A 70,163-nucleotide genomic window follows, 5' to 3' on the forward strand; every position below is an offset into this window, starting at 1 on the left:
TGCATCTTAATGACCCCTCGGGTGCATTTGGTGCTGAGCCCATGAACCTCATATGCTGAGAGGAGACTGAAGCAACCTCTCAAGAAGTTTACGTCAGAAGCAAATCCCCAAGTTTCCTGGAGCGTTAATGGGTCCCACTGAGGGCCATTATCAACAAAGTCTCCCCAGGGGCTGATTAGAGCAGAAAGTTGGAGGCCCTGATTGCAAGTTGGCAAAGGCAATGTGAGGGTGGCTGTGATGCCAAGTCAACCTTGATGTGTGTTATCAAGCAGAGTGACCAGGCACTGACAACCAGCCCCTGAGTAGGGGGGATGCTTTCCCTCACATGTTGCTCAAGGCTTTTCCTAGGGGCAGTGTGGGGGTGGCAGTGCGCAATGCCGTGTGCAGGACAAAGTTACAGCAGCTCCCAGGCTCCTTGGAGGTGAAGAGGCAACAAGACCCAGTGCAATAAAGAAACGTCATCTTCTCGTAGGCCTCTGTGGCAGAAACACTAGCCATAGCTAAGAGGACAAAGACCTCAGTTCTTTTGGAGGCTTTCAGCTGTGGCATTGCCCTTGGTCGCCTCCACCACAAACTGTCCTGCGCTGTGCCATTCCTGTGCCTCTTTCCCTGCAGCCTGTAGACACCCAATCTGCTTCCGCACCTTGCTCTCACTGTGGGATCTCCCCACCTTTACTGATGTCCCTTTTCCCTCAGTTGCTTTTCGTTGAAACACCAAGCCAGGGGCTGGTCACAGACTCCCTCTGGGTGCCCTGTTGCACTGCAGCACAAGTGACATTTCTTTTTCCTGAAGTCCAGTCTGTACCTTTCAAGCTGCAGTTTATTTCCCCTTTTTTGTGCTCTTTCCCACTACCAAGAAAAGTTTCATCATCTCTGAAACCACCCTCCAAGCAGTCACATGCTGCTACTGCACTGGCCTTAGCCTCCACTTCACCAGGCTAAAGCAGCCCAGGTCCCTCAGCCTCTCCATACACATTAGGCCCAGAATCCCATACCGGCAGTCTCCTCTGGACCCTCTCCAGGTGCTCCCCGTTGCTCCAGCACTGGACAGCCCACACTAGAACACACTCTTCTGGATGTGGCCACACCAGTGCTAAGTTGAGGGGGATAATTCCACCCTCCATCTCCAGTGATTACAATGGGAGCTTAGACAAGGAGCTCCCATGCAGACACCAATGTTGTGCTCACTTTGGTTTGGACAAGGGGATTCTCAGCTCCTGTGTGTTTGTGGAGTTCACGGGAGGGATCTGAATCCCACTCCAGCCCAGGGGCTTCTAACCTGGTGTAAGAGGCTTCAATGGACTCATCAGAATCAATACCTGAACCATGAGTAAATGAACTCCCGTCTTGTCCCTGTCTAGGTGTCCTGCCTAGTTAAGAGATGGGAATAGGGAGCTCCAGAGTAAGACGTTTCCATCTCTTGCAGATAACCATCCTCTGATGAGACTAATTGTACTGCCAGAATCAGTCTTCCTTCAGTGCTTAGAGAGGGACCATTGGTGATTATTTTAGTCTACTTCAGGGAACATTTCCCAGGAGGAGGGAGCACAAGGGACAGAGAAATTCATGCCTTCAGCTGGGTCCCTGCTTCTGAGTGGGGCCAGGCTCCTGGGACAGAGGGAGCTCATGGCAACCTGTCAGCACTGCCGAGAGACAGCTGTGGGCAGGAGCAGCTCCTCTGCCAAGAGCAGCAGGGCTCTGAGCACTGCCCGCTCTTGCTGACATAAGATGAGAGAAGACAGAGAGAAGTGAAAGGCAGTGTGGAGTGGGAGGCCAGAGGAGAGCTCATTGTGGGAGAAATCTTCATAGCCCTTGTCACGGTAAGTCTCTGGCTGCAGGGTAATGCTGCTAAGGTGCCTGGAGGGGACTTCTGAGCCCAGCCCATCCCATGACTGATAGGCTTTTTAAGAATTGCTCTCCCTGTTCTTCTAGTGCATAGGAGGAAGAGATGCTTTAGAGCAGGGATCCCCTGCTCTATCACACCATCACAGGGACAGGGCATGCTGCTACCTTCTCCCAGGGGCAGCTGCATGGGGGTGAAGCCTGGGTGTGCACTCAGGTCTGTGCAGGGCTGCAGTTCGGAGAAGTTCAGAGCAGTGACTCTGCCACCTGTGAGGGTCAGCACTCAGCCTGCCTGGGGAACTCCCTACAGCACTGCAGGACACAGCTCAGGGTGAGAGGAACGACCCCCAGCAGGGCCGGTCCATTCTCCCAAAGAGAGGATGCTGCATGGATCAAGGCTGCTCACAGCTCTAGCTTGTCTGAGGAGTCTTTTCATGAGGAATATCAAGAGAAGGGCTACTTCAAAGGGAAGGAGCTTTATGTGTCAGTGCTTTCATTTTTCTCCCTAATTTTGGCAGGGAGAAAAAAAGTAAGAGTTTTCTGGTTTGGCAAGGAACTGGGACTCCGAAACCTTCACTCTCAGACCCTAATAGGTCTGTGAGAACCCTCAGCAAGCTGCTTCATCCTCACCTTAGCCTACAGACAGCATTAGCATCACCTTTGTGGCCTCACAGGAGTTTATGTGACCTGCTCCTTAAGGACCTGCATGCACAGAGATGCCTCTGGCCAGTGCCCCATCCCAGGAGGTTTCTGTAGGGCAGAACTGAGCACACAGAGGGTGAGAAGGGGTCTCTGAGCACTGACCAGGAAAAGATGTTGGGACACAGAAAGAGCTGCCAGCAGGGACAGATCCAGGCAGCAGAGATGGGCAGGGAAGGAGAGGGAACTGCTAACAGAATCATCATGGTAGAATGGATTTAGGCAAGTCATGGTCAGTACTTTTGATGCCGACACCTTCCTCTGAGCAAGCCCCCTGTGTCTCGTCTCCGACCCAGCAGAGCCTCTGCCCTGACAGCCATGGAGTCCAGTGCATGAGCCGCCTCCTCTGCAGCCAGACCTGTGGCAGAGGAGAGGGGCCTGTCTCCTGCCACGGGCCCATTTCATGCTGCCTGACAAAGGGACTGAGAGTGACTGCCCTGCGATGTTGCCATCTGCGAGGTGGCATGCCCAGCTGGGTAAGGCTTTCCTGACTTCCCATCTGTCTCTCTTCTTCCTTGCCTCTCTTGGCAGCAAGATCATGGGGTTGCTCCTTGTTTCGCTTCCTATCCACGCTGCTCCTGTTCTTGCTCTCAAGCTCTCAGGGATGGGGTTCAGTCATCGATGCTGCAAATTGCATGACAGAAGGGTCTGCATGGGAATGAGGTTGCCCCAGGCCCTTCTGATCTATGTAGCTCTGGGGTTGGGAAGTGAGCTGACTCTCCCTTAAGGAGACACTCTTTTCAGTCCTAACGGTCCTTTGACTGCTTCCCTGTGGTGTCCTGCCAGGCTTCCACCTGCCCTCTAGAAAGGCACAGTTGTCTCATAGCATGTCTGTGATATCTGAGAGACAAATGAAGAAGGTGCAGAGATGATGAGAGTATGGAGCTGATGGTGGGAGGCTGTAAATGGGCATCTGAAAAGAGCCCTGTGTGTCCTTGGTAGAAGGGGAGTGTGGAGACCTCCCTCTGGTGCCCTGAGAAAGGCAGAGAAGGTTGGAGAGCTGCACTTTGAAACTGGACTCGTCTGCTCTCAGCAGGGGCTGGTTTCTTCTCAGGGCAGTGTATGGGAGTGATCATCCTCCAGCTCAAAGTGGTGGAAGCACTGGACAGCTGGGAACAAAACTAATAGACTCACTCTTCACCAATGGACAGTGAATCCCTTTTTCTCAGGACTCACTGCAGAAGTGCCAAGGATTTCTGCCTTCAAGGAATACTCCCCAGGGGTAACAAGGACATCCCAAAGAAAATAAAAAATATTAAAAAATCCCTAAAACTCTGTTTATCAACCCTCATTCTTTACAGTTCAGAGTGAAGATGCTGAAAAGCCATTCTACATGACGGGTGGATTTCACCTGACAGAAATTGTGGATATCAGAGCTAGTGACCCCTGTTGCCCCATTCCCACTACTGTACAGCAGAACAGGCTCCTCTGGAGCCCATGAGCAGAGATCCCTGCTCCCCACAGCACGCTCAGTGAGCACAACCTGGAGTTTAAGCAAGGGAGCTGCACAAAGATCCTCTCCGTAAAGAGAGAGGCAATGTGGGGGGGGTTGTAGAACTGCAAGACTTTTTTTTTTTTTCTTGAAAAGTCTCTCCTAACTTTTAATGTCTTTTCTTCTTTGAACAGTCCCCCATGCCCAGAGATAGCAAAATGTCCAACAACAGCTCCCTCAATGAGTTCCTTCTCCTGGCATTTGCAGACACACGGGAACTTCAGCTCTTGCACTTCTCGCTCTTCCTGGGCATCTACCTGGCTGCCCTCCTGGGCAATGGCCTCATCATCACAGCTGTAGCCTGCGACCACCACCTACACACTCCCATGTACTTCTTCCTCCTCAACCTCTCCCTCCTTGACCTTGGCTCCATCTCCACCACGGTCCCCAAAACCATGGCCAATTCCCTCTGGAACACCAGGGCCATTTCCTACTTGGGATGTGCTGCACAGGTCTTCCTCATTTTCTTCTTGTTAGGAGGAGAGTATGCTCTCCTCACTGTCATGGCCTATGACCGCTACGTTGCCATCTGCAAACCTTTGCACTATGGAAACATCATGGGCAGCAGAGCTTGTGTCAAAATGGCAGCAGCTGCCTGGGCCAGTGGTTTTCTCAATGGTCTCCTGCACACTGGGAACACATTTTCAATACCACTCTGCCAAAGCAATGTCATCGACCAGTTCTTCTGTGAAGTTCCCCAGATCCTCAAGCTCTCCTGCTCTGACTCCTACCTCAGGGAAGTTGGGCTTATTGCGGTTAATGCCTGTTTATTCTTTGGGTGTTTTGTTTTCATTGTGCTGTCCTACGTGCAGATCTTCACTGCTGTGCTGAGGATCCCCTCTGAGCAGGGACGGCACAAAGCCTTTTCCATGTGCCTGCCTCACCTGGTCGTGGTCTCCCTGTTCATCAGCACTGGCACATTTGCCTACCTGAAGCCCCCCTCCATCTCCTCCCCAGCTCTGGATCTGGTGGTGACTGTTCTGTACGCGGTGGTGCCTCCAACAGTGAACCCCCTCATCTACAGCATGAGGAACAAGGAGCTCAAAGATGCTGTGAGGAAAGTGATTTCATGGACATTTTTCAGCAGTGGTAACATTGCCATTTCTCTCCACAAATGACTCCCGCTGTGTCCCGTACCAGGACTGAGTGTTGTTTGTTCACTTTATTTTTATTATTATTACTATTATTATTATTGTTTGTTATCATGTTGCTGCACAAATGCTTGCATTCATTCCACTTTTACTGGGGCTGCTCTGTCTCACCTGGTGCCCATATAAAATTGTGTCCAACATGGGGTCAGAGCTGACTCCCTCACGGTGTCTCTGTAATAAAGATGGTTCTTCCTGGTGCAATGCCTGAAGGTTGGGCTTTTCCTCCAAAGCTGCTGTCAAAAATAGCCCCAAGGAATTGCACCCCAGAAGGGCCTGTTGCACAGGGTTCTCCAAGTGTTCAGGAACAAAAAGTTCATAATAGTGTCATGATCTCTTAGAGACCAAGGGCTGGATTTAGGACTCATCCATCAGTGTCCGGTGATAGTGGAGGGGATGAACGGTCACAGATTTACATGCTCACAGCTGTCTGACATGTTAAGGCCTAGTGTCGGATGTCCATCCTTCTGGAGGGGAATCTGGAGGTGCCAGGAGAGCACAGGGCATCTCCCGGGGCAGCGTGTACCTGGAGTGGGAAGTGAGTGGAGTGTCACAAAGGGAGAGGTCCTCCAAGGTGGAGGCACTTAAACTTAAAGCACTTAACCCAGGTATCCATGGGAAAAGCAGGACTCTGCAATCCCAGCAGAGGCAGTGGGGACCCATCTGTCATGGGGAAGGGAGACTGGAGAGCGATTCATGTCGTCAGTGTGATACCAGGGGCAAGATGTAGAGGCGCACCTGGACTCAACTAGTACCCTTGGAAATGCTCCATAGTCCCTCCAAGCACCTGCCACATCCGCAGTCCCTGGAGGGATTAGAGGCTGTGATCCCCATTTGGTTGGGTCTGCTTCCCACCCTGACCAGCATGGCCAGTGCAGAGTGACCCCGTGGCCCTGTGGCCCCACAGCCCACTTGCTGTGCTGAGCAGCACCATCAGCTTGGGGCCCTGCGGCAGAACAGGGGAGGGGGTGTGTGAATGGTCAATGAGATCAGAGGAGGGATAGGGAGAGTTGAGAAGGAAGTGGAACTGGGCTTCCCCACCCTCCCAGCTCATAGTGCCATCGTCCCTCCTGACAACTGGCACCAAAAAGAAGGCTGGGAGCCCTTGTGGGAGCTTGTGTTGAAGGAAGCATGACCCAGGAGCCATATCAGTTTGCTGCTGTCCCTCAGGCCCTGTCCCCAGCACATCTCCTTCAGACTGTCTCCACCACCCTGCATGCTGGCCATTACCCCAAAAGTCACCCCCAAACAAGGCTCCGTACCCAGCTGGAGACCTAAGTGTCCAACTGTGAGCCCTGAGAGGACAAGCCCGTTCTAGGGTCCTCTGCAGGGCTGGCAGGGAGCATGCAGAGGAGGTCCTGGGACCATCTACTGGTCCTGTAGACCATCCTCTTCCCATGGGGGCCCTCAGGCAGGGTCTGTCAGAACACAGATCCAGCCCAGCTTCTTGTTGCATGAACCCAAAGGAGAAAGTGTCACAGGAAACTCCTCCCAGATGCAACCCCTCATACCAGCCATTTCCAGCACTGGCCGTTCCCCATGGTGCAGGTGAGGGGTGATCTTGGATTGTGACCATCTCCGTCTGCCTGCTGGGCTCAGCACCTGTATGGGGGGGATGGCCATCCTGCCTGGCCTCTCTCCCTGGGCCCAGACCTCAGCAGACCCCAGAGCATGGCCTTCTGCAAACCCCAGGAGGCCAGGATGAGGGCTGGGCAGGGGCTGAGGACTGGTGGGAAGCTTCCGGGCAGGAGGGCCATGGGGGACGGGACACTGAGGACTGTCATGGTGACCATCCTGGGGGGGGGGGGTTCCCCACCCCTGAAGGCACCCTGTCCTGTGCAGTGCCTGCACAGTGGGGCCGTGGAGCCATGTGCAGGGCAGCAGGGCTGGGTCAGCGCAGGGTTGGGGTGCAGATGAAAGTCTCGACACTCCAGAAGCTCCTGACGGTCCTGGAGGGGACTCACTGCTGCTAGTGGGGTCGAGGGTTTCTCGGGAGCTGCAGCCACCAGCACCGCCTGCCAGGACCCCCACACCAGGACAGATGGTCGGTGTCAAGCACTGCAGCTCACAGTGCTCACCATCCTGTGTCACTGTCCTCTCTCAGGAGCACCATTGGGTGTCACTCCCTGCCTGGGTGTGGAGAGGAGCTGCTGAAGCTTAGCTTCTCACCCGTGCTGCCCCCGACTCTTCCCAGAAGCTCTTCCCTGGGTCATGTTATGTCTCCATACGCTCTCCTCTGAGACCATGTAGGGACCCACAGTGCATAGCTCTGCTTGGAGCTGGCCACCACGGCCTGCCTGTGTGTTCCCAGGAGATCTCAGTACGGCTGTGCTTGGAGGTGAGGCTGTGATTGTCCTCGGTCAAAGTAGACGGGATGGTCAGGCTGGGGGCCAAGGGGAGGAAATGACAAGAGACAACAAGGAGAAGATGCAGTAAGGGAAATTTCAAAGGAGTTTAAGGAAAAAAAAAACAAATAAATAACCATGGTGGATGAGCAGCACTGGGGCAGGGGCCAGGAGATATTTAAAAACACACCTGGAGAAAGCACTTACCAACCTGATCTGACTGTTAAGTTAGCCCAGCTCAGAGCTGATCGTGGTCCTGCAGGTCTCCAGCAGTCCCTCACAACCCAAATCCTCTAGGAGGAAGGGGCTGGAAAGTGGAGTCCTGGGCAGGGAACACTGCTGTGGGGTTGAGGCCTTGCTGGCATTTGTACTGCCTGGTCAACCCTGACCTCAGAGTTGCACACTGAGTGAGTTCATCCTCCAAAGGAGTCTCTGCTCCATGGACAACAGGAGTCAAACCAGTGCCGGGAGACTGCAGAAAAGTTCTCAGAAACACACCAGGCATTCAGGCCCTTTGACTGCTGGGGTGTCCCCAGACCGGTGCTTTGCCTCCTGGGCCTGAAGGGCTGAGAAATCTTTGGAGCCAGAGCTGACCGGAGTCCCACCTCCTGGGCTCCTGGGTTACAGGGCATCAGCAGGGCTGTAGTGGCTGCAGGGAGGGAATCAGTGCCTGGGGCATGAGCAGATCCCCCTCTGCCCTCCCCTCTCTCTTCACACCCCAGAACAGAGATCGTGTTTCCCATGTTGACCCTCCCTGCCGGGCTGTATTCCCAGCCAGAGGGGACGCAGGCTTCACCCTGGGGAAATGCTGGAGAGCCCAGTCTCATGTACGGGAGCAGGGTCCCACCACACCTGCTGGGTGGCCAGGGCTGCAGGCTGCACACCCCACTCTGTTCCCTGCAGACTCCCTGCCTGGGGGCTGGAGGGTGCCCAGCAACAAGGCAGGCTTGCCTGGGGGTCTGGTGCCACTGGGGTGGTGGCCTTTGGACCAGCCTCTGTCTGTAAGGGACTCAGGAACTTCTCCGCCTCCATGTTAGTGGCAAAGTTAGTGTCCCAGGTTGTTCTCTCTGGAGAGCTGAGGATTTAATTCTCTGGAGAAAGGGGAAAAGGAAACCCTTTTGTCCATGGGACCCTGCCAATCCTCTACTGTCTTCTCCTGCTCTGTCACCCCAGAAATCCTTTGGCAGGGACATTTTTTTGGTTTCTGACCCTGCTTTGAGCAGCTGGTTGCGCTACAGGCCTCCTGTGGTCCCTTCAACCTGAATTATCCTAAAAGCCTATGATCTCAGGCCACATTTCAAGCACAGAGCAAATGGGACAGGAACCATTTCTGCTTTATGTGACCATTTAAAAGAAGGCAGGTGACCACCTCCTCCTCCTTCCTTGTTGACTGTAAGAGCAGCCTGGGAGGCACTGCCTCAGGCATATCTACGTTACCTCTAAAGTTCTTTGCATCCACCTTTAACCACAGAGAAGTCCATTGCCTGGATCCCCTCAGTGGTGAGGGGAGAAATTCAGGCTTTTCTGCAGGGTGAGTTCTCTACCTCTGTAGTTGCACCTCTAGGTAGATGGTGCCATGCTGCTCTTTCTTTCTTGCCTGAAGCTCATGCTGGATGGGGATATGAATGTGAAGGTTGGCTGTCACTGCAATGACCTTTAGATGGTGGAGAGGTAAGAGGAACAACAGCGTCACTGCCCTGGACTGCAGCAGAGAGGATTTCATCTTGTTCAGGATCTGCTTGTTGGGAACCCACAGGTGACTACCCTGGAGGGTAGAGGAGCCATGGAATTCTCTTGGATCTTCAGGACCACTGTCCTTGAAGCACAAGAACACAGGAAAGTCTGCAGGAAAGTCCATCAGGACCTGGCCTGGGGCTGACACGGATGAGCAGGGACTTTGTGATTTAGGACTTGAAAAGGCAGAAGGAAGTGCACAGAGGGTTGGAAGGGGAATGGGCTATCCAGGAAGAAGACACAGCCATTGCGTGTGGTGGAAGGGATGGAGTTAGGCAAGCAAAAGCTCAGGTGCAGCTGCAGCTGGAGCTATGAAGGGATGGGGAGGGCAACCAGAAGGGCTTCTGTAAGCACATGGGCAGCACAAGGCAGGCAGCCAAGGAAAGTGTGGTCTCCCTGCTCAGTGGGGCAGGGGAGGTAATGACAAAGACAGGGGAAAGGCTGAGGAGGTCACTGCCTCTTTTACCTTGTCTTTTACTGGTCTTGTCTACTGCCAGGCCTCCATGGCCCCTGAGTCCTTTGGCAGCATCTGTGTTAGCAAAGCCTCACCCATGGTAGAGGAAGATGCAGCTGGGGAGGACTTTTGTCAACTGGGCACACACAAGTCCATGGGACCAGATGGGGAGCACCCCAGGGTGCAGGGAGAGGTGTCCGGAGTCAGTGCAATGCTGCTGTTGATCATCTTTTAATGGTCAGGGTAATCAGGGAGGTTCCTGATAGCTAGGAAAAGGCAGACATTGCACCCACTTTGTAGAAGGGCAAGAGGGAGGATTTGGACAACGACAGGCTGCTCCTCTTCATCTCAGTCCCTGGGAAGGTGATGGAGCAAATCCTCCTGGAAACCATCTCCAAGCCTATGAAGGACAAGGACTGGAAGAGGCAGCATCGGTTGAGCAAGGGGAAATGGAAACCATGCCTGACCAACCTGATTGCCTTCTACAACCAGCTGAATGGCTTTGTGCACAAGGGGAAAGCAGGGGATTTTGTGAACCTTCCCTTTAGCAAGGCCTTTCACACAGTCCCCCAGAGTCTCCTTGGAGCCAAATTGTTGAGATCTGCCCTGGATCAATGGACCATGAGGCAGGTGGAGGACTGGCTGGAGCATCAGGCTGAAACACTGTGATCAGTGGTACAAGTTCCAAGCGGCAGCTGGTTACTAGCGGCATCGCTCAGTGATCAACATGTGGGGCAGGACTGTTTAACATCTTGATGAATGGGCTGCACAGTGGATGGAGCGCACTCTCAGCACCTTTGTGGCCAATGCATGACTGGGGGGAGCCCCTGGGCAACCTCATCTAGTTGCCTCTGCACTGACCAGGGGGGGTTGGGACTGTATGACGTCCAGAGGTCTCCCCCACCCTAAGCGCTGTGATTCAGTGCACCGTTCCCTGGAGAGCTCTGTAAAGAGAGAAGAGGCAGAGGAAGAAGAAAGGAGAGAGAGGCAGAAGAAGAGATCTGAAACATGTCCATTTAAATGAAGTAGTTCCTCAGAAGAAAGTTTCTCCATTCTGCCACTGCCACTCCAGAGGATTGCGAGCAAATGTGTTTTGCTGAATAATATGTGTATATATGTATGTACACTTGCACAGATAGACTAATTCCTGTAGTGCATGAACATGGTGCTGCCAATAAATAAGGAAGAAAAAATATTTGGCAATGGTAAAAACTGTGTGAAGTTTTGAAAAAGAGGATTTTTTTTTTTTTTTTATCAATTATTGCACTGAGTTATTTTTTCAGAAGATTTCAGCTTATGACTAGGATCTCCTTTTGGGGCTTGTTTCATTTGACCACCTAGAGAGGCTGCTGCTGCCTGAGATTCTGTGGGGGTCGCTGTGTTCCCATGTGGTGCTGGAAATTTTGGAGGTGGCTCATGCAGGATCTTAGCTTGTCATTAGGAAATGTATCTCAAAAAAACTCAGTTGAGACAACTTATTTCCCTCCATAGACTAGAAAGGGAAGTCCAGACAGCTGGGTAGGAGAGAGACATCTGCACTGACGGGGTCTGGCATTGGGTGAGATCAGCCTCCTCCTTGTTGTTCCCCAAAATGAAGTCGCACTTCATTGACTGTGGAGGGAATGAAAAGGGAGTGTAGCTCGGTGTTTTAGGGACTCCTTTAAAATGTCACGGTAACAGAGGTATGTTGAGATTTGTGCAAATTTGGCCATGCAAAACTAGAGCATGTCCTTGAAGCTGGTTACCCTTGCTTTCCTCATCAGTCAAGAGAGCCCAAGAGTGCGACGTGCTCTGTGCAAAGAGTGAGGAGTGGCATGGACAGCCACGGGCAGGGGGTGGTTTTCAGAGTACTGGGCTCTGTGTGAGACACAAAAATATCTTGTTTAATGGTGCATGCCTGATAATAGCTGAAATGTATAGAAAAATGACATTAAAAATGATACAAGAAGGAAATTAAGAAAAAGATTTAAAACAAAGAAATGTTTTGTTAGATTTTCCATCTTGTAAAATTTTTGTTTTCTTGTTATTCTTGGTTTGCTTTGTTTTAGTACACTAGTCTTTTGGGGCAATTATGCATTATTGTTTTGTCTGAAAAGGAAAGAGATTTTCAGAACTGGGGTAGGATGCAGTCACAGGGTCATGGGTGGCTAGTGCCACTGTAGGTGCCCTTGTGCCCTCTGCCCAGCCTCCTTCTGCAGCTCCGAGGGGCTCTGGTCTCCTGCAGGTCCCCTGGAAGAGCTGCCAGGCCCAGGCAGGTGCCTCAGAGACACCAGGGCCTCTCCAAGTGCCCCTGGGTGCTTGTGGTTGGACAGCTGAGCTCTGCCTGGAAAGGTGAAGAGCTGTTTTCCACGTTTCCAAAATATGAGCCCACTTTCATCAGCTGCAAAGATTGGCTAATTTTACTGTCAATGTTTTCCTATGATGAAATAGTGGGAATCTCCAGGAATGGTATTAATCTTGGGAGAAGAAATATTGATCTGCCCTTGACCTTGTGTTTCAATGACCCTTTCTATTATGCTGTTGTTAGGGAAACTGTCCAATCCAGTGTCCCTAAGAGGGTCTGACTCCAGGTTTATGCTTTATCGAAAAAAAACAAAATAGTTCTTTATAAGATGATATTATTAGTATTACAGCTCGAGCTGGGTGCCTCCTCCGAAGGACCCCTGAACGGAAAATTCCCTGGGTATTTATACCCCTGCGGGTTAAGTTCTTTGTCCGTTCTCTCTCTGATTTGTTGCACCAATGATTGCTCGACAAGTAGTAGCTTCTTCACTCCTGGTTGGTTTCCCCATTGTCTCCAGGTGGAGTTATGGTACTCGCTGATCATTGTTGTTCAGACTGGCCCAAACAATTCTGGGAAAAGTTTAGCGATGTGCGGCCGTAGGCTTCAGTACATTTAGCTACTAGTTCTAAGCAAATGCTATGATATCCAACACCTGAAGAGCTTGTACCCTCCAGTTGGTTCCTTTCGGTCGTGTGAGTGATCTCACCACATCTTAGTTATTCTAGCAATGTATCAGTCAGATTGGTCATGGTGAAACCTGTTACCAAGGACCAAGGACCCTGTGTCCGTGATGGCCCCACTTCAGAGTAGAGCCATGCTGGCGTAGATAGCAGGTGGCAATGTAATGGTGAAAGGAGGTTCCCACTAAGAGAGCAAAGCCTGCAGTGTCCAAGGCCAGGGAGAAACACAGCTGGGCTGTGCAGAATCGCAGAATCACAGAATCACAGAATGGTTGAGGCTGGAAGGGACCTCTGGAGATCATCTAGTCCAACCCCCCTGCTCAAGCAGGGTCACCTAGAGCACGTTGCCCAGGATCGCGTCCAGGTGGGTTTTGAATATCTCCAGAGAAGGAGACTCCACCACCTCTCTGGGCAACCTGTTCCAGTGCTCTGTCACTCTCACAGTGAAAAAGTATTTTCTCATGTTCAGATGGAAGTGTCTGTGTTTCAGTTTGTGCCCGTTGCCTCGCGTCCTGTCACTGGGCACCACTGAAAAGAGTCTGGTCCCATCCTCTCGACACCCTCCCTTCAGATACTTGTACACATTGATAAGATCTCCTCTCAGCCTTCTCTTCTCCAAGCTAAACAGGCCAAGCTCTCTCAGCCTTTCCTCATAAGAGAGATGCTCCAGTCCCCTAATCATCTTTGTGGCCCTTCGCTGGACTTGCTCCAGTAGTGCCACATCCCTCTTGTACTGGGGAGCCCAGAACTGGACGCAGTACTCCAGATGTGGCCTCACCAGGGCTGAGTAGAGGGGGAGAATCACTTCCCTCGACCTGCTGGCAACACTCTTCCTGATGCACCCCAGGATACCATTGGCCTTCTTGGCCACAAGGGCACATTGCTGCCTCATGCTTAACTTGGTGTCCACCAGCACTCCCAGGTCCTTCTCCGCAGAGCTGCTCTCCAGCAGGTCAACCCCCAACCTGTACTGGTGCATGGGGTTATTCCTCCCTAGGTGCAGGACCCTGCACTTGCCTTTGTTGAACTTCATGAGGTTCCTCTCCGCCCACCTCTCCAGCCTCTCCAGGTCTCTCTGAATGGCAGCACAGCCCTCTGGGGTATCATCGGCCACTCCTCCCAGTTTTGTATCGTCGCCAAACTTGCTGAGGGTGCACTCTGTGCCTTCATCCAGGTCATTGATGAAGAAGTTGAACAAGACTGGACCCAGTACTGACCCCTGGGGGACACCGCTAGCTACAGGCCTCCAACTAGACTCTGTGCCACTGATCACAACTCTCTGAGCTCTGCCATTCAGCCAGTTCTCAATCCACCTCACTGTCCACTCATCTAACCCACACTTCCTGAGCTTGTCTATGAGGATGTTATGGGAGACAGTGTCAAAAGCCTTGCTGAAGTCAAGGTAGACAACATCCACTGCTCTCCCCTCATCTACCCAGCCAGTCATTCCATCATAGAAGGCTATCAGATTGGTTAAGTTCTCTCAGTGTCCTTGGATGCAGCTGTTCCAATGTACTTGTATGGGTTGAATTCTGGCAAATCTTCCCTCACTCAACCCTCATGCTCCATTGATGGCTTTTCTTCTCTGGAGTCCTGACTCTAGGCACAACAACCCTGGAGATCTTGTAGGTGAAGACTGAAGCCAAAAAGACACTGAGCTCCTCAGATCTACCTACCTCTGCTGTTACTGCCCTGTTCAGCAAAGAGCCAATGTTCTCCTTTTTATTCTTTACCGTTGCTGAAGCTGTAGCAGCTCTTCTTCATGCCTTTGATGTCCCCTACAAGTGTCTACCCTCTGAGAGCTTTGGCTTCCCTAACACCATCCCTACTTCAGTGGACACAATTTTTGATTTCCTACTTTCCAGCATCTCTCTCCTTCCATTTCTTGTATGCTGCCTTATTGCCCTGGAGCTGAGTTGTGAGTTCCTGTTTTAGCCTTCTAAGGGATTTCTCCTTCTCATGCTGTTTTCCACTACTGCCCTTTGCCGCCATTTTACCAGGCTGAAGAAACCCATGTCCCTCAGCCTCTCCATACAGGCCATGTGCTTCAGGCTCCCAGCCCCATCTTGGAAGGCTCCTCTGGACCCTCTCCAGTTGCTCACCATTCCTCCAGCACTGGGTAGACCACACTGGGACACACTATTCCAGACATGGCCACACCAGTGCTGAGTCGAGGAGGATGATAATTCCACTTGACTGGGTGTCCACACTCTTCCTGAAGCAGCCTCGTATGAAGCTGGCCTCATTTGCAGTGAGCGTGCACCACTGGCTCATATGGCATCCCTTGTAATGTCCAGGCCCTTCTCCTCAGCATAACTCCTCTGATGGTCAGGTGCCAGCCTGTCCTGATGCATGGGCTGTTCTGTCCCCCAATGCAGGACCTGCCACTTCTCCTTGTACAACACATGAGGTTTCTGTTGGCCACATCCCCAAGTTGTCAAGAGGCCTCTGCCGGGGACAGTCCCACCTATTAGAGGGCTGCTGATGGATGCCCATCCTTCTGGAAGGGAGTATGGAGCCACCAGAAGAGCACAGGGGATCTCCAGGGACAGTGTGTGCCTGGGATGCACAGTGAGTGGAGTTTCCGAAAACCAAGTGGAGTCACCCAAAGCAAAGGGCTAACCTGAGGAATGCACCAAATCAGGGCTCTGCAATCTCAGGAGAGGCAGTGGGCTGGGTCTGTGACACCCCTGAGCCGTTGGAAATGCCCTGTGATTGCTCCAAGCATCCTCCACAGCCACAGACCCTGGGGAGGGGGTGCTCAGCGGCAACGATGCTGGTGCAGGTGGGCCTGCCCTGACCAGCAGGGCCAGCGCAGAGTCACCCCAGGGCCCCACAGCCCACTTGCCCTGCAGAGCAGCACCGCCAGCCCAGGGCCCTGCAGCAAGCACAGGTGCAGGAGAGGTGCAGGAATGGCCGATGAAGCCGGCACAGACACACTGACCTGGGGAAAGGCCCTCTGGGGAGCAGGGACGCCTCCGGAGAAGAGCAAAGGAGCAAACCTGTTTCTATGTGTGTCAGCTCAGGGCAGGCTGCTCTGTCACTGGAGCTGCCTGAGGAGCCCCAGGGCCAGGACTCTTGTGCTGTGCTGGGGAGAGGGGCTGCCCAGAGGGGCTGCAGGCAGCCAGGGTTAAGGATCTCCTGGTTGTGAGAGCAGTGGAGACATGGAGTGAGTGGCCTCCATTTCCTTGTGCCACTGCTGGCCCCCAGCCCGCTGGGGGCTGATGGGGAGGCTGACAGCCCTCTCTGCCCCCCAGGACCTGCTGTGCCCTTCACAGGGGCTGGGGCTGTGGGATGAGTGCCCAGAGCTCTGCAGTCCCCTGTGGTGGGCACTGCTGTGGGGCCACCGCCAGCCTGGGCTGCTGTGCTGGGTGGTCTGGGGAGAGGGCAGGGGAGGTGGGAAGAGAAGGGGAGGGTCTGGGCTGGGCTGGAAAGGACCCAGGAGAGGACAAATGCCAGAAGACAGCTACTGTGTGTGAACAGCAGTGTGGGAGCACATGGCCATGTGCTTGCAGGGCAAATGCAGGTTTCCTGGGAAAGGCACCAGGACATGGAGGGGGTGCAGAAGTGAAGAGCCCAGGTTGTTCCCTGTGTTGCATGGACACCCTGGGGAAGCTGCCCCATGGCCATTGTCCCAGACCAGCCCCTCACATCACCCCTTTCCACCACTGGCTGCTCACCCCAGCTGTGGGGTGCTCCATGGCCAGCTCCATCCTCCTGCAGGTCTCCGTATCTGGACACAGGAGAAAAGGCCAGCCTTGCACAGCCTCTCTTCTGCACCACACCCCAGCAGATCCCAGAGCACGGCTGTCTGCTAACACCCCCGTAACTGGGAGGCCTCAGGCAGAGCTTCTGCTGGAAAGCTGAGGCAAAAAAGACATTTAATGCCCCAGCCCTTTTCACGTCCAAGGTCTCTGGTTCCAGCTCCAGCTGAGCTCTGGCTTTCCTCACTCCATCCCTGCATGCACAGACAAGGTCTCAATGCTCCCCCTGGGCAGCCCGTCCCCCTTCCACCCTTGTGCACTTCCTGCCTGGCACCCTGAGATCTGGTGCTGCTGCCAGGGCAGAGGTGGAGGATCCCCCAGAGCGGCTACTCAGGGAGGTCCCCAGGGAAAAGCTGTGCCCAGACCCAGACTCAGCCCCACACCCAACATGGCAGAGGGGAGCTGCCCTCTCCCCACTCACCCTGGTGGTGCCAGCCCCACCTCAGCCCCCTCCTGAAAGGCTCCAGCGCACCCCTCGAGGGAGCAGTAGTTGCCTCCCCTAACTGTGTATCATAAAATCTGACCCAAGTGGCTGCCCTCACTCTTCCATCCAGCTAAGACTCTGCGTGCAGTGCTAGCTGAGTAGGGCTCCAAAGCTGAAGCTCTCCTTACACCTTTACATTGGCTGTCAGGCAAGCGTTGCTGTGGATATATGGTCATCTTTTGCACCTAAAACCTCTCTGGGTGCTGCTCAGGGCCCAGCATCCCACTCTAAGGCTTTCTTGACTGTAGTGTGGAGGTGGGTTCGAGGTCAAGACACGAAGTCAGGTCAGCAGAACAGGGACAGGGACAGGTCCGGACGTGGAAGGTGCAGGGCCAGGCACAGGCATGTCCACAGCATAACTCAGGCAAGGCTCCAGCCTGTGATTCTTCCCTGAGGGTGCAGCAATCACTCTCCAGTGCCCCTTCCCTGCGCCTCCTGGCTCCCCACTGCCTTTTCTGAGACTGCAGAGCCCTCATTTCCCCATGCGTACCTGCATTTAATGCTCTACCTTCTGGTCAGTCCACCGTGGACCGTCCCTCACTTTGTGAGGCTCCACTCACCGCCCACACCAGGCACACGCTGTCCCTGGAGAAGCCCTGAGCTCTCCTGGGGGCTCAGATTCCCCTCCAGACAGATGGACATCTGTCATCAGCAGTGTCGCCTGTGGGACAGCCTCGGGCAGGAAATTCAGAGACCGTTCACCAGCTCCACTGGCACTGGTCACCAACAGATGAATTCCGGATCCAGCCCTCACTCCCTAACAGATCACATGGAGACTCTGAGCTTGTCTCCCGCATCTCATGGAGGTCACAAGCAGAGCAGCAGGCCCTTTTATGGTACAATGTCTTTGAGTGTATTTTTGACTGCAGCTTCTGAAGAAAGGTCAGACTTCAGGCACGTGATGGAGGAGATGCTCTTTTATTATAGCAATGTTCTTGTGCAGCCCAGGTCTGGCCTAAATGCACTCAATGCCTGGTCCTGCCTGAGCTCACAGGAATGCACAGGGAAGCATAAACCCATCACCACCACGTTACAAGAGCACTGAGGCCATACACACACATCAGAGCAAGGCAGGACAGTGTGGAAATGAAGAGAAAAGCCCTGAAAAGAGAAAGTTCTGCTGCTGTTGGTGGACGTGTCTCCAAGAAAGCTGCAGCCCCCAAGTGAAGGCCGCAGTGAGGAAATGCCTGCTGTGGCAGTGGGGGAACAGCCCTGAGGAGCAGAGGGTCTGTCCCCACAGACTTCGTCCAGACTCTCCTCCTTTCCACTCTTGCTCTGCTTGGAGTGTTGGAACGCTGTAGAGGGAAGGGACGAGCCCATGGTGACAGCCGGCTGCCACCCTCACAGGAGAGGGGTGTGAGATCATACCCTGACTGTGGCCACAGGAGCTGAGCTCTCCTAAGCGACACGGGACCCATGGTCTGGCCATGCCTGTGCTTGTCAGCCTGACTCTGTGCCCCTGAGCTCCCTTGGTGTCAAAAGAGACAGGGCCAAAAGAGACACTGCAAAGGGAAACTCTCCTCATTGCACTGAAGGCAGCCAAGGAGCTCAGACTAGCAGGCTCGGAGGTTCTCCCATGTCTGCTGATGAAGGGGAAGCCTGGCTTCCTGCTTCAACACAGTCTCTCGACCACATTCAAATGAGAGATTCCTGAGGACAAGTGGCATGAAGCAAAATATTTATTTCTTTTAAGAGAATGTAACAGAGAAAAGTAAGCAAGAAAGAAAGACATGAGCAACACCTAGCTATGTTGCCAAATACCCTGGGAATGAGGAGCAGATGCACATGGGACACTTACTGGTGCTGACATTGTACCTACTGAACCAGTTTCCTCAGTGCATCCTTGAGCTCCTTGTTCCTCATGCTGTAGATGAGAGGGTTCACTGCTGGAGGCACCACTGTGTACAGAACAGCCACCACCAGATCCAGAGCTGGGGAAGAGATGGAGGGGGGCTTCATGGAGGCAAAGATGACAGTGCTGACAAACAGGGAGACCACGGCCAGGTGAGGGAGGCACATGGAAAAGGCTTTGTGTCGTCCCTGCTCAGAGGGGATCCTCAGCACAGCAGTGAAGATCTGCACGTAGGACAGCACAATGAAAACAAAGCACCCAAAGGCTAAACAAACAGTAATCACAAGTGCCCAAACCACCCTGAGGTAGGAGAATGAGCAGGAGAGCTTGAGGATCTGGGGAACTTCACAGAAGAACTGCTCCACTGTGTTGCCTTGGCAGACTGGTATTGAAAATGTATTAGCAGTGTGCAGCACAGCATTGAGGAAACCACTGGCCCAGGCAGCTGCTGCCATTTTGACACAAACTCTGGTGCCCATGATGGTCCCATAGTGCAGGGGCTTGCAGATAGCAACAATGTGGTCATAAGCCATGACAGTGAGAATACTCAGCCAAAATGAAAAAGAGAATGAAAAAGAGCTGGACAACACATCCTGAGTAGTAAATGGCTCTGGTATACCACAGAGAATTGGCCATGGATTTGGGGACCGTGGTGGAGATGGTGCCAAGGTCGAGGAGGGAGAGGTTGAGGAGGCAGAAGTACATGGGGGTGTGGAGGCGGTGGTCACAGGCTATGGCTGTGATGATGAGGCCGTTGCCCAGGAGGGCAGCCAGGTAGATGCCCAGGAAGAGTGAGAAGTGCAAGAGCTGCAGTTCCCATGTGTCTGCAAATGCCAGAAGGAGGAACTCATTGAGGGAGCTGCTGTTGGGCATTTGCTCCTTTAAGACACAGGGGGGACTGTCTGAGGAAGAAGAGACATTGACAAGTTAGGACAGACTTCTCTGAGCAAAACTTTCTCATAACCTCCCCAAACACACACACGTTACTTCTCCCCATCTCAGCAGCACCATCATTAGGCTCTGTGGCTTGAGCTCTGCTTTGTACTGGCTGAGTTTGCCGTGAGGAGCAGGGGCCTCTGCCTGTGGGCTCGAGGAGTCAGCCCTGACCTACAGCACTGCCGACATGGGAACAGGGGTGACTACACTGTTATATTCCCAGTTCCAGTCAGATTTCATCCACTCATAATGCTGAAGGGATTTTCAGTATCTTCACTCCCACTTCTAAAGAATGTGGGTTCATGAATAGTTTTAAGGCTTCTTTGGTTTTCTTTAGCTGACCCTGTCACCCCTGAAGAGGATTCTTGGAGGTAGAAACCCTCAGCATTGCTGCTGCACTCAGAGTGAGCAGCTGTGATTCTGGAGAGGCAAAAGGATTCACTCTGGCTTTAGTGCAGAGGGAGCAGAGCTGGCCTGTCCAGCTGCCTTGTTCCCAGCTGCCCTGTGCTCCCACCTTGGAGGTGGAGGACAGTTGCACTCATGTTACCCAAAAAAGAAACGACACCGTGGAGAGCAGAGGAATCCTCTTGCAAAGTGCCCATCAGCACTCTTTCTGAGGGAATGTGAGGGAGGTCTCAGCTGTCTCCTTCTAGCCAGCAATGTATCAGGCTCCTTCCAGCTGCCCACATCCACCCTCCCAGCAGCATGTCTCAGCGTGGCCTCAGTATCTAGGTGGCTTCTCCATGGGGCACCTGGATACCACGCAGCTGCAATGGGAGAGCTGTGTCCTTGTGGAGGGCAGCTTGCAGCCCAGGCAGACACCCCAGGGAAATGGCAGAATGTCCTAAGGATGGGGTGTCCTGACGAGAGACCTGGCTCATTCCCAGACCCCCACACTGCATTGCCCAGAGACCCACAGGTTAGAGGGGCACTTGGGCACCTCACTGTCAAGGACACGTCTGCATAGCAGGACCTGCAAGATCAGTGTCTGAACTGCATCAGAACCACCGCTGCCCAGAGAGTCCAAAGGGAAGCACAAGGGCAGCATGGGCAGGTGGGAAACATGGAGCAATACCATGATATTTGTGGTGAGGGAGGCAGGGACAGGGAGGGACAGAGGGGCACTCAGGAGTGTCTCCTCTCCTGGAGGTCTGGCTGCTGAGGAAACGACTCATGTCCTGCACCCCCAGCCTTGAGAGCAGAGGGCTGTGCTGGCTGGGAGAGGAGAGGAGGCCTTGGAGCTGATGGTTTCCTCTCACACTCTGACCATCACTCTGCTGCCTGGAGCCATCCCTGCGGGGAGCTGTTTCTCCGTCCCCACGTCTCTCCCCTGTCAGTGCTCACAGACCGCATCCCACCCGCTGGGTACTCAGCTCTGCCCTGCAGAAACCTCCTGGGTGAAGGGCGCTGCCCAAGAGCACCTTCTTTTTTGCAGGTGAAACTGAAAGCACAGACTCCTGACAGTGACAGTTCCTTCCCTTTCATATATCCCCTGCCTTGACCTTGCTTTTGGAAAGGCCCCTACAGAAATATCCTGGGAGTGAGCTGGAGCTCTGGGTAGCCCTGACTCACGCAGAACCCTCTTGAGAGGATGGTCAACCTGCCCTGCCAGGGGTCTCTCCTCCCACCAAGAGCTTCTCCCCACAGCACTGCGGGGAGTCACCCAGAGAGGCTGAGTGCTGACCCTCATAGGTGGCAGAGTCACTACTCTGGGCACACAGCAGCCTGGGGCACAGGTACACTGCTGCGAAGTACAGCCCTGGTCAGGCATGTGTGCATACCCAGTCTTCACACTCCTGCAGCATCCCTGGGAGAAGGTAGCAGGAACCTCAGTAGCATTGTCCTGCAGCCAGAGACATACCGTGACAAGGGCTGTGAAGATTTCTCTCATAATGAGCTCTCCTCTGGCCTCCCACTCCACACTGCCTTTCACTTCTCCCTGTCTTCTCTCATCTTCTGGCAGCAATTGAAAGCAGTGCCTGCAGCCCTGCTGCTCTTTGCAGAGGAGCTGCTCCTGCACACAGCTGCCTCTGGGCAGTGCTGCCAGGTTGCCATGAGCTCCCTCCATCCCAGGAGCCTGGCCCTGCTCAGGAGCAGGGGACCAGCTGAAGGCATGGATTTCTCTGTCCCTTGGGCTCCCTCCTCCTGGGAAATGTTCCCTGAAGTAGACTAAAATAATCACCTATTGTCCTTTTCTAAAGAATGGAAAGAGACTGATTCCAACATTGCAGTATATTTCATCAGAGGATGACTATCTATGAAAGGTGGAAACGTCCCACTCAGGAAGCCCCTGTTCCCATCTCTTAACTAGGCAGGACACCTCGACAGGGACAAGAATAGAGTTTGTTTTCCCATGGTTTGGGTATTGCTTCAGATGAGTCAGTTTGGGCTTCTCAGGCTGTTTTAGCAGGCCCTGGGATGCAGTGGGATTCAGATCCTTCCCATGAGCTCCACAAAAATACACAGGAAGTGGGAGTCCCCTTGCCCAGGCAGAAGTGAGCACAGCACGGATGTCTGCATGCAAGATCAAGGTCTATCCTCTATTATAATCACTGGAGATGGAGGGTGGGAGTCAGTTGCTCACACACAAACACCTGGGGACATTGGAAGAGACAGAGGTGGTCAAAAACATGTGCCAATGTCTGCTTGCTCTGATGGAGCAAGTGTGAAACCTACATCCTTCTAGAGCATGAGTTTTGGGAGCCAGTCGAGGAATTGCCTTGGCCACCTGAAAGGATACTAGATGCCCACTGCTGCCAGAGCTCCACTCACCAGGAAGCTGAGACGCATGCAGATCCCGACATTGCAAAGAGTTGATGTCATCCAGTGCAGGTACTTGATTCAGTAACATAGAAATAGGCCTGCAGGGCCATGTCGGATGCCTGGGGTGTCCAGCACAACCACATGTCTCTAGCAGATACAGCATGGGACCTCTAGGAAAACAGGCCCCTTTGGAGTGGTTGCTGGACAAGTGCCCCAGGGCAACTCAGTTTTTCTACCAGTGCCCAAACAACTGGATCTCACCACTGCCTTTAGGCCAAGTCCTTCCGATCTACAGCCAAGCGTGCTTCACAAATGGGAGAGGCACATCACAGCAAGGTCTCTGCTCTACTCTCTGCACCCCTAAAAACTTCTAGCTTTCCTCCTCCTGAACCTCTTCTCACCCCCACATGATATGAACAGGAACTGGGCTGATGTTGAGCTCAGGGTGGCTGCATCACAGGCTAGTCAGGGCCAGGGACTTCTTCAGTGGCACTTGTCCTGCCTGGAGATCGATTCACCTCTGTCACAGGCCCCAAGGTGCCACAGAGTCAGCTCGGGCAGCCAACCCCTCCCCTGCCAGTCCTGCACAGCCCAGCTCTCTTTCTCCCTGGCCTTGGGCACTGCAGGCTTTGCTCTCTTAGTGGGAACATCCTTTTGCCATTGCATTGCCACCTGCTATCTATGCCAGCATGGCTCTGCTCTGAAGTGGGGCCATAGCACACAGTGTCCTTGGCCCTTGCTAACAGGTTTCACCATTACAAATCTGTTCTCTGTGCCGCACCTGAGGCTCTGCAACCCCAATATACACAAGTGCCTGCAGCTTGGGGCACAGAGAGGAGCAGATGGAGATGCACAAGCTTTCACAGGCCTAAAACATGGTTGGAATAACTAAGATGCGGGGGGACCATTAACATGACCAGAGGGCTGTGATGGCAGGGTACAAGCTCTGCAGGCAAGACCGTTAGGGAAGATGAGCAAGGGGGATGCCCTTTGTGTGAAGGGACAGCTCAGATGTATGGAGCTCTTCCCTGGGATGGACACGGGTTTGGGTGAGAGCTGTGCGTGAGCATCAGAGTAAAGGTGATGTGATGGGAGTTACAAAGCACCCAATGAGGGTGAGGAGGTGGATGAAGTCTCCTTTAAGCAACCTGAGGAAGTCAGTGGGTCACAGGGCCTCGTTCTGATGGGGGGACTTTAATCTCCCCAATATTCACTGGAAGGGCAAACAGCAGGGTGCAAGCAGTCCAAGAGATCTCTGGAGGCTGTCAGGGACAGCTTCTAAGCACAGCTCCCTGATGGGCCAGTAAGGGTGACGCTCACCTGGATCTGGTACTCACACACAAGGAAGCACTGATGAGGGCTGTGATAATCTGTGGAAACCTTGGCTGCAGTGACTATGGAACAGTGGAGTCCTAGATCGTGAGGGCAGTGAGGAAGGACAGTGGTAGTGTACAGACTCCAGCCTTCAAAGGAGGAAACTTTGTCCTCTTCAGGGGACTGGTGGGGGATCCCATTGGAGGCAGCTCTGAAGGGCAATGGAGCTCAGGAAAGCCAGCAGGTCTTTAAGGGCAGCAGCCACCAAGCACAAGGATGGTCCATACCGATAGTCATTTTAAACTAGGAGACATTTGGGGAGATGGGCTTGGCTAAGCAGGACACTCTTGTCCACCAAAGTAGGGATGGTGAAACCAAAGCTCCCAGAGGGTAGACACTTAGAGGGGACATCAAGGGCATGAAGAAGAGCTGCTACTACTCCACTAGCAGAGAAAGAATAAGCAAGGAACACCTGGACTCACTGCTGAAGGGGGCAGGGGCTCTAGTAATGGCAGATGCAGGTGGGTCTGAGGAGCTCAGTGCTGCCTTCTTGGCTTCATTCTTCACCAGCACGATCTCCTGGGCTGTTGTGCCTCGAGTCAGGGCTCCAGAGGAGAAAAAGAGCCAGCAGGGGATGAGGGTTGAATGAGGGATGACTTGCAAGAACTCAACCCCTACAAGTCAGTGGGATTGCAATGGCTGCACCCAAGGACACTGAGAGACCTGGCCGCTGTCATAGCAAGGCCGCCCTCTGTCATCTTTGAAAGGTCGTGGAGATGGAGTGAGGTCCCAATAACTGCAGAAAGGCAAACGTTACATGCCTCTTCAAAAAAGACCCAGAGGGCAACCCAGGGAACGACAGGCCATTCAGCCTCAATTGGTTGAGGAGTGTGTCATGGAGTGAGTCCACTCATTTCTGGGCACATGAGGGAGAAGAAGGTGATAGGGAAGAGGCAGCATGGATTTACCCAAGGTAAACTGTGCTTCACCAACCTGATTGCCTTCTAGGATTAAATAGCTCTGTTTGCAGTTGGAGAGCAGAAAATGTCCTTCAATGTGATTTGAGCAAGGTGTTTGACACTGTCTCCCACAATATCCTTCTGGAATACAATTTAGAAATGTACCGCCTAGATGGGTGGACAACCAGATGGCTAAAGAACTTGTTGGATGATCAGGTTCAGAGGGCAGTGGTGAAGGTGTAGTACTCTTCTTGGAGGCCAGGGAGAAGTGGAGCACCCGAGGATCTCTCCAGGAACTTGTCCTGGCCAACAACTTTATTAGTGACATGGAAGAGGCAATACTCAAGATGCTTGTTGAGGATCCCAAACTGGAGGCAGGGGGTGCCCAGTCCTATCTTTGAGGGTTGCCATTGAGAGGGACCAAGACAGGCAGGAGGAAAGGGCTGTCAGGAACCTCATGAAATTCAGCGAGGCCAAATGCCGGGTCTTGCACCTGCAATAAACCAACACCCTGCAGTGTTACAGGCTGGGGCCTGAGTGCCTGGGGAGCGGCTCTGTGGAAAAGGACGTGAGGGTGCTGGGGGACAGGAGGTAAACCATGAGCCAGCAGCGTTCCCTGGCAGCAAAGAAGGCCAGAAGCATTGTGGGCTGTGTGACCAGGAACACAGCCAGGAGGTTGAGGGAAATGATGATCGCCTTCTAGTCAGTATTCATTAGGCCACACCTAGAACACTGCATCCAGGTTTGGGTTCCCAGAACAAGAAAGAGGTTGATAACTGGGAGCGAATTTGGCCGAGGGCCCTCACAATAGTTGGGGAGCTGGAGCACTTGCTCTGTGAGGAAATGGGGCTTGTTCAACTTGCGGAAGAGAGTGCTTTGGAGGGATCTCATAGCAGCCTTCCAACGGCTACAAGGATGTCATCAAGAGGACAGAGCCAGGCTCTTCACCAGGGTGCATGGTGGGAGGACAAGAGACAATGGGCACAAGTTGGAAGAAGAGACGTTCATGCAGGAGATGAGGAAAAGCTTTTCCACTATGAGGATGGTCAAGCACTGGAAGTGGTTGCCCAGAGAGGCTGTGCAGTCGCCTCCCTTGGGGTTTTCCAGGACCAGATGGGATGAAGCCCAGAGCAACCTGGTCTGACCCCACAGCTGACCCTGCTGGGAGCAAGCAGATTGGGCTAGAGACCTCCTGAGGTCCCTTCGACCGTGAAGGAGTCCATGATTCTTCCCACTCTCAATCTTCTCTTGTTGATGTCAGGGAAAGCATGCAGGTGCCCTGTGACAGTGGAAGCAGGCCAGCTCTCTTGTCCTCCTCCAGCCAGAATTGTTCAGATGCAGGACTTCTTGGCAGGAATCCCCAAAACAGCCCTGATCAGTCCTTTGCTTCATTTTTTTATTCTCTTTTTTTTTCCCTTTCCCCCCTTGTAAGTCTGTCTCTTTTACCATCTGATCCCTTCTCCTACAGCCCACCACTGCCTACCCTTAACCCATTGGCGCTGTTTTTGGTTTTTTTTTTTTATTTATTTTTGCCTTGTTTTGTTTTGACACAGAGGAACTTCAGTCCAGAAGGATCTTGAGAAACTCGGGTGATTCACACAACAGATCCCTTATGAAGATTCAAAAGAGAAGTGTCAAGTCCTGTGCCTAGGCAGGAATAACGCCGTTCATGAGGCAAGGTTGAGGGACCTGGGCTTCTTTATGCTGCTGAAGTAGAGGCAAAGGGCAGTAGAGTAGGACCTGTGACTGCTTGAAGGGTGGTTCCAGAGATGATGGTAGTGGGAAAGAGCATGAGAAGGAGAAAAAACCACCAAGAGCAGCTTGTGGGATTTAGCTGTGACATTAGGAAAAGAAAATGTCACTGGCAGGGTAGTGCTGTGGTGCTAGAGGTCACCGAGAGGGAGTCTGTGATCAGCCCCTGGCTTGGTGTTTCAAGGAAAAGCAAGTGAGGACAGGAAGACATCAGGAGAGGTGGGGCGATCGTGGGGTGAGAGCAAGGTGGGGAAGCAGCTTGGGTGTCTAGGGTCTGCAGGGAACAGGCACAGGCGTGGGAAAGGACAGGACACCTGTGGTGGAGATGGCCGAGGGCACTGCCAAGCCTGAAAGCTCCCAACAGAACTGAAGTCTTTGTCCTTCTGGCTATGGCTGGTGACTCTGCCACCAAGGCCCATGAGAAGATGTTGTTTCCAGAAAGCACTGTGGCCTTGCTGCCTGCTTGTCCCTTGGGAGCCCAGGAGGTGCCGTATCATGGTCCTGAATTGGCACTGTGCATCCCAACTGCACACTGCCCCCAGCAAGAGCCCTGAGCAGTGTGTGATGGAAAGCACCACCCTACCCAGGGGCTGGCTGTGGGACTTGGCCGTTCTGCTTGATAACACACATCAAGGTTGACTTGGCATCACAACCACCCTTTGCCCACCTGCAATCAGGGCCTCCAGCTTTCGGCTCTAATTGGCCCCTGGGGAGGGTTTGTTGGTAACGGCCTTCAGTGGGACCTGTTAATGCTCCAGGAAACTTTGAGATTATCTTCCGACTTTAACTTTTTGAGAGGTTTGTTCAGTGTCCTCTCAGCATCTGAGGTTCATGGGTCAGCAGCAAAGACACATGAGGGGTCATTAAAATGCAAAAAAAAACCCTAAGGAGCCATGCCTGTTTCCATAATTTTCTTCAGCTCTTCAATTCTTGTGTGGTACTTGGAAAGTTTGCAGGAGTGCATTGAAATTAGGCAGATTTCAATGAGCACCTGAAAAGAAAGATGTCTGCTTCTTAAGCTTTCTTGAATCTTCAGTTTTAAGAATAAGTGATACCCACATTCTCCAAATGATATTGATCCAGAGTGTCTCCTAATGAGGTCTGGACATGTAGGAAAAGCAGTATTTTTGATAGGAGACATGTATGGACACCCTTCCTCCCCACCTCCCCAGCCCTGCCATTTCTCTCATCAGCCACTGGGGACTTAGATCACTCTTGTTCAAATCTAACCTTTTTCCACTCAAGGCTGGAGCTGAATGTTATAGCTCATGTGCACCAATTCCCGCCTGCTTTCCTGAGAGACCTAGCTGCAAACAGACACAGAATATTTTGTCTTAATTGCAATCAATCCAAAAAAAAATTGGAACAGTTGAATAAAAGATAAAAGACACTCCTCAACTGTATGTTTACTCCAAGCTGCCTCCAGTGAGCTCCACTGCCCACAAGACGTAACCTTCCTTGAGATGTTTTCCACAGATAGATAGGAAAGGATAGACAAGAAACACAACAAAGGAGCTGGCTAAAGAGACAAGGAGACTGCTGAAAGACAAGACAAGCTTCAGACTGCCAGCAGCTCAGAGCAGCAACTGGAGAGCTGAGATGTACCAGAATGATAAAGAGTAAGGGGAGGAGGAAGACTGGGAAACTATGGAAAGAGCAAAAGCCCATAGAGTCTGATTCAAATATGACTTTAGAAATGATTAATTTAATGAGGGCATGTGGAAATACTTGAAAGATCACTGAGACTACATCCCCAGCCTAATAGACAGAGCAGTGGTAACACAAGGTCCAGGGCAGATTGATATTTCTTCTCCTGAGATTAATACCCTTCCTGGAGATTCCCACTATTTCATCATAGGAAAACATTGACAGTAAAATTAGCCAATCTTTGCAGCTGATGAAAGTGTGCTCATAATTTTTTAATGTTGCAAACAGTTCTTCACCTTTCCAGGCAGAGCTCAGCTGTCCAACCACAAGCACCCAGTGGCACTTGGAGAGGCCCCGGTGTCTCTGAGGCACCTGCCTGGGCCTGGCAGCTCGCACAGGGGACCTGCAGGAGACCAGAGCCCCTCAGAGCTGCAGAGGGAGGCTGGGCAGAGGGGACCAGGGCACCTGCAATGGCACCAGCCACCCATGACCCTGTGACTGCATCCCACCCCAGTTCTGAAAATCACTTTCCTTTTCACACAAAAAGATAATGCATAATCTCCCCAAAAGACTAGTGTACTAAAACAGTACAAATCAGGAAAGACTATAGGAACAGAAAATAAATGAAAAGCTGGAAAGTATAACAAAGCATTTCCTTGCTTTCAATCTTTGTCTTAATTTCTTTCTTGTTTCAGTTTTAATGCCATTTTCTAAACACTTCTGTTATAATCAGGCCTACACCACTAAACAGGATATTGTTGTGTCTCACACAGAGCCCGGTGCTCAGAAGACCACCCCCTGCCCATGGCTGTCCGTGCCACCTCTCACTCTTTGCACAGAGCACATCGAACTCTGAGGTGCCGAGCTCTCTCGACTTGTGAGGAAAGCAGGGTGACCAACTTCAAGGACATGCTCTATTTTTGGGTGGCCAAATTTGCACAAATCTCAACATACCCATGTTAAAGCAAAGTTTTAAAGGAGTCCCTAAAACATCTTCAATGCAATAATTGACAAAAAAAATCCTCATTTCCAAAACTACACAAAGTTTTTACCATTGCCAAATATTTTTTTCTTCCTTATTCATTGGCAGCACCGTGTTCATGCACTACAGTAATTAGTCCATCTATGCGAACATAAACATATATATATATATATATATATACACATTATTCATCAAAATACATTTGCTGGCAATCCTCTGCAAGGAGAAACTTTGTTCTGAGGAACTACTTCATTTAAATGGACATGTTTCAGATCTCTTCTTCTGCCTCTCTCTCCTTTCTTCTTCCTCTGCCTCTTATCTCTTTACAGAGCTCTCCAGGGAACGGTTCCCTGAATCACAGCACTTAGGGTGAGGGAGACCTCTGGATGTCATACAGTCCCAACCCCCCCTGGTCAGTGCAGAGGGAACTAGATGAGGTTGCCCAGGGGCTCCCCGCAGTCATGCACTGGCCACAAAGGTGCTGAGAGTGCGCTCCATCCACTGTGCAGCCCATTCATCAAGATGTTAAACAGTCCTGCCCCACATGTTGATCACTGGGGGATGCTGCTTGTAATCACCTGCCACGTGGAACTTGTACCACTGATCACTGTGTTTCAGCCTGAAGGTCCAGCCAATCCTCCACCTGATTTATGGTCCATTCATCCAGGGCAGGTCTCCACAATTTGGCTCCAAGGAGACTCTGGGGGACTGTGTGAAAGGCCTTGCTAAAGTGAAGCTTCACAAAATCCCCTGCTTTCCCCTTGTGCACAAAGCCATTCATCTGATGGCAGAAGGCAATCAGGTTGGTCAGGCATGGTTTCCATTTCCCCTTGCTCAACACACCTGCCTCTTCCAGTCCTTGTCCTTCATAGGCTTGGAGATGGTTTCCAGGAGGATTTCCTCCATCGCCTTCCCAGGGACTGAGATGAAGAGGACCAGCCTGTCATTCCCCAGATCCTCCCTCTTGCCCTTCTGGAAAATGGGTGCGATGTCTGCCTTTTCCCAGTCATCAGGAACCTCCCTGATTACCCTGACATTTCATAGACAATCGGGAGCAGCATCACAATGACTGCGGCTACCTCTCCCTGCACCCTGGGGTGCTTCCTTTCTGGTCCCATGGACTTGTGTGTGCCCAGTGGGCAAAAGTCCTCCCCAGCTGCATCTTCCTCTGCCATGGGTGAGGCTTTGCTAACACAGATGCGGCCAAAGAGCTCGGGGGCCAGGGAGGCCTGGCCATAGACAACACCAGTAAAAGACAAGGTAAAAGAGGCAGTGACCTCCTCAGTCATTCCACTGTCTTGGCCACTAGGTCCCCTGCCCCACTGAGCAGGGAGACCACATTTTCCTTGGCTGCATGCCTTGTCCTGCCAAAGTCCTTTCAGAAGCCCTTCTGGTTACCCTTCCCATCCCTTCCCAGTTGAAGGTCCAGCTCCAGCTCCCGCTGAGCTTTGGTTTGCCTAACTCCATCCTAAATGAGATGAAATCCTCTCTGCTGCAGCCCAGGGCAGTGATTCTGTTATTCCTCCTACCTCTCCACCATCTCACAGTCACTGCAGTGGCAGAAAACCTCCACATTCACATCCCCATCCAGCCTGAGCTTCAGGCAAGAAAGAAAGGGCAGCATGGCACCCTCTACCTAGAGGTGCAACTACAGAGGTAGAGAACTCACCCTGCAGAAAAGCCTGCATTTCTCCCCTCAACACTGAGAGGATCCAGGCAATGGACTTGTGTTAATGTGGTTAAATGTGGATGCAAAGAACTTCAGGGGGAATGTAGCTATGCTTGAGGCAGTGCCTCCCAGGCTGCCCTTACACTCAATGGGGAGAAGGACGTGTTCACCAGTCTTCTTTTAAATGGTCCAGAAAGCACAAGTGACTCCTGTCCCAGAGACATTTCCTCTGTGCTTGAAATGGGGCCTGAGGTTATAGGTTTTTAGGATAATTCAGGCTGAAAGGACCACAGGCTGCCTGTAGCCCAACCTGCTGCTCACAGCAGGGTGAGATGGAGGGTAAGAAATCCAAAAGTGCCCCTGCCAAAGGACTTCTGGGGTGATAGAGCAGGAGAAGATAGTAGAGAGTTGACAGTGTAGTATAAGTCCCATGGACAAAAGGGTTTCTTTTTTGCTTTCTACCAAGAATTAAATCCTCAGCTCTCCAGAGAGAACAACCTGGGACACTAACTTTGCCACTAACATGGAGGTGGAGAAGTTGCTGAGTCCCTTATAGACATAGGCTGGTGCAAAGGCCACCACCCCAATGGCCCCAGACCCCCAAGCATGCCTGCCTTCTTGCTGGGCACCTCCCAGCCCCAAGCAGGAGGTGTGCGGGAAACAGAGTGGGGTCTGCAGGCTGCAGCCCTGGCCACCGAGCAGGTGTGGTGGGACCCTGCTCCTCTAGATGACACTGGGCTCTCCTGCATTTCCCCAGGGTGAAGCCTATGACCCCTCTGGCTGGGAATACAGCCGAGCAGGGAGGGCCAACATGGGAAACAAGATCTCTGTTCTGGGGTGTGAAGAGAGAGGGGAGGGCCGAGGGGGATCTGCTCATGCCCTGGGCACTGATTCCCTCCCTGCAGCCAGTACAGCCCTCCTGATGCCCTGTAACCCATGAGACCAGGAGATGGGACACCCATCTGCTCTTGCTCCAAAGATTTCTCAGCCCTTCAGACCCAGGATGCAAAGCACCAGTCTGGGGACACCTCAGCAGTTGAAGGGCCTGAATGCCTGGCATGTTCCTGAGAAATTTTCTGCAGTCTCCCTGCACTGCTTTGACTCCTGTTGCCCCTGGAGCAGAGACTCCTTTGGAGGATGAGCTCTCTCACTGTGTGACTCTGAGGACAGGCTTGACCAGGCAGTACAAATGCCAGCAAGGCCTCAACCCCACAACAGTGTCCCCTGTCCAGGACTCCACTTTCCAGCCCCTTCCTCCTAGAGGATTTAGGTTGTGAGGGACTGCTGGAGACCTGCAGGATCACGATCAGCTCTGAGTTGGGCTATCTTTACAGGTAGATCAAGTTGGTAAGTAGCAGGTGTGAGAAGAGAAGACCTCCAGCAGCTCCTTTCTACACCCTGGCAGGGAGTGATGCACCCAGAGGTGCTCCTGAGAGATGATGGTGACACAGGAAAGGCAGCACCATGAGCTGTGATGCTGGGCACCGGAACCACCTGTCCTGGGTGTGGATTTCTGGCAAGCAGTGCTGGTGGCTGCAGCCCCCGAGAGCCCCCCAACCCTGCTAGTAGCAGTGAGGCCCCTCCATGACCATCGAGAGCTTCCTGGAGTCTCATGACTCCCATCTGCACCCCATCTCTGCACTGGCCCAGCCCTGCTGCCCTGCATGTGGCTCCACGGCCCACTGCCCCACTGTGCAGGCACTGCACAGGACAGGGTGCAGTCAGGGTTGGGGAAACATCTCCCCAGCATGGTCACCATGACAGACCTCAGTGCCCTGTCCCCCCAAGGCCCTACTGCCCAGCAGCCTCCCACCAGTCCCCAACCCCTGCCCAGTCCTCATTCTGTCCCCCTGGGGTTAGCAGAAGGTCATGCTCTGGGGTCTGCAGAGGTCTGGGCACAGAGATGCCAGGCAGGGCTGGACATCCCCCCCCACACACACACACGCAATTGCTGAGCCCAACAGGCAGACGGAGCTGGTCAAAATCAAAGATCACCCCTCACCAGTACCATGGGGAATGGCCAATGCTGGAAATGGCTGGTATGAGGGGCTGGGGCTGGGAGGAGTTTCCTGGGGCAGTTTCTCCTCTCTGCTCCTGCAACAACAAGCTGGGCTGCATCTTTGCACTGAGGAACCCTGCTTGAGGGCTCTCATGGGAGGAGGATGGTCGACAGGCCCAGTAGACGGTCCCAGGACCTCCTCTGCATGCTCCCTGCCAGCCATGCAGAGGACCCAGCAGAGGGCTCATCCTCTCAGGGCTCACAGCTGCATGCTTAGTTCTCCAGCAGGGCATGGAGCCTTGTCTGGGGGCGACTTTTGGGGTATGGACCAGCACACAGGGTGTCTGAAGACACACATTTCATCTGAAGGACATGTGCTGGGGACAGGGCCTGAGGGACAGCAGCAAACTGATATGGCTCCTGGGTCATGCTTCCTTCAACACAAGCTCCCACAAGGGCTCCCAGCCTTCTTTTTGGTGCCAGTTGTCAGGAGGGATGATGGCACAAGGAGCTGGGAGGGTGGGGAGCGTTAATCCTTCTTCAGGCACTTCCCAGGCCATGTGGAGGGCCAGCAGAGCAAGGACTTCTGGCTCTGCACTGGGAGCTCACTTCAGTGTGCCCACGCTCTGAACATTGTCTTAGATTAAATGTCAGCATTTTTCTCTCCAAGTTCCACTTCCTTCTCATCTCTCCCTATCCCTCCTCTGATCTCATTGGCCATTCCCACACCCCCTACCCTCTTCTGCTGCAGGGCCCCAAGCTGATGGTGCTGCTCTGCAGAGTGAGCGGGCTGTGGGGCCACAGGGCCACAGGGTCACTCTGCACTGGCCATGCTGGTCAGGGTGGGAAGCAGACCCAACCAAATGGGAAACTTACTTTATTACAGAGATACTGTGCGAGAGTCAGCTCTGACGCAGCGTTATACACAATTTGATGTGGGTACCAGGTGAGACAGAGCAATATCTCAGTAAAAGTGGAATGAATCCAAGGATTTGTGTAGCAACATGATAACAAAGAATAACAACAACAACAACAACAGTAATAATAAAAGTAAAGTGAACAAACAACACTCAGTCCTGGTATGGGACACAGCAGGAGTCATTTGTGGAGAGCAAAGGCAATGTTACCACTGCTGAAAAATGTCCATGAAATCACTTTCCTCAGGGCATCTTTCAGCTCCTTCTTCCTCATGCTGTAGATGAGAGGGTTCAGTGTTGGAGGCACCACTGCATACAGAACAGCCACAACCAGGTCCAGAGCTGGCAAGGAGAGGAGGGGGGCTTCAGGTAGGCAAAAAATGCGGTGCTGATGTACAGGGAGACCACAGCCAGGTGAGGGAGGCACATGGAAAAGGCTTTGTGCCGTCCCTGCTCAGAGGGGATCCTCAGCACAGCAGTGAAGATCTGCACATAGGACAGCACTATGAAAACAAAACACCCAAAGAATAAACAGGCACTAACCACAAGAAGCCCAGCTTCTGTGAGGTAGGAGTCTGCGTGGGAGAGTTTGAGGATCTGGGGGATTTTACAGAAGAACTGGTCCACGACATTGCCTTGACAGATGGTATGGAAAATGTGTTAGCAGTGTGCAGCACAGCATTGAGAAAACTACTGCCCCAGGCAGCTGCTGCCATTTTGACACACGCTCTGCCACCCATGATGGTCCCGTAGTGCAGGGGTCCACAGATGGCAATAAAGTGATCATAGGACATGATACTGAGAAGAGAAAACTCTCCTCCAAACAAGAACACTACCAGGAAGACCTGCACAGCACAACCCAAATAGGATATGGCCCTGGTGTTGCTCAGGGAATTGATCACGGATTTGGGGACAGTGGTGGAGACGGAGCCAAGGTCGAGGAAGGAGAGGTTGAGGAGGAAGAAGTACATGGGGGTGTGGAGGTGGTGGTCGCAGGCTACGGCTGTGATGATGAAGCCATTGCTCACGAGGGCAGCCAGGTAGATGCCCAGGAAGAGTGAGAAGTGCAAGAGCTGCAGGTCCTGTGTGTCGGCGAATGCCAGGAGGAGGAACTCATTGAGGGGGCTGCTGTTGGACGTTTTGCTCCCTCGAGGCATGGGCGACTGTCAGAAGAAGAAAAGACATTGAGAAGTTAGGAGAGAGTTTTCAGGCAAAATGCCCCCCAAATGTTCCAGTTCTCATGCAACCCCCCACTTTGCCTCTCTCTTCATTGAGAGGATCTCTGTGCAGTTCCCTTGCTTGAGCTACAATTTACACTGGTGGAGTGTGTTATGAGGACCAGGGATTTCTGCCCATGAGCTCCAGAGGAGTCAGTCCGGCTGTACAGTGGTGGGATACATGGGAATGGGGGTCACCAGCTCGGACAGTCAGTTCCTCTCAGGTGAAACCCACTGGGCATGGGAAAGGGCTTTTCAGCATCTGCACCACCACTTCTAAAGAACGAGGGTTGAGGAACAGAGTTTGGGAGATTTTTTAACAGTGTTTATTTTCTTTGAGATGCCCCTGTCACCCCTGCGGAGTGATCCTCAAAGGTAGCAATTCTCAGCATTTCTACTGTGAATCCTGAGAAAAATGGATTCCCTGTCACTTGGTGCAGAGTGAGGACAGCTTGTCTGTCTATTAGCCTTGTTCCCAGCTGTCATTTGCTCGCACATCTTGGAGCTGGGGGATGATCACTCTCATATGTTGCCTTAAAAAGAAACCAGCCACTGGTGAGAGCAGACGAGTCCAGTTTCAAAACCGCAGATCTCCAACCGTCTCTCCCTTTCTCTGGGCACCCGAGGGAGGTCTCCACACTCCCCTTCTTGCCAAGGACACAAAGGGCTCTTTTCAGATGCCCATATACAGTTTCCCAACACCATTTCCATACTCTCAGCATCTCTGCAGATTCTTCACGGGTCTCTTGGACATCACAGAGATGCTATGAGGCAGTGGTGCCCTTCTGGAGGGCAGCTCAATGTCTGGCAGGACATGACAGGGAAATGGTCAAAGGACATTAAGGACTGAAGATGGGGTCTCCTTAAGGGAGAGTCAGCTCAATTCCCAGCCCCACAGACTGCATTTCCTGCAGCCACTGAGGCTAGAAGGGGGCTGCAGACACCTCACTCCCAAGCAGACCCTTCTCTTGCACAACTTGCAGGGCAGGTGTCTGAACTGCAGCTGAAAACCCAGCAACCCCAGGGAGCCCGAGAGAAGAACAAGAACAGCATGGAGAGGAGGGGAGACAAGGAGCAACACCATGATCCTGCTGCCAAGGGAGGCAAGGAGAGAGAGGCAGATGGGCACTCAGAAGAGCCCTCACCTTACCCAGCTGGGCATGCTGCCTCACAGATGGTGACAACGCAGGGCAGTCACTCTCAGTCCCTTCCTTGGGCAGCAGGAAATGGGCCCGTGGTAGGAGAGAGGCCCCTCTCCTCTGCTGGAGGTCTGGCTGCAGAGGAGGTGGCTCATGCCCTGGACTCCATGGCTGTCAGGACAGAGGCTCTGCTGGGTCAGAGAAGAGACATGGCGGGCTTGCTTGGAAGAAGCTGTCTGCATCAGAGGGACTGACCAAGACTTGCACAAATCCATTCTCCCATGATGATTCTGTTAGCAGGTCCCTCTCATTCCCTGCCCATCTCTGCTGCCTGGAGCTGTCCCTGCTGGCAGCTCTTTCTCTGTCCCAGCATCTTTTCCTTGCCGCTGCTCACAGACCCCATCCCACACTCTGTGGGCTCCATTCTGCCCTACAGAAACCACACAGGACAGGGCACTGGGCACAGGTGTCTCTGCTCTCACAGGTCCTAAGGAGCAGGTCATAAAAACTCTTATAAAGCAGCGAAGGTGCTGTCAGTGCTGTCTGTAGGCTGAGGTGGGGTTGAAGGGGTTTCCTGAAGTTTCTCACAGACCAGAGGTCACTGAATTCATGACTGAATCTATCAGTCATAGGATGGGATGGGTTTAGAAGATCCCTCCAGGAACCTCAGTAGCACTGCCCTGCAGCCAGAGACTTACTGTGTCAAGAGCTGTGAAGATTCCTCCACAATGAGCTCTCTCTCCTCCCACTCCACACTGCTTTTCACTTCTCACTGTCTTCTCTCATCTCAGGTCAGCAGCAGCAGGCAGTGCCGAGAGCCCTGCTGCTCTTTGCAGAGGAGCTGCTCCTGCACGCAGCTGTCTCTGGGCAGTGCTGTCAGGTTGCCATCAGCTCCTTCCATTGCAGGAGCCTGGCCCTGCCCAGGAGCAGGGGCCCAGCTGAAGTCCTGACTTCCTCTGTCCCTTGTGCTCCCTCCTCCTGGGAAATGTTCCCTGAAGTAGACTAAAATCATCACCATTGGTCTCTTTCTCAACACTGAAGGAAGACTGATTCCAGCATTACAATTTGTCTCATCACAGCATGGTTATCTGCAAGAGGTGGAAATGTCTCACTCCTAACTAGGCAGGAAGGTACTCGAGGACAAGAAGGGAGGTCGTTTACCCATGGTTCAGGTTTTGATTCAGATGAGTCAATCTGGGCATCACAAGCCCCTTTAGAAGCCCCTGGCATGCAGTGGGATTCAGCTCTCTCCCACGAACTCCACAAAAAAAAGCAGGAGGTGGGATTCTCCTTGCCCAAGCCAAAGTGTACACAACAGAGATGTCTGTGTGCGAGCTCCTTCTCTAAGCTGCCATTGTAATCACTGGAGATGGAGGGTGGGAGTCAGTTGCTCAAACATAAACACCTGGGGACAGTTGAAGAGACAGAGGTGGTCCAAGGCATGTGCCAGTGTCTGCGTGCTCTGACGGAGCAACTATGAGACCAACATCCTTCTGGAGCATGAGGTGGGGGCCAGGTGGGGAATTTCCTTGGCCATCTCAAATGACCCCAGATGCCTAATGCTGCTAGAGCACCACTCACTAGGAAGCTGTGACACAAGCAGATCCCTACAGTGCAAAATCCTAATGTAATCCAGTGCAGATACTACATGTAATGACATAAAAAAAGGCTGGCAGGGCCATGTCAGATGTCTGGGGTGTCCAGCACAACTGCATGTTTCTAGCAGATACAGTATGGCACCTACAGGAAAGCCCTGCCTGTTTGGAGTGGTGCTGGGCAAGTGCCCCAGGGCATCTTGCCTTTCCTACCTGTGCCCAAACAAATGAATCCTACCTCTGCCTTCGGGCACAGTCTGTACTGCCCTCATCCAAGCGTGCTGCATAAATGGGAGGCACACCACACCAAGGTCTCCACTCATGTCCCTGCACTCTTAAAACCTTCTAGTTCTCTTCTCCCTGACCCTCTTTTCGCCCCCAGATGACATAAACAGGGACTGTGCTAATGCGGTCCGCAGAGTCACTGGATCACAGGCTGCCCAGGCCAGGGACTTCTTCAGTGGCACCTTATCCTGCCTGCACATTGCTTCACCTCTGTCACAGGCCCCAAGGTGCCACAGAGTCAGCTCAGGCAGCAAACTCCTCTCCTGCCATTCCTGCACAGCCCAGCTCTGTTTCTCCCTGGCCTTGGGCACTGCAGGCTTTGCTCTCTTAGTGGGAATCTCCTTTCACCATGACATTGCCACCTGCTTTGTATACCAGCATGGCTCTGCTCTGAAGTGGGGCCATCGCACGCACAGTGTCCTTGGCTCCTGGTAACAGGTTTCGCCATGACCAACCTGACTGAAACATTGCTAGAGTACTGAGATGTGGTGGGATCACTTGCATGATAGGAGAGCCCTGATGGTAGGGTACAAACTCTTCAGGAGAGACCAACGGGGAAGATGAGGAAGGCCAATGCCCTTTTTGTGAAGCGGCGGCTCAGATGTGTGGAAGTCTTCCATGGGAGAGGCACGGCTTTGGGTGAGAGCTTTTGGGTGACAAGGGTGACATCGCAATGGGAGTTACAGACCACCCAGTCAGGATGAGGAGGTTGCTGCGGTCCCCTTTAAGCAATGTGAGAAAGTCTGTGGATTACAGACCGTGGTTCTTATGGGGGGCGGACTTTAATCCCCCTGACATGAACTGGAAGGCCAAACAGCAGAGTGCAAGAGTGCAAGCAGGCCAGTGGTTTCTGGAGGGCATCAGGGACAACTTCTTAGCACAAATGCACGATGGGCCAATATTTGTGACGCTTCCTTGTATCTGGAAATTTGAAACAGGGAGGAATGGATCAGGGATGGGATAGTCAGTGTCAGCCTTGTCTATGGTGGCCATGAAAAAGTAGCATTCCAGATCCTGAAGGGAGTGAGGAAAGATAGTAGCAGAGCACAGACCCTGGACTTCAGAGGGGCAGACTTGGGCCTGTTGAGGGGACTGGTGGGGGATCCCATGGGAGGCAGTTCTGAAGGGCCCAGCAGCTCAGGAAAGCCAGCAGCCAAGCACAAAAATAGTCCATAGTGGTACTCAGTAGAACTAGTAGACATCTTGGGAGATTGGTTTGGCTACACTGGGACCTCAGGACTGAGCTCCAGGGCAATAAGGAAGCAGAAGGAAGGAGTGGCTGCAAAGGAGGAACTCAAAAATATTGTCCAGAGAAGAAGGAATAGTGTTAGGGAAGCCAAAGCCAAAGCTCCCCAAGGGTAGACACTTGCAGGGAACGTCAAGAGCATGAAGAAGAGCTGCTACAGCTTCAGTTACAGTAAAAGAGTGAAAGATAACTTCTGTCTCAGAGGTTTATAGGCCAGTGTCAGAGACATGGCTGTGAAGGTGACTGTGAGGTCATGTCTTTCTGTGTCCCTGATAGGCCAGCAGCAGGCAGCTAGGTGTGGACATTGATTGTGAGGTCTCTTTTGTCAGAGTCCCTGATAGGCCAGCAGTAGTTGGTGGCTGGGGAAGTTCTTTGGAGGAAACTTCTGTCTCTGAATCCCACAGGCCAGCAGCAGGCATGTGGTGGGGGTATGCACTTGTGAGGTCACCTCTGTGTGAGCAGCTGACAGGTCAGGAGAAGACACCTGGCTTGGATGTTGGTGGTGAGGTCCCTTCTGGGTTTGTTGCGTGTGCTCAGAGGAGGGATTGACCCCTGCAGAACTGCCAGGACAGCTGGCATTTCAGCAGACCTCCAGGCTGGGGCTGTCTCCTTGCTTGGGCCTCATGTCAAAGCCTCTGCACCCTTTTTCCTTTCCCCAGACCTTCTTGTCCAAGTAACTAAAGGAGAGGAACCGAGGTTACTTTGGGCTCAGGAGGCCTTCCGGACTCCCAACTGTTTCTCCATTGTGTCTGTAACCTTTGTTTTACTAAACAAAATCCCCATCCCCCTATCCCAAGGTGGAGGTACCTGAGGGGATGGAGGTGGAAAGCAGCAGCCTGCTGTGCCCAAAGAAAGCAGGATCCTTCCCTCTGAAAAGAGCAGTATCGCCCAAGGAGCCAGCTCTGTCCCTGCCTGATCTTGTGCTGCTCATTTGCACAGGCCTTGTGGGCCTTGAGTGCCTGGGCCACCTTGCGGTGTCACTGTCAGAACTTCGCTGTGTGTCTGGGTTGAGAAGCCAAGGGAAGGCAGTGAGCAGAGCAGTGTCTGGGGAGTGTGCAAGAGGCGAGTGTCCTGCATCCATCTCTTCTTGCTGGCACCTGGTTGTATCTAGCAGAAGAGGCAGCTCTGTGGGGCAGAGACAGTGTGTTTGTAGGTTTGCACTTTTCAGATCCCTTGTGACTCGGTCCCAGATAGGGCAGCAGCAGGCACGTCGATGCCATTTGCGCTCATGAGGTGAGTTGTACCTCTCAACCTGGGAGGCCAACAGCGTGCCCATTAGCTTTGGTGATGATGGTGAGGTCCTTTGTGTCTCACTGCCTCATAAATGGGGAGAAGGTCCATTGCTGCTGTTTCTGGTTTTGAGCTCCCTTCTGCATGAGCACCTGGTAGAGCAGTGGTAGGGAGGTTAGTGCTGTTAGTGCTTCTGGGGATCGTGTGCCTCGGTCCATGATAGGCCAGCAGCAGGCACATGGCTTCAGTGCAGACTGTGAGGTCGCTTTTCTTTCAGTATTGAGAGGCCAATGGAAGGCCCATGGCTGCTGTTTTTGTTTGTGAGGTCACTACTGCCTTACTATGTGACAGGCCAGCAGATGGCACATGGCTTTGATGAAGCCTGTGAAGTCACTACTTCCTCAGACCCACATAGGCAAGCAGCAAACAAATTCCTTTGATGCACATTGTTAGGCCACTTGTGCATCTGTAAATGACAGGCAACAAGGACACATATTATTGCTCTTTGTGCTTGTGAGGTCACGTCTGCCTCAGTGCCAGATAGGCAAGTGCTGGTCATGTGGCTGCTGTTTGTGGTTGTGAGGTCATTTGTGCCTCAGTGCCTGATACTGTAGTGCTGGTTATGCGGTTGCTCTTTGGGCTTGTGATGTCACTGAGAGCTCAGTGCCTGATAGGTCAGTGCGTATTTTGTGCCTTGTGTTTGTTATTGTGAGGTCACTTGTGGCTCAGTGCCTGATAGGCCAGTGCTAGGCCCATGGCTGCTGTTTTCAATTGTGAGGTCACTTGTGGCTCAGTGCCTGCTAGGCCAGTGCTGGTCGTGTGGCTGCTGTTATCTCACTAGAACTTCCCCTGCCATGCGCCAAATGCTGATCTATCAGCTGCTCAGGCAGAAGTGATCGCAAAAGCTCATATCCCAACCACGTACCTGCTGCTGCCCTACCAACTGCTCAGGGAGAAATGACCTCACAAGCACCTTTCCAGCCACAGCTCTGCTGCTATCCAATCAGTTCAGCACTCAGAAGTGACCTCACAATCAACAGCCAAGCCTTCTTCCTCCAGCTGGCCTATCAGGTGCTCAGGCAGAAGTGACCTCAGAACCAACAGCCGAACCATGTGCCTCCTGCTGGCCTATCAGCTACTGACAAAGAATTGCTTTGACATTGGTGATTTTCTGGCATAGCTCTCTTAGTCACCAGTGACCTCACTACCCACAACCTGACCATGTGGCTGTTGCTGCCTGCAGCTCCCCCTGCCTCCCCCAAGGCTCAGCCAGCTCCTGAACAGCCTCGTGATTCACCTCGTGGCTTCCCAATGCTCAGAGTGCAGCAAAACACCGATTGTGGACCAGTTACTACCCCCGAAAAAAGATTAACTTTTGCCCAGGTAGTCTCTACATGTAGTAAGACAGCAGGCCTTCATGTCCCAGGCAGAGGGAGAAGCCTTCCCGCAACTCACAAGTCTGGTCCCTTCCCCAGTGCTGAACAAACCCAGCAAATCCTCTACGCATTCAGGACAACCAGCATTCTCCTCTTTTATGCCCTGACAGTTGGAGACACGTGGAAGGACTCAGGCCAGGGCATCTCAGTTGGTGAAACCAGCAGAGCCACAAGTCAGCAACTCTTCACCCTGACCTAGGAGCATGGAAAGAACAACGGCAAGTGGGAGCACTGGCCATTCAGCCACTTTCAAGGCCCTTGATAAGCAAAACAGCTCCCACTTACAGAGCTGCTCTGGAAACACCCTGCAGGCTGCTGCCAGGGTCACAGGTCTCGGGGCAAAGCAAGAGGCAGGGAGCAAAAACAACAGCTAAGGCACGGCGTGACATGCGGGGACAGCCTCTCTCAGAGACACTCGGAAATGCCATTTTCACAACAAAAGACACCACTGGGAAGGGCCCCTCGCGAGGACACCAGCAGCCTGCTCACACTTTGCCCAGCACCTCCCAAACACAGCTCAGAGCAGCACCTGGGGGCTGCGGTGGCAGCAGCAGCTCAGGGAAACGCTTTCACATGGGTCTCCGACCCCCAGCAGGGGCAAAGCTTCCTGCCCCCCAAACCCCAGCAGCAGCAGCTGCTCAGGGCAGGCCGGCACGTCTGGCTGCAGGGCAGCTGCCCGCTCTGTCCCCGGTCGCTCTGTGCCGTGCTCACAGCCCCACCAGCCCCTGCTGCAGCTCCTGCAGGAAAGCAGCCCCGGGGCCAGCACCGCTGTCCCCACCCCGGTGGGAGGGCACCTGCTGGCAGCTGAAGGCGCCCGCAGCCCCGCCAGCCCCGCTCACACCCGCTCTCGCCTGCTCCCTCCCTCCGGCTTTGCTCCTGCTCTGCTTTCACCTCTTTTTTTTTCTATATGCTGGACTCTGATTGGCTGACAGAGCTGTCAGTCAAATCCATCCCCGCCTTCCTCTTCCCAGCCAATAGGAGGGCAGCACTGAGGGCGTTGCCATGGAAACAGTACGGCCTCCTGCTCTGGCAGGCGGCTTTGCCCCCTCCCCCACGGTGGGGCGCCATGTTGTGGGCAGCAGCGCAGGGCATCACGGGGCATCGCGGGGCCTCAGGGCAGCGTGGACCCGTGTGCGCGGACAGTGCGGGGTCCCGGGGCCTGGCTGCTGCCCCGCCGGAGCTGGGCTTTGCCGCAGGGTCCCCACGGGGCTTCTGGCTGCCCTGTGTCCAGGGGCTGTGGGGGATGCAGGGGAGCAGCCGCGGGGCCTGTGCTGGTGCCAGCCCTGGCGCCAGCGTGGGGGCCCTGGGCATGGCCGGGGCACTGCAGCCCATAGGCATCGTCCTGCTGCCCCCAGGGCAGGGCAGGGCAGGGCAGGGCCTTGTCGCCACTGGGGCCCCGGTCCCCTGCCCACAGCAGCCCCAGGGCTCGGCAGCCCTCGCGCTGTGCCTGGCAGGGCTGGGCCGCAGCCAGGCAGGGGCTGCTCTGTGCGGGGCCGGGCTGGGCCCTGGCGCGTTGCTCCACAGGGCTGAGGAGCCCCAGGGTCATGGGGCAGCCAGGGGCAGAGTAGCTCTGGGCCTGCCGGTACTGGGCAGTGGAGGTGTGTGTCCGGGAGGGGGCTGGGGGAGATGGCCCTACTGGACTGCCCCCAGTGCTGCCCCCCCGGCTCAGAGAAAAAGGCTTGGTGTCAGCAGGGACTTGTGGGGTGGCCATGGCACCCCCACTGTTCCCAGGCTGCTCTCCCCAACAGGGAGGCAGTCTTTTGGGTGCAGTCTTTTGGGTGCAGAGGTTTGACCCAAGTTTGCAGGAGGGCAGGGACTGAGGCCATCTGAGGACAACATCTCTGAGCCCAAACCATGCTCTGCCAAGTTGGAAGCCTAAAAGGATCCATGGAGAAGGAGCAGAGGTTCTCCGAAAGAAGCAGACACCTTGGAGTTATTACAAGGTGAAGGATCCATTTCCCATATGGGCATTTCCAGCAGGCTCTTGAGAGCCCCTTGGGAGCTGCAGGACACCCCAGCTGCAGGGCACAAGACCCCTTTCATGCCAGAGTCAGATGCCAAAGGGGGACCCAGTCCCACAGAAGCCTGGCTATGGATTGCCCACTCTCCACAAGGGGATGGAGCCAGTCCCACAGGAGCCTTGGGGCTCAGGGCAGCTCCAGCCCCAGGACCCGGGAGTCCTGGTTGCCACATTGTCCCCCAAGCCAGATGGGACCTTCAGACAGGGTTCTTTTGGCAGCCCTCAGCCCTGTCCAGCCACTCCCACAGCCTGGGATCCACAGCCATTTTTGCAATTAACAGTCTTTCTGTGGGACACCTCAGCAAGGAGATCCTGAAACTCTTACCTTTGGTGGAGAGCCACAGGAATGTTGGGAACAAGGAACTGTGGTCCAGGCTCATGGTCTGCATCCAGCAGCCCTCCATCTTGCTTGCTCCCTTCCCTCAACCCCCCTATGCAGCGGGGGAGGAAGCACGCTTTTCCTGTCTCTTCACCCAAAACTCCTCTCCAATGTGTCCCTTCTCCTCTGCCTGTCAGTGAGGGGCCCCAACATGGCCCTGCTGCCTCCTGTCCCCACTGCTTGCCTTGAAGTAGCGCCGAAAGGCAGCGGTAGGGAGCATGTGAGCAGTGGCCAGCTGCGCCCAGGCCTTACAGGGATTTGAGGGCACCGCCACGTCACTGGGGAGACCTTCCTCTGATGTGGCACACCCCACTGTGACCTCAGCTCATGTCATCTGGGGGCTCATTAGGTCACCACCATGGAGATGGCACAGCCAGGGAGAGAGCTGAGAGATTTCCCCTCATGTTCTGGAAAGCAGACACCTCCCGTCACCCCAGTTATTTTCCAAAACTTGCTCATAAATTCTTCAGGAACACCTCAAAAAGGTGTCAAAGGCTGTGAAATATCTAAAAAGGGGGCACTAGAGAAGTCACTTCTGCACCCCTGCCCTGACAGGTCTCTGCACTGGGCAGTCCTGTGCGGGAAGCTGAGGCTTGGGGGTTGGTTTGGGGGTTGGCATTTTTCAAAGACAGGATCGAAGTCATGTGGGATGAAAGAGAACAAAATGTTGCCACAGGCTCAGATGCTTTGGTGAGCCTCAAAACTGGTTTCTACTATGGGTTGCTCTTTTTGTAGAAGCAGGATGTAGGACAGTCTGGGACAGGACGCAGCCTTCCTCCTTGAGGCACCAAAGCAGGCTCTTTGTTTTAAAAAGTCCTAGTCTCGGTCTGTGATCCTTAAGATAGAGATGATACGCCGGAAAAGAGCAAACGTGCCCTTAACACACATCATCCGGAGGACTTTATCTGGGACCCTGGTCCCTGCCAGGCTGCAAAGCCATGGGCCAGGCTAGGGAGCAAATCTGGGGAAGTTTTCCCATTTCCCATGAATTTTGCCCAGCTTTCCTTCTACCTGAGCCTAGTGGAAGTGCTTTCTCATCTCTGGGCCTCAGGTGGTGCTTGGGCTTTTCAGCGTCACTTCAGGGCAGCACTTCTCGCCTGGGTACAGTCCCTGGCACCCTGGATCCCCCCCAGCACCCTGACTCTCCCTGGGGGCTGTACAGCCCTGGCTGCCTGGATGTCCCACATTTTTGACCCTGGGCTTCTCAGGACATGCGCACACACTGCAGTGCTCCTGCCCGGGCTCCAGTGCAGAGCCTGGAAGGCAGTGCAATGCCTTGCAATGGAGTGACATTGATTCATGTTAATGTCCAGTCTGAACCTCCCAAGCTGCAGATTGTGACTGTTTCCTCTTGTTGTGCTGCTTCCCACTACCAAGAAGAGCTTCTGGGAGCCCCACCCTGGGACACACTACTCCAGCTGTGGCCACCCCAGTGCTGAGTCGAGGGGGATAATGGCTCCCCTTGTGTGGGTGGCCAAGCTCTTCCTAATGCATCCCATAGTCATTTCGTCTTATTCACAATGAGCGTGCCCACTCGCTCATGTGGTGTTTCTCACAACGCCCAGGCCCTTCTCCTCAGGGTCACTCCTGAACTGATAAGGTCCCAACCTGCCCTGAAGCATGGAGTTATCCTTCCCCAGGTGCAGGACTTGCCCCTTCTCTTTGTAAAACTCCATGAGGTTTCTGTTGGCCAAACCCTCAGGTTTCTCAAGGTCATCCAGACTGAAGCTCTCTTGTGTCAGCTGTGAATGTGTGTGTGCAGATGGCTCACCCTGACTTGTGGTGCCTCTAAGTAGATAACAGAATGAGGAATTGCGGGACAGCACAAGTAATAAAAGGAGGTTCTAGTTTAATGGAATTGCCAGCTGAGTAGCTGCAGCACAGGAGTGGGTGTACAATAGACCAGAGCAGGTATCTACAGAGGTTCAGGACATATCTGTGCCACTGGTTCTCCAGGAAGGGTCCAATATAATCAGTTTGCCACACCTTCCCAGGCTTTTGCCCTCTGTGGATATAACTCTTTTTGGTCTGCAACTGCTATGGAGCTAAGTGAGTATAACGGGGGCAACACTTCCTGGCCCCTGTTTGTGCCGCTGGCAGCTCCCCCTCCATGCACACTGCTGGCGGGGCAGTGGGTGTTGCAGGTCCCTCCCTGCGCTCTCCTGGGAAACTGGAGCAGAGCTCCCATCCTGGATAACTAGAAGCTCTTTCTAGTAGCTCCTCTCTAGTAAAATAAACCACGATTGCCCCATCATCCCACAACCTTAACAGCCGCTCTAATAACCCTTCATGGGGTTGCTGCCTGTAGCGCCCATGCACATCCTGCAGCTCTGAGGCTTTAAGATTGCGAGTAGTTGTGGTCCCTCACAAATTGGCTGCGTTCAGTCCAGTGAGCCGCTGCTTTGCTACCAGGCATGCAGCTGCCTCCCCCTCATGCTCTGTGTCTGACTCCAAACTGGGGAGTTTGTCGGGGTCCCAGATATTCCCATCCAAAGTTTCTGGATCCCAGTCCACTTTTTGCACCAGTGCCCACACCACCAGGAGACGGACATCTTGACAGCCCCCCTATCGCTACCAGCGATTTGCCATGCGGGCGGCCACAATGGCACATCAGTGCTCCAGCTTCTCGGCTCCATCCGTGCTTGTAATCACAACATCCTGGGTCAGCTGGTGAGTCTCCTTAGCAGCTTCAAGATCACTTTCCAACTGCCCAATTCGCTGGCACTGCGTCAGCAATGCCTCGTCCAGGGTGTGGAGCGCAGTCAGTAGGATCCACCCCAGATGCCCTGCTGCCTTTCGTGCCACTAGCCCTGCTTTTTCCAGCTGGAGCTTGGAGACCAGTTCCATGAGACACTCTGGGGAATCCCCCTGGCTCACTCTCTAGCTCTGGCCATGCTGCGGGGGAGACCCACCCTGCCAGCTTGTGAGCCGTGGGTGCCCACCGACCTGCAGCAGGCCACCCAGGAATGCAGCTTCCAACCTAACCCTGCTCCTCTTATCCCCAAAGAGGCATCTCTACATTGGTATCCTGCCGACAACAGCAAATATGAGCGCAAGGTGGGAAAGTGTTCATGGTTCAAGGTTCATGAGGGGTTTAAACAGAGTAGATTTAATGAAGGACTTACTCTCCAAACTGCACAGGGAGCCCCAGGCACCTCACAGAGGGGCCATTGATGGGAGGCTGCTGGACGCATGGGTCGGACACCCAGGCAGGACTCACTCTGTGTATTCTAAGGGCCCCTTTTAGCTGCTAGAACTATTTCCTTATCTCAGTTGTGCTAACCTTGAGTAGCTGCTGGCTGTGAAGCAGCTAGACATTGTTGACAAAATGGAATGTGCATGTCCGGCCTTGATGGGAATTCAGTCAGCATGCAGAGAGCACACTTTGGGGCTGCTCTCACGTGCTCTGCCAGTCCCCTGACTCCTCCCCAGATCTCCCGTAGGTGTTCTCACTATACTTACCTTTTTCAAGGTTTTTGACACAGTCTCCCACAGTAGTCTTGTATCCAAGTCAGGATGTGATGGTCTAGATGGGTGGATGCCCAGATGAATAAAACACTGATTGGGTGATTGGGCTCAGAACAGAGAGAATATGGGTCATACTGAACCTGGTGGGCATTAAAAAGTGGAGTCTCTTGGGGGCCTATCCTTGGACCTGACCTGTTTTAGATCTTCATCAGTTGCCAGGGAGAGGCCTGCACATGACAAGAAATCAGGAGAACCAGTTGCTATGCACAAGGACATGGCAACCATGCAGAAGGACTTAGGCTGCAGGAAAAGACAACAGGATCCTCATGAATTTCAAGCAAGGACAAGGGCCAAATTCTGCCCCGGGAAGGAGGAACTCTTGCAGTGATCGAAGAAGGAGACAGACTAGATGGGAGCAGTGCTGCGGAAAAGTCCCTGGGGATCCTGGTGCACAGCAAGGTGGACAGGAGCCAGCAGAGTGTCCATGGAGCAAGGAAGGCCAACAGCATCCTGGGGTGTGTGAACAGGAGCATGGCCAGTAGATTGAGGGAAGTTGTCGTCCACCATTACTTAGTGCTTGTTAGGCCACATCCAGAGTAATGTGTCCAGTTTGGGCCCCCAATATACAAAAGACATTGACAAACTGGAGCGAGTTCAGCAGAGGGCCATGCAGATGCTCAGGGGGTTGCAGCATTTTCCCTGTGAGGACAGGTGAAAGAATGAGGCTTATTCAGGCTGGAGAAGAGTCGACTTTGGGGAGAAATTATACCAACTTTTCAATACCTATGATGAGGTCATAAAGATGATAGAGCCAGGCTCTTCACAGTGGTGCTCTGTGGGTGGAAAAGAGAGAGGAGAAGTTGAACGAAGAGTGGTGCAGACTGAATGACAGAGAGAAGGAAAATACTTTTCACCATGAGGATAATCAAGTATTAGAACAGGTTGTCTAAACATGCAGGATGTGTAGTCTCCATCCTTGGAGGTTTTCAAGACCTGATGGATAAAGCTCTGAGCAAAGTGGTCTGATGCCATCCTGACCCTGCCTTGAGCAGGAGCTGGAAGTAGAAACTTCAAGATGTTCCTTCCAACATGAATTATCCTTTGATCTTACAATATTTGTGTCTGGGGCCCTTTCTGATGATCCTGGGCATTTGAGAAAGACTGAGCAAGTGTGGAGATGTGACATGGAGTTTCAAGGTGATTTATCATCTTTTCAAAAAGGCAGCTGGAGGCCAGAGACACACTACAAGAGCTGAGTTGCACTGCCTTCCTGTGCACAGGGAAAGGCCTCCCTCACACCAGCACTCCTGAGGGGGTGAGGAGCACTCATGTGAAGCTCCAATGTGCACAGCTCTGAGTTGGCACTTATATTGAAATGACAGTGACTGTCAAAAAATCAGTCCTCCCCCTTAGATTCAGGTCTCTTGTCCTTAGAAGCTACAGCACCAATGTCTGTGTCCACTGGGCTGCCCTCTCCTTCTTTTCCAGACAGTGAAGAGGCTGAGGAGACTGCATCTCATGACATGCAAGTCCAACAGGGCCAAGAGGAATCATGCCCAGTGGCACCTGTTTGTGCCACAACAGGAGCAAAGGAGGCCCCAGAGTACCTCCCAGGGAGGAGAGATGGACCCAAACCACAAGGATATATTGGTATCTTTGCTCCCTTCAGCCCCTGGCACGCCAGGCCCCTGTGCCTCAGGGAGAGGTTTGGGGGCCCTTTCCCCTCAGGGGACAGAGCCTGGCACCTGCGGGGGACTCACCCCATCCCCTAGGGCAAGTCTCCATGGCTGGGAGGAAATGCCTGTGGCTTGGCCTCTTCCTCCCCTCTGACCATCGCAGGAGACTGGAGGGACCAGCTCAGGCAAGCAGGGCTCTCTAAACCTGAGTGAGTCAGTGAACAGGCAGTTGTCTGCAGGGAGGTGAGGGGAAGCCCATTCATGGATCCCTCCTGGTTCTGCTTCATGAGTTTGGAGGAGTCCTAGCCATTGCCTACCTCAGTTTCCTTTCCAAATGGAGTATAACCCAAAGTTGAAATGGCCCAGAGTTATTTGAAAAGAAAGCCTTGCCAGGGGAATTTACAAAGTATCCAGCAGTTCAGAGGTTTCGGTCTCCTTTGAGAGCTAATTACGCATTGCTCACTCTGCATTCCCTAGGGAGAGAGCAGCTGCAGCAGGAGCCTTCAGAGACTCATTAGTGCTATAAATCCCAGGAAACTCTGGAGAGCAGGGGGCATTTGGGTGCTGCTGGAAATGTACCACAGGTGCTGCTGGAAGGAGATGGCAAGGGCAGAGGAATGCCTGACCCCTTGGTCAGGGTTTGCAGAGAGCTCAGGGAAGAGAAGGATGTGGTGGGGAAGAGGCAGAGGGTGAAATGCCGACCTTGATCATCATTGTCTGGCACCATCAGCGCAGAGGTCACCCCTTCATGCTGAGGACTGCAGGTTGGTGCTTGGTGTCCTGAGGTAAGTCAGGGTGTTCTTTATTTTTCTGCTGAGTTTTTACACAGTTGAAATTTTTGATGATACCTTAGTGTCAGTCCTGTCCTTTCCTGCATGTCTTCCCCGCAGCTCCCTCCTTCCCGCAGGCCCCCCTGAGTCCCTGGCACCACGCAGCAGAGTTCTTGGGGAGGGGCTGCAGGTGCTGACTTACAGCAGGGCTGCTGCTGTGCTGGAGCCGGCCCCAGGGCACTCACCCACCTCGGCTGGGATGGAGGAAGAGTCTGCGCAGGCTGTTCAGGGCTAGAAATGCTTTGTCGTTCACTTCACCAACTGTTATGGACTTTTCCTCTCCCCTCTTCCTCATAGTCTTATACGATTTAGTCTCAGACCCTCAGCTTTCTCACATTTGACTCTCACTCATGCAGTGGGGAGGGTTGGGACCTCAGTCATTCTGTGCTGATTCTGGAAACCTCTCTTACTGCTGTCTATTGTTAAGGCCTCTAGGGAAAGCCTAGGAGATGGGTGAGAGTGTGGAAGCTCATCCATCGCAAGAGCTCTCTGAACAGTCCAGGCATCTGCTTGCACATCTCCAACTCACTGAAAAGTCTAAAGGGAGAGGAAGGGAAAAGCAGGGACATGATTTTCTCTATCACTATTTTTGTGAGAACCCCAGAAAGGGCACCAGGCAGAGGACTGTGCGTCTCAAGCATGGACTTTCCCCAACCATGCAGTCAGGCATGTCCTGGCATTGCCCATGCCCTTGACCCTGCTCCTGCCCCCCTTTCCTCAGCACCCTGGGCCCCCCATCCCAGTGCCCAGCAGTGCTGAGCAGGGAGCCCCATGAGCACAGCTGGCTGTGCTGAGGTCCAGCTATTGGGCTGGGGTGTGCAGGGAGGCAGCCCCAGAGCCCTCGGGAACCACCGCTAAGGAGGGAAAGTTGTCAAGCAAATGATCCTCCCTGTCCTTTCCCCTTCCTCCCTTTTCAAAGTCATTTTCTTTTTGGCTGGTTTGCTCAGAGGTACCCATTTCCTTGCATTCAGGCTTTCACTTCTTTTTCACATTCCTAAATATAACGCACAATGCACTTTTAAGCTTCCTCTCTGATAATCCCCGTGTCAGCCCTCTGTCCATCCAGGCTGTCAGCTCTTCACCTGCTCCTTTTCAATGGAAAAAAAATGGCATTTCTAGAGGGCAGCTGGCTCTCAGAGAGACTCACTGACATGGCAAACTTCACACAAAAAGATTGTTTCAGATTGGGAGGCTTGTTTTCTCTAACACAGCTTCCTCTTTTCTTATCAGAACAGAAAGATCTCAGCCCCCAAAACTAGGCTTTGACATCCACAGAAAACCCTTGGGAATAGGAAAGCAGAATGTCTAAATGTGAGTAAATGCACATTCTCTATTTAGCTCACCTCTGTGGTCAGAAGGGGCTCTCCTGGGTTGAGGATTACTTCAGTCTGGAAGGAAGTATTTCTGTGCTTTCACTAAGCACAGAGCACAAACACGCAACGTTGAGAGAGCAGAAGGATATGGTTCTTTTCTCTGGCAGAAATGCCCTTTACAGCTCCCCTGAGGTGCCTTTCAGCCTGAATTATCCTGTGATACTATGATCCTTTCCTTTTTTAATTTAGTGGAGCAATGCCTGTTCTTTCTTGTAGCTCCCCTTCGTGGAAAGTGTGAAAAAGGAAGACCACAGCACTACATGGAGAAAGGGGAGTGGGATAATCAGACATCAGTGATGGAGTTCCTCTTGCTGGGAATGGGGAATGTAACCACTCTCCAGACACCGCTCTTCCTTCTCTCGCTCATCATCTACTTGGTGACTGTGGTCGGGAACAGCCTCGTCACTGTGGTGGTGGTGGCAGACCAGCACCTGCACACTCCCATGTATTTCTTCCCGGGCAATCTGTCCTCCTTGGAGACCTGCTACAGCTCCACCATCCTGCCCCGGCTGCTGGTCACCTTCCTGACTGGGAACAGGACCATCTCTGCTCAGGGCTGTATTGCTCAGTTCTACTTTTTTGGCAGTTTGGCAGCTACTGAGTGTTACCTGCTGGCCATGATGTCCTATGATCAGTACTTGGCCATCTGCCAGCCCCTGCTCTATGCCAGCCTCATGACCTGGAAGGTCTGTCTTCAGACGGTTGCTGGGTCTTGGCTAGTGGGATTTCTAATCACCACAGTAGTAACTTCTTTTGTATCCCAGTTGAAGTTCTGTGGCCCCAAGGCAACTGATCACTTCTTCTGTGATCTTACCCCATTACTCGCACTCTCCTGCAGTGACACGAGGAAGATCACATTCCTGTCTTTCACATGTCTTTCCTGAGTGCTGTCCTCCCCTTCCTGTTCACACTGGCCTCCTACGTGTGCATCATAGCTGCCATCCTCAGGATCCTGTCCAGCGTGGGCAGGCAAAAGGCCTTCTCCACCTACTCCTCTCACCTCATCGTTGTCACTGTTTTCTATGGCACCATCGTCATTGTCTACCTGATGCCCAGAACCCCCCAGCTGAGGCAGCTCAACAAAGTGTTCTCCTTCTTCTACACCGTCCTCACGCCCCTGGTCAATCCCCTCATCTACAGCCTGCGGAACACGGAGGTCAGGGAGGCCCTGAGGAAAGCACTTAGGAAAGCTCTGGCCTGCACTCAGAGCTCATGCTAGGTGGTTGACACTGAGCACAAATCTCTCTCAGCTCTTTCACAAAGGAAAATGCAGGCTACCAGGGTCATCTTCAGAAGTACTTAGCATTGAGTCTGCCTGTGGAGTGGCACAGGCATGAAAGGGAAAGATCCTTGGAGAAAAAGATTCTTATTTAGAAGCAAATGTGAAAAATGCCATGGCTCTGCATTTTCCTTCATAATAAAGGGATCGTGGCTTTATATATTTCAGTGGCTGAGAGCTTCAAGTTTTGTTGTGTTTTGTTTTGTTTTTCATTAAGAAGATAGATAGAAGAAGGAATTTGGAAAGACATGTGAGTTCCTTCCAGGTGCAAACATGGGGACATCTTTCTTGCTGTGGCTCCCGGGGATGGGATCCATCTCCCTCAGTGTTGTCTATTTCCGGGGCCAGTATACAGCTTTCAGTGAAGGTCCCCTTCCATTGTCCTTCCAGCAGAAAACTGGACCCTCTCCATTTTGGGGGCTTGTGACGGTGTGCTCCTTTCCCCCCCACTGATGTGCTCTCTCCCCCTGAACCTGACCTCCGTGTAAACAGCACAGGGACTAATTGAGCATGTGCCAACTAAGACCCATCTGGCGTGCAAATATGACTATGAGTCAATCATCCCTCCCCCCCCCATCAGTAGGGGGCAGCCCAGAGCCCATTGAGCTTTCCTGCATGGCAGCGGGCTGCACTGCAGAACCTCCTCTTGAGCAGGGACGCCTCTCAAGGTTACTCCTCGAGGTTGAGAGTTTCCTTACTCACAGCAGATCCTTGGTAAGTGATTAATAGCATGCTGGACTTCTGCGAACTTCACGAAACTTTGCTGAGTTATATCTCTGATTAATTGTGCACATAATTCCTTAGACATAAACCATTGATCAAGTCTGAGACTAGGATCGGATCCAGCCACACCCAGGCTTCTCTGAGGGGCAGTTTGGAAAGCAAGGGGGTCCAGTCTGAACCTCGTGACTCAACGGGAGGGTCCCTTTCACACACACTCCTTTAGGCATAAACCGTTGACCAAGTCTGAGACTAAGATTGGATCCAGCTGCACCTAGGCTCCTCTCAGAAGGAGTTTAGAAAGCAAGGGGATCCTTTCTGAACCTCGTGACTCAACAGGAGGGTCTCCTTCACACACACTCCTTTAGGCATAAACCGTTGACCAAGTCTGGGACTAGGACTGGATCCAGCCGCACCCAGGCTCCTCTCAGAAGGAGTTTAGAAAGCAAGGGGGTCCTTTCTGAACCTCATGACTCAACGGGAGGGTCTCCGTTGCGCGTGCATCTGACCCTGTCCTTCATGCAGTAAATAACTGAGTGAACCTTGCCAATTGAACCTTGTTAAATCATTCTTATTTATGACTGAACTTTGTTAAGTCGCTATCTTACCACAATAAACATAGTGCTGCTTCCCTCTTACGAGTGAAGTGCATCACTCCTTCGCGACAGGGCTTTACGTGTTACTCCCACCCAGCCTCTCCTCTGGTCAGGCATGGCCTCAGGAACCAGCTGGGGATGAAGCAGATGGGCTGGCAGGGTAAGAGGCCAAGGTTTCTCTGGTTGCAAGAGGAGCAGGAGGGGCTGGGGTGAGGTGGACAGTTCCTGTTTTGAAGGGCTAAAACAAGAGGTGCAAGCAATGCCTTGGATCTCCCTCCCCGTACCCTTCTCTTCCCCGCCCCTAGGGAATCAGCAAGCCCCCGCTCCATTTCTGTTCCCCTGGCTCCAGCTGCATTTCTGCTCCTTACTCCTCACCTTCTTTTAAGGAGATGAGGACAGCCATGCCTTGTTCAATTCCTTTTCCCTTGGAGGAGCTGGCTTCCCTCCTGAGCCTTCCTTCCCTGCTGGAATGCCTTTAGCCAGCTCTCCTCCAGAGCTCATGGTGGGGTGGGCTTTGGGGCCTGGTTGCCCACAGAGCTCAACACCCTTAGCCAGCGGCATCTTAGGAGTCCAAACTAGGCTGATGGCCTTGGCCACCGGAGCACACTGGTGACTCCTCTTCAGCTTGCTCACCAAGAGCCCCAGGTCCTCTTCTGCAAAGCTGTTCTCTCAACACTTGGCCCTCAGTGGACCCTTTGCATGAGGCTATTGGGGTTACTACACCCCAGGTGCAGGACACCACACTTGCCTTAGCTGAATTTCAGGAGGCTCCTATAAGCCCCATTCTTCAGCATGTCGAGGTCCCTCTGAATAGCAGCCAGACTCTCCAGAGTATCAAGCAGTAGGTGACAGAGACTGGAACTCTCAGGTCACTGATGGCGGGCATTGAAGGAACTTCCCCAATATAACGGTGCAGAGAGTCCAGCAGGACTCTGTCACTGATCACAGGGAGACAAAAGTATCCCATTAATTACGGGAATTGTAGTGCATGGGCCAAAGGCAGGGAGAGGAAGAGATGAAGCTGTATGAAAGAGGAGACTGTGGGAAAATGGAGAGGAGGGATGACGAAAGGGAGTAGTGCCATGTAAAAATGCTGCTGCTCAGTGCACTTGTCCAGCTGTGCCCTGCCCCTGGTTACTGCTCTGCTTGAAGGTGGGTGTGGCGTTTGCCTTTTTGCAGCCATCACTTCCACTTCCCGAGCATCATGACCTTTCCAAGATGAAGGTGAACAACCCCACAAGGACATTCCCTTGCTCCCATGGACACGCATGTGTCTAGTTTGGTCCAGTGCCTGAAAGCTCCCATGTCCTTTCTAGGAAGTCAGTATGCCAGGGTGCCTCTCTGAAGTGCCTGCACACTAGCACATGCAGCATGGGGAAAAAAAGAAAAGAAAAGGAAAAAAAAAAGAGGAGGAATTAGTCTGTGTGCAGTTACAGGGCTATGATCTCACTGGGATCGTGGGAATGTGGTGGGATAGCTCACACAACTGGAATGCTGTGATGGGTGGATAGAAGCTCTTTAGGAAGGACAGGCTGGGAAGGTGAGGAGGGGGAGCTGCCTTTGTGTGCGAGAGCAGCAGGGAGGCCTGGAGCTCTGCCGAGATGGGTGAGAGGCCAGCTGAGAACTTATGGGTCCAGATTAGTGGGCAGACCAGCATGGGTGACATGGTAGTGGGTGTCTGCTACAGATCACCACATCAGGAAAAAGAAATAGATGAGGCCTTCTTCAGGCAATTGGAAGAAGCCTCAGTTTCTCAGGCACTGGTCCTCATGGGGGACACGAACCACCCCGATATCTGCTGGAGAGACAATACAGCAGGGCACAAGCAGTCCAGGAGGTTTCTGGAGTGCACTGAAGGCAACTTCCTGATACGGGTGATCAAAGAGCCAACAAGGAGAGGAGCTGTGCTGGACCTCAGCTGATCATTTGCAGGGGGCAGCCTTGGCTGCAGCAACCACAAGATGGTGGAGTTCAGGATCCTGAAAGGAGAGAGAAGGGCAAAAAGCAGAATTACAGCCCTGGACTTAAGGAGAGCTGACTTTGGCCTTCTTGGAAGAGCCCCATGGGATATGGCCCTGGAGAAAAGAGGGGTCCAAGAGAGCGGGCTGATTTTGCAAGATCCTCTACTCCAAAATCAAGAATGGTCAATCCCAAGAAGCAGGAAATGCTGCATAGGCAGCAGCAGATCTGCATGGATGAACAAAGAGCTCCTGACAAAACTCAGGCATGAAAAGGAAGTGTACAAGAGCTGGAAGAAAGGGCAGATGACCCAGGAGGAATACAGAGATATGGTCCAAGCATGCAGGGATTGGTTAGGAAACCAAAAGCCCACCTGGTGTTCAAACAGGATACGGATGTTAAGGGGACAAAGAAGGGCGGCTACAAGTACATAAGCAGGATGAAGGCCAAGGAAAATGTGGACCCACTGCTAAATGTAGTAGAGGCCCTCCTGACAATACTGATTTCCTTCTTCACCTCAGACTTTATTGGTAAGACCAGCCCTCAGGAAGCCAAGGCCCCTGAGATCAGAAGGCAGTCCAGAGCAAAGAAGACTTTCCTTTGGTGGAAGAGGATCGGGTTAGGGAACACTGAAACAAATTGGATCTACACAAGACCATGGGTGCGAATGGGATGTGCCTGCAAGTGCTGATGGATCTTTGAAAGGTTGTGTTGATTGGGAGAGGTTCCTGAGCACTAGAAGAAAGAAAATGTCACCCCTATCTTCAAGCAGAAGAAGAAGGAGGAGGATCCAGGAAACCACAGGGAGGTCAGCCTCACCTCGATCCCTGGGAAGATGATGGAGCAACTAATCCTAGCTACTATTTCCAGACACATGAAGGACAGGAGGGTGATTGGGAGTAGTCAGCATGGGTTTACAAAGGAGAAATCATGTTTAATTAGCTTTCTGTGATGAGGTGACAGGCTTGGTGGATGAGAGGAGAGCAGCGGATGTTGTCTACCTTGACTTCAGTAAAGCTTTCAACACTGTTGCCCATAACATCCTCATATACTAGCAGATGAAGGATGGGCTAGATAAGTGGTCAATGAGGTGGACTGACAACTGGCTGAAGTACTGGGCTCAGAGTGTTGTCATCAGTGGCACAGAGTCCAGCTGGAAGCCAGCCACTAATGGTGTCCCCCAGGGACCAGTACTGGAGCCAATACTGTTTCTTCTCTTCTCCAGGCTAACCAGGCTCAGCTGTCTCAGCCTTTCCTCATAGGAGAGATGCTCCAGTCCCCTAATCATCTTAGGAGCCCTTTGCTGGAGTCATTCCAGTAGCTCTGTGTCTCTCTTGCACTGGGGAGCCCAGAACTGGACACAGTACTCCAGCTGGGACCTCAGCAGGACTGAGCAGAGGGGGAGAATCACCTCCCTCGACCTGCTGGCAACATTCTTCCTGATGCACCCCAGGATACCATTGGCCTTCTTGGCCACAAGGGCACATTGCTGCCTCATGCTTAACTTGGTGTCCACCAGCACTCCCAGGTCCTTCTCCGCAGAGCTGCTTTCCAGCAGGTCAGCCCCCAACCTGTACTGGTGCATGGGGTTATTCCTCCCTAAGTGCTGGCCCTCTGCCAGCTCCTGGGATGCCACTGCAGAAGCAAGCAAATCTTGGGGAAAAAAACCTTCCCCACCTTCCAGAGAGTCAATGACAGGGTCACTTCTGTGTGAGAACATGACGGGCCAGCAGCAGGGACATGGCTGGGGATTGTGCTTGTGGGGTCACGTCTGCCTGAGGAAATGATAGGCCCAGGCACATGACTCAGATGTGGGCCTGTAAGGTCAGTGCCACTTCACTACCTGATAGACAAGAACCAGGCACATGGCTTTGATGCTGACTGTGAGGTCACTTCTTTCTCTGCAGCTGATAGGCCATCAGCAGGCTCTTGGCTGGGGTAGGTCCCTGTGAAGTCACCTCTGCCTGTGCTGCTGTTAGGCCAGAAGCAGGTTAATGGCCTCACTGTTGTCTGTGAGGTCACTGATGCCTGAAGAATGACAGGCCACTGGCAGGCACAGGGTCAGCAAAGTGGCTGTGATGTCATTCCGATATGAGAAGCTTATAGACCAACAGCAGGAAGATGGCTGTGAAATGTATTGTGAGGCCACTTCTGCCTGAGCACCTGATAGGCAAGTAGCAGGAAGGTACTTGGGATGTTGATTGTGAGGTCACTGCTGCTTCAGTACCTGATCTGCCAAAAGTGGGACATGGTTGTGATGCTGAGAGTGAGCTCACGTACTTCTCTATAGATCGTATGCTGTCAGCAGGCTCTCGGTTGCTGTCGGTTGATGTAAAGCCACCGCTGTCTGCTGCTGATAGGCCAGAAGCAGGTTTATGGCTTCAGTGTAGGCTGTGAGGTCACTTCTGCCTGAGTCCCAGATAGGCCAGCAGCAGGAAGGGCATCAGCAAAGCAGCTGTGAGGTCACTTCAGTCTGAGCAGCTGAGCAGCAGCAACAGGGCTGTGAAATGGCTGGTGAGGACACTTCCGTCTCTGAAGCCGACAGGCCAGAAACGCGCTGGCCTTGCAGGGCTGTTCCCTGCTGCGCTGGGGCTCTCCAGGGAGGCCTGAGCCGCCCCCAGGCTGCGCTGGGCAGGGGGCTTGTGCTGGGCACCCTCTGCTGTGGATCCAGCAGGGTGCCTGGAGTGCGTGGAATAGACTCATCACCGAGTTCACACAAGCAGGGATTTGGTTGGCTTCTTTGGGACTTTTTGGACCCTGGAAGAAAGAGGCTGCTGTTGCATTTAGAAAGAAACACTTATCAGCTGATAGAAATGAACCACACAGAGCAGAGAGCTACGAAACCACAGTTCCCGCAATTGTGTGGGAAGTCTGTTGTTCTACACAAGTGCTCTGTCATGAAATACATATATATATAATCAATACACACACATATATACACACACATATATTTGGTTATAAGTACATACATTCTAGCTATCGTTTAGGTGTCTAGGAACTACAGAAGGCATTCCTGATCATCATCTATTTTTTTTATTGGGAGAATAGGTGTTTTCACCACTGGAGAAAGACATGTAGCCAAATCAGGATATTCAGGAGAGCTTTGCAGAGACTTGTACAGTCTCCTGTGCTGTGTGGTAGGATGAAGACTTAAGAATATAGCATGTTCCCATTAAATGACAAAATACAAATGAATATATTTCAGCTTTAATTTGGAAGCTGTACTAGTGCAAGTGAGGCATATGGAATATTAAGGGAAGTTAACCAACATCTCTTGTCTTTCAGGTGGTATTAATCACCTTTTAAAAGAGGATGCAATGTACAGTGATGAGGATTCTGAAGATGAACTGTCACATCAAATGCCTGCTAGACAAGAGGAAACATTCCTTAACTGCAACAGGTAAATGTCTGTGTCCTTTGGATTCAGACTGCTGGGTCTTTGGAAACAGTCTCAGCTGTTCTAAGAGAGTGGGGGAGGAGAGAGTAAAGAAAAGTTTGTCAGGGAGGGAGGGTTATGTCAACACATGCAGAAGAAGCAGTCATGAAGATGAAACTTGGTATTAGAGTTCCAATAAAGTACGTTGTTTTTACGGATGAAATAGAAGGATCCGAGTCTCCACCAAAAACATCCACAGACTAGTAGGTCATGCTGATTTAAAACACAGCACTCCTTAAATGACTCAAAACCAAAGAACTGTTTTGCCTATCCTTTTAGATTAAAAAAAAAACAAAAAAAAAAAAACAAAACTATATAGGTTTGTGTAACCATCTTTCCCCTTCCAACTTTCAGGGTTGTCAAAATGGCAGTGAATTGTGTAGTGGGAATAAAATTGAGAAAGGGTTTGTTAAAACAGCATAGGAAAAAAGCTGGAAACAAAGTCTACATTTGTTATCTCAAAGCCACTAAGCTGATGTTAATCTTTTGATATTTCAGTGTGAAAGTTGTTAAAACCCACAGCTGAAGACTTTATTTAGGTTGTCCCAGTTGTCCCAACTCTATTTCTCAATTTCTCTTACTGTGCTGGTCAGGAAATCAGCTGAAAAACAACAACAACAACAACAACAAAGTTGGGGGAAGGGGAAAATAAAAGAAAAAAATGTTAGCATCTCTGCCTTCCTTAGTAACTTTATTTCTGAACATCTTATTTTCTGATTATTGTTCTAGAAATGCTGATTGCCACCCAGCATGGTACAGGCCAGGGCTCTAAACAGTGGGAGAGCCAAGCTACAGGCAAAGGTCTCCCCTGGAGCCTGCAGGAATAGGTGCTCTGGAGAAGTTGGCAGCTCCTACCCTGGACCTGTCCGCTCTGTTTGCTAGCACCACCTCCCCTGAAGAAAGATGCACACCGGCACCTTTTCACTTCTTTAATCGCATAGGATTCATTGACTCAAGTGAGGTAGGTGGAACTCCTGGTAAGGAGGTGGCCTGCTTTTAATGTGCTTCCTATTATTTCTGCCTGAAAATCCACATTTCTTTTAGACTGAATGACATCAAATGATGCTGTTGTGCATGACCATGGTTTCCATTCCAAATTCAACAGGCAGGAGGTTGCTGTCAGCTCAGGGAGCTGGAAGACGCTGCTCATAAACCTCTCTCCATGGCAAGAGCTCCTGCTGACCTCAGTGAGATTCAGTCCGTGGTTTTCGTCTCCTTGTAAGACTCTGTAGCTCCCAGGAGGTGGTTCTGCATCAGCCTAGCTGCACCTCATGCCCTTCTTCTAGCCTCCTTTTTTTTGTGATGCAGCCAATTTTTTTATTTGTTTGTTTGTTTGTTTTGGTGGAAAGAAATGTGTTTCTTTTCTTTCATTGTACTCAAGAGAAACAGTTATTGTGCACTTGTTGATTCATAAAAACATTTCCTTTATTTGGGTACAGTCACCAAATATAAACAATGCTGCAGCCTGTAATGCTGCACTGCAGGCACTAAAAGCATTTCAACACTTCTATTTGTACATCTGTGCCTTTTTCTTAAGGAGAAAGTTATAGCATAAATAGACTTGGTGCTGTTCTGTTCCTTTTTACTTTGGGGCAGGAAATGGATTCTGTTCTTTGGCATCCCCGTATTACAGCATTATTATACCTTTAGTGGAAGCACTTGAGAACCATTAAAGCATGGACAGACATGCTACGTGGCTGGATGCTCATCTGCCACATAAGAGGATTATCTCCATTTGGGTTATGTGATGGCTGCCTCTGTGGTCATCTACCAGCAATGTCTAGTCAGTGCCTGCATCTACTGCTAGCACTTTCCCCCTGGGGACCAGAACTGTCTGAGTGGTGCTTATCTGATCTGATGCCCAGAGAAATGCATCCTGGGAAAGGATACTTGCTGCTTTGGTCATGGGGTAGAGGCTTGTCTGCTTGTGTGCTTGAGGTACCACCTGCAGGCAATGGCCTTTGATCTTCCCCAGCAAGGAACCTGGTCAGAAGGAGCCTCTGGAAATGAGACAGCAGGCTGTGAGCTGGGGAGCTCTTCAGACAGGCAGAAGGTTGTCACCTCTTATAAAATGAGCTTTGAAATTGTGATTCATAACCACATTCCTTTGACAGTGCCTGCCCTCAGCTTTCCTGCCTGTGCTGTGCTGCTTGTGCTCAACACTGACATGGACACCAGCATCCAGGAAGCCCAAAGGACAGCACCAACTATCATTTATATTCCACATGTCCGTGTACAGTGGGAGGCTCTTGGAGTCTCATTGAAAGCTACATTTACTACACTGCTACAGAACAGTCCAGCATAGGCACCAGTTCTGTAGCTTGCAACACCAGCTGGATGCCATGCAAATGTCCCCAAAGAGCTATTCCTATCAGTAGCTTTCCTTCTTTAGGTTCCTGTTCAGTTATGTATCCCTGAAGCACCTGAATGCTGTGCTTTCCCAAGCAAATGGATACCGTCATCACGAGGGCACCCTACCTGAATCTTCTAGAATTTCCTGTGACAGAAAACAGCACTGAAAACATTTGTGCAGAGTGTTTTCTGAGTCCAGAGATTCACTCAGGCCCAGCCTTCCCTCCATCCCCCCCACACACACGCTTATTATACAACTGTATAAGCTTTCCTGGGAGAGTGAAATCTGGCGATTTCGAGAAAGTTATTTGTATCTTGAGCCAAATGTATGAAATGTTTGCCTTGTACAAGGCAATCAAGATCCATTTACAAATAGCAGGCCTTCTGACAGTCTGCCACTGCAAAGATAGGGGTTACAGTGTTCGTAATAGAAACGGATTTAGCATTTGAATGCCTTAACTACAATATCAGTTCTTTTTTCATAAGGGCCAAATCTCTACAAATTAGGAATCTGAATTCCATCCTGTGCTTTGGTCACTTTGGGAAGACAACTGCACTGAATTCCATCAGCAGATTTCAGTAGGAGTACATCCTCCACTTTCTAGACTTCTGGGAGTTGGCATTAACAGCTTACACTTCTGGTGATGATGTTTTCCTGAATACAGAAACACAAATCTTAACTGGATGTGTTTATCCTGCATCCTTTTCTGCAGAGGTGCTGCCCAGCCGGGCATTCCCCAGCCCGTATCACTGCAGGGTGTTGGTCTGCCCCAGGGGCAGGACCTGGTGCTTGTTTTGTTTTGAATTTCACAAAGTTCCTGGCCACCCAATCCTCCCGCCTGCTGAGGTCCATCTGCATGGCAGCCCTCGAGCTTAGGACTGTTCTCCTGATTGAGTGCCATCTGCAAATCTGATGAGAGTTGTGTTCTGCAGGTCACTGATGAACATGTTAGACAGGACAGGTCCCAGTAGAGACCCCTGCGTACTCCACCTGTCACTGGCTTCCAGGTAAAGCACCACGCATTCACAAAAGCCCTCTGAGCTCAATCATCCAACCAGCTTTTGACCCATCCAGTTGCCTGCCCAGCCTATCATAATACCCTATTTGTATACAAGAATATTCTTGGAGACAGGGTCAAACTCCTTCCTAAAATCATCATAAATGACACCCACTACTCTCCTCTCCTCACCAAGTACAGATCTTTTATTGCAGAAGGCAATCAGGTTGGTCAGGAATCATTTCTCTGCACTAAATCCATGCTGGCGGTTCCCAGGCACCTTCTTCTCCTTCAGGTGCCCAGAAATGTGATGCAAGACGATTCACTCCATGAAACACTCCTCACCAAAATGAGGCTGAAGGGCCTGCAGCTCCCTGGTTTCTCCTTGTGGCCTGTTCTGATGATGGGCACAACATACTCCTGGTCATTGGGGCCTCCCTGATCTCCACAACCTTTCAAAGATGATAGACACTAGCCTTGTTGTGATAGCGGCCAGCCCTCTCAATGGCCTCAGGTGCAGCCCATCCAGTCTCAGAGACTTATATGGGTTGAGCTCTGGCAAGTCATCCCTCACTCAGTCATCACCCAGCATTGGTTGCTTTTTTTTCCCCCTCTGGACTCCTGACTAGGCACAACATTTCAGGAGACCTTCTTGGTGAAGACTGAAGCCAAGAAGGCATTGAGCTCCTCAGACATGTTTGCATCTGCTGTTACTAGATTCTTTGCCTAATCCAGCAGTGAGCCAACATTTTCCTTTGTACTCTTTTACTATAACTGAAGCTGTAGCAGCTCTTCTTCATGCTCTTGATGTTCCCTGCAATGGGCAATCCTAGGGGAGCTTTAGCTTCCCTAACACCATCCCTTCTCACTGGACAATATTTCTAGATACCATCTTTGCAGCCTCTCCTTCCTTCTGCTTCCTTATTGCCCTGGAGCTCAGTCCCAAGATGTCTACTAGTTTTACTGAGCACCACTATGGACTGTTTTTGTGCTTGCTGGGTGCTGTCCTTAAAGACCTGCTGGCTTTCCTGAGCTTCTGGACCATTCAGAGCTGCCTCCCATGGGATCCCCCACCAGTTCCCTCAACAGGCCCAAGTCTGCCCCTCTGAAGTCCAGGGTCTGTGCTCCTCTACTATCCTTCCTCACTCCACTCAGGAACTGGAACTCTACTTTTTCATGGTCACTGCAGGCAAGGCAGACACTGACTGTACCATCCCTGACCAGTTCCTCCCTGCTTGAAATTTTCAGATACAAGAAGCCTCACAAATCGTGCATTTGTGCTAAGAAGCTGTCCCTGATGCCCTCCAGAAACCTCCTGGCCTGCTTGCACTCTGCTGTTTGCCCTTCCAGTTCATGTCAGGGGGATTAAAGTTCCCCCAATAAGAACCAGGGTCTCTGATCCACAGACTTACTCATGTTGCTTAAAGGAGATGGCGTCCACCTCCCCTCCCTGACTGGATGGTCTGTACCTGCTATTGCGATGTCATCCACAAGCTCTCACCCAAAGCCTTGCCTTAATGTGTTAGGAGCTCCACACGTCTGAGCTGTCCCTTCACACAAAGGACATCCCCTTTCCTCATCTTCCCCATTGGTCTCTCCTGAAGAGTTTGTACCCTACCATCAGGGTTCTCCTATCATGCAAGTGATCCCACCACATCTCAGTACTCTAGCAATGTTTCAGTCAGATTGGTCATGGTGCAACCTCTTACCAGGAGCCAAGGACACTGTGTGTGTGATGGCCCCACTTCAGAGCAGAGTCATGCTGGCACAGATAGCAGGTGGCAGTGTCATGGTGAAAGGAGGTTCCCACTAAGAGAGCAAAGCCTGCAGTGCCCAAGGCCAGGCAGAAACAGAGCTGGACTGTGCAGGAATGGCAGGAAAGGAGTTTGCTGCCTGACTTGACTCTGCAGCACCTTGGGGCCTGTGACAGAGGTGAAGCAATGTCCAGGCACAATAAGGTGCCACTGAAGAAGTCCCTGGCCTGGACAGCCTGCGATCCAGTGACCCTGCGGACCTCATTAGCACAGTCCCTGTTTATGTCATCTGGGGGGCAAAAAGAGGGTCAGGGAGAAGAGAACTAGAAGGTTTTAAGAGTGCAGGGACATGAGTGGAGACCTTGGGGTGATGTGCCTCCCATTTACATGGCATGCTTGGATGTGGGCAGTATAGACTGTACCCGAAGGCAGAGGTAGGATTCATTTGTTTGGGCACAGGCAGGAAACGCAAGATGCCCTGGGGCACTTGCTCAGCACCACTCCAAACAGGCATGGCTTTCCTGTAGGTGCCATACTGTATCTGCTAGAAACATGCAGTTGTGCTGGACACCGCAGACATCTGACATGGCCCTGCCAGTCTATGTTTAAGTCATTACATGTAGTGTGTGAGCAACTGACTCCCACCCTCCATCTCCAGTGATTAGAATAGGAGCTTAGACAGGGATCTCACATGCAGATATCTCTGTTGTGTACACTTCAGCTTCGGCAAGGAGAATCCCAACTCCTGCTTTTTTTGTGTGGAGTTTGTGGAAGAGAGCTGAATCCCACTGCATGCCAGGGGCTTCTAAATGGGCATGTGATGCCCAGGATGACTCATCTGAATCAAAACCTGAACCATGGGTAAATGACCTCCCTTCTTGTCCTCGAGTACCTTCCTGCCTAGTTAGGAGTGAGACATTTCCACCTCTTGCAGATAACCATGCTGTGATGAGACAAATCGTAATGCTGGAATCAGTCTTCCTTCAGTGTTGAGAAAGAGACCAATGGTGATGATTTTAGTCTACCTCAGGGAACATTTCCCAGGAGGAGGGAGCACAAGGGACAGAGGAAGTCAGGACTTGAGCTGGGCCCCTGCTCCTGGGCAGGGCCAGGCTCCTGCAATGGAAGGAGCTGATGGCAACCTAACAGCATTGCTGAGAGACAGCTGTGTGCAGGAGCAGCTCCTCTGCAAAGAGCAGCAGGGCTCTGGGCTCTGCCTACTGCTGCTGACATGAGATGAGAGAAGACAGTGAGAAGTGAAAGGCAGTGTGGAGTGGGAGGACAGAGGAGAGCTCATTGTGGGAGGAATCTTCACAGCTCCTGACATGGTAATTCTCTGGCTGCAGGGCAGTGCTACTGAAGTTCCTGGAGGGATCTTCTAAACCCATCCCATCCTATGACTGATAGATTCAGTCATGAATTCAGTGACCTTTGGTCTGTGAGAAACTTCAGAAAACCCCTTCAACCCCACCTCAGCCTACAGACAGCACTGGCAGCACCTTGACTGCTTTATAAGAGTTTTTCTGACCTGCTCTTTAGCACCTGTGAGAGCAGAGACAGCTGTGCCCAGTGCCCTGTCCTGTGTGGTTTCTGTAGGGCAGAACTGAGCCCACAGAGGGTGGGATGGGGTCTGTGAGCAGCAGCAAGGAAAAGATGCTGGGACAGAGAAAGAGCTGGCAGCAGGGACAGCTCCAGGCAGCAGAGATGGACAGGGAATGAGAGGGACCTGCTAACAGAATCATCATGGGAGAATGGATTTGTGCAAGTCTTGCTCAGTCCCTCCGATGCAGACAGCTTCTTCCAAGCAAGCCCGCCATGTCTCTTCTCTGACCCAGCAGAGCCTCTGTCCTGACAGCCATGGAGTTCAGGGGCTGAGAGCGACTGTCCTGCGTTGTCACCATCTGTGAGGCAGCATGCCCAGCTGGGTAAGGTGAGGGCTTTCCTGAGTGCCTATCTGCCTCTCTCTCCTTGCCTCCCTTGGCAACAGGATCATGGTATTGCTCCTTGTTTCCCCTTCTCTCCATGATGCTCCTCCTGTTCTTCTCTTGGGCTCCCTGAGGTTGCTGGGTTTTCAGCTGCAGTTCAGACACCTGCCCTGCGAGTTGTGCAAGAGAGGGGTCTGCTTGGGAGTGAGGTGTCTGCAGCCCCCTTCTAGTCCATGCGGTTCCAGGAAATGCAGTCTGTGGGGTTGGGAAATGAGCTGACTCTCCCTTAAGGAGAGCCCATCTTCAGTCCTGAATGTCCTTGGACTGTTTCCCTGTCATGTCCTGGCAGACTTTGAGCTGCCCTCCAGAAGGGCACTGCTGCCTCATAGCATCTCTGTGATGTCCAAGAGACCCGTGAGGAATCTGAAGAGATGCTGAGAGTATGGAAATGGTGTTGGGAAACTGTATATGGGCATCTGAAAAGAGCCCAGTGTGTCCTTGGCTAGAAGGGGAGAACCAGGCTAATAGACAGACAAGCTGTGCTCACTCTGCACCAAGTGACAGGGAATACATTTTTGTCAGGACTAAGTAGAAATGCCAAGGATTTCTGCCTTCCAGGAACACTCCACAGGGGTAACAAGGACATCTAATAGAAAAAAAACACCCTTTAAAAATCTCTAAAACTCTGTTCCTCAACCCTCATTCTTTAGAAGTGGTGGTGCAGATGCTGAAAAGCCCTTCCACATGCCCAGTGGATTTCACCTGACAGAACTTGTGACTGTATGAGCTAGTCACCCCCACTCCCTCGTTCCCACTAGTGTACAGCAGGACGGACGCCTCTGGAGCCCACGGGCAGAGGCCCCTTCTCCTCACAGCACCACACTCAGCCACTGCAAAGTGAAGCTCAAGCAAGGGAGTTGCACAAAGATCCTCTCAGTAACGGGAGAGGCAATGTGGGGGGTTGCATGATAGCTGGAAGATTTGTGGGGGGGGGGGTTGCCTGAAAAGTCTCTCCTAACTTGTCAATGTCTTTTCCTCTTTGGACAGTCCCCCATGCCCAAAGATACCAAAATGTCCAACAGCAGCACCCTCAACGAGTTCCTCCTCCTGGCCTTCACAGACAAGCGGGAGCTGCAGCTGTTGCACTTTTCGCTCTTCCTGGGCATCTACCTGGCTGCCCTCCTGGGCAACGGCCTCATCATCACAGCCGTAGCCTGCGACCACCACCTCCGCACCCCCATGTACTTCTTCCTCCTCAACCTCTCCCTCCTCGACCTTGGCACTGTCTCCACCACTGTCCCCAAATCCATGGCCAATTCCCTCTGGAACACCAGGGCCATTTCCTATTCAGGATGTGCTGCACAGGTCTTCCTCATTTTCTTCTTGTTTGGAGGAGAGTATTCTCTTCTCACTGTCATGGCCTATGACCGTTATGTTGCCATCTGCAAACCCCTGCACTACGGGACCATCATGGACACCAGAGCTTGTGTCAAAATCGCAGTAGCTGCCTGGGCCAGTGGTTTTCTCAGTGGTCTCCTGCACGCTGCTAATACATTTTCAATACCACTCTGCCAAGGCAATGTCATTGACCAGTTCTTCTGTGAAGTTCCCCAGATCCTCAAGCTCTCCTGCTCAGACTCCTACCTCAGGGAAATTGGGCTTATTGTGGTTACAGCCTCTTTAATGTTTGGGTGTTTTGTTTTCATTGTGCTGACCTATGTGCAGATCTTCACAGTCGTGCTGAGGATCCCCTCTGAGCAGGGCCGGCACAAAGCCTTTTCCATGTGCCTGCCTCACCTGGTCGTGGTCTCCCTGTTTGTCAGCACCGCGTTTTTTGCTTACCTGAAACCCCCCTCCCTCTCCTCCCCTGCTCTGGATCTCGTGGTGACTGTTCTGTACGCAGTGGTGCCTCCAACAGTGAACCCTCTCATCTACAGCATGAGGAACAAGGAGCTCAAAGATGCCCTGAGGAAAGTGATTTCATGGACATTTTTCAGCAGTGATAAAATTGCCTTTTCTCTCCACAGTTGAATCCCCGTGTATCCCAACCATCCCTGACCTTTGTTTGTTCACTTTATTTTTAATGTTACTGTTATTATTGCTATTGTTATTATTATTATTTGTTATCATGTTGCTACACAAATGCTTGGATTCATTCCACTTTTCCTGAGACTGCTCTGTCTCACCTGGTACCCACATAAAGTCATGTCTAACACTGCATCAGAGCTGACTCTCCCACAGTATCTCTGTAATAAAGTAGCTTCTACCCAGTGCAGGGCCTGAAGGCTGGGCTTTTCTTCCAAAGCTGGTGTCAAGAATAGGCCTAAGGAACTGCATGTCAAAAGGGCCTGCTGGGCAGAGTTGTCCATGGGTTTAGAAGCAAAAAGCTTCTAATCATGTAATGATCTCTTAGAGAACAAGGGCTGGATTTAGGACTCGCCCATCGCTGTCCAGTAGCAGTGGAGATGATGAATTGTCAGTGATGATGTACAAACCTAGGGCTGCTCCACATGTTAAAGCACAGTGTCAGATGCCCTTCCTTCTGGAGGGGAAGCCGGAGGTGCCAGGAGAGCTCCGGGAATCTCCTGGGACAGTGTGTGCCTGGGGTGGGCAGTGAGTGGAGCCTCACAAAGGGAGAGGTCCTCCAAGGTGGAGTCAACTAAGGGTAAAGTGCTAAACCCAGGTATCCGTGGTCAAAGGAGGACTCTGCCATCCCAGCAGAGGCAGTGGGGACCCATGTGTCATGGGGAAGGGAGACTGGAGAGCGATTCATGTTGTCAGTGTGATACCAGGGGCAAGATGTAGAGGCACACCTGGACACAACTAGTACTCTTGGAAATGCTCCATAGTCCCTCCAAGCAGCCACCACATCCACAGTCCCTTGACGGATTAGAGGCCATGATCCCCATTTGGCTGGGTCTGCTTCCCACCCTGACCAGCATGGCCAGTGCAGAGGGACCCCGTGGCCCTGTGGCCCCACAGCCCGCTCGCTCTGCAGAGCAGCACCATCAGCTCGGGGCCCTGCGGCAGAAGAGGGGAGGGGGTGTGGGAATGGCCAATGAGATCAGAGGAGGGATTGGGAGAGATGGAAGGAAGTGGAACTGGGCTTGAAATTGCCGACCTTTCATGCAAGACAATGTTCAGAGCAAGCTGCCCTCCAGAAGACCACAGCTCTCCCATAACGTATGTGTGATAGCTGAGAGTCCTTGTGCTGGTCATGTGAGTCAGAAACATCGTCACATGCTCCGAAGAGCTCTCCATGGCACTCTCTCCATATGTGGGCTGAGAGAGAAGAATTTGGAAAGCTTCACTTTGAAACTGAAGCCCTCCACTCTCAGGTCCATCCCCTTTCTTTCTTAAAGTAATTTGTGAGTGTGATTGTCCTTTAGCTGGGAGAGTTGCGAACACAGGGCAGAGAGGGGCAAGACTCATGGACAGACCAGATCCCCTGACTCCGTACAAAGTCTCCGTGAGCCCTTTTTCCTCTTGGGGTGCACAAGTGCTCATGCTGAGAGCAACTGAAATGCCAAAGAT

The 70,163-nt window shown here is 52.3% G+C and overlaps 3 protein-coding genes across 3 annotated transcripts; all 3 read left to right on the top strand.

Moving 5' to 3' along the window:
* Positions 1 to 4,209: 4,209 nt before the first annotated feature.
* LOC136995960 (olfactory receptor 14A16-like) lies at positions 4,210 to 5,522 on the top strand (the record flags this gene model as incomplete). Its single annotated transcript, XM_067316956.1, has 2 exons — positions 4,210 to 5,094; positions 5,367 to 5,522. Coding segments are annotated over 2 exons (1,041 nt in total), but the record flags the coding sequence as incomplete, so codon positions are not given.
* Positions 5,523 to 50,101: 44,579 nt separating this feature from the next.
* LOC136995961 (olfactory receptor 5B21-like) lies at positions 50,102 to 52,829 on the top strand. The gene is made up of 3 exons (XM_067316957.1): positions 50,102 to 50,171; positions 51,827 to 52,296; positions 52,458 to 52,829. Exons 1-3 carry the CDS (start codon positions 50,102 to 50,104, stop codon positions 52,827 to 52,829), a joined length of 912 nt encoding a protein of 303 aa, XP_067173058.1.
* Positions 52,830 to 67,700: 14,871 nt separating this feature from the next.
* On the top strand, positions 67,701 to 68,660 carry LOC136995962 (olfactory receptor 14A16-like). The gene has a single exon (XM_067316958.1). The coding sequence runs from the start codon at positions 67,701 to 67,703 to the stop codon at positions 68,658 to 68,660; it is 960 nt and encodes a 319-aa protein (XP_067173059.1).
* The last annotated feature ends 1,503 nt before the right edge of the window (positions 68,661 to 70,163 follow it).

The sequence above is a fragment of the Apteryx mantelli genome, unplaced genomic scaffold, assembly GCF_036417845.1.
Source record: "Apteryx mantelli isolate bAptMan1 unplaced genomic scaffold, bAptMan1.hap1 HAP1_SCAFFOLD_20, whole genome shotgun sequence".
NCBI classification, from domain to species: domain Eukaryota; kingdom Metazoa; phylum Chordata; class Aves; order Apterygiformes; family Apterygidae; genus Apteryx; species Apteryx mantelli.

Excerpts from the sequence above, each read along its gene's own strand:
- LOC136995962 (XM_067316958.1), top strand. The coding sequence starts at position 67,701 with ATGTCCAACAGCAGCACCCTCAACGAGTTCCTCCTCCTGGCCTTCACA.
- LOC136995961 (XM_067316957.1), top strand. The coding sequence starts at position 50,102 with ATGCCGACCTTGATCATCATTGTCTGGCACCATCAGCGCAGAGGTCAC. Across the intron at positions 50,172-51,826 it reads CTTCATGCTGAGGACTGCAG|CTCCCCTTCGTGGAAAGTGT; the intron begins GTTGGTGCTTGG and ends TCTTTCTTGTAG. Across the intron at positions 52,297-52,457 it reads CCAGCCTCATGACCTGGAAG|GAAGATCACATTCCTGTCTT; the intron begins GTCTGTCTTCAG and ends CAGTGACACGAG.